The sequence below is a fragment of the Gopherus evgoodei genome, chromosome 3, assembly GCF_007399415.2.
Source record: "Gopherus evgoodei ecotype Sinaloan lineage chromosome 3, rGopEvg1_v1.p, whole genome shotgun sequence".
Taxonomy (NCBI): Eukaryota; Metazoa; Chordata; order Testudines; family Testudinidae; genus Gopherus; species Gopherus evgoodei.
In genome coordinates this window covers 97,688,676-97,750,924 of record NC_044324.1, presented here as the reverse complement: position 1 = coordinate 97,750,924, position 62,249 = coordinate 97,688,676, and the positions used below count along the sequence as shown (strand labels likewise).

General features: G+C 43.7%; 1 protein-coding gene across 1 annotated transcript; it reads left to right on the top strand.

The window, feature by feature from the left end:
- Positions 1-2,096: 2,096 nt before the first annotated feature.
- HDAC2 (histone deacetylase 2) lies at positions 2,097-54,149 on the top strand. Its single transcript, XM_030556154.1, has 14 exons — positions 2,097-2,247; positions 22,578-22,690; positions 23,281-23,398; positions 25,127-25,201; positions 25,642-25,780; positions 28,995-29,136; positions 35,135-35,227; positions 35,317-35,425; positions 38,178-38,318; positions 46,766-46,874; positions 48,301-48,431; positions 49,537-49,692; positions 53,490-53,547; positions 53,819-54,149. The coding sequence occupies exons 1-14, from the start codon at positions 2,196-2,198 to the stop codon at positions 53,847-53,849; spliced, it is 1,467 nt and encodes a 488-aa protein (XP_030412014.1). The 5' UTR covers positions 2,097-2,195; the 3' UTR covers positions 53,850-54,149.
- Positions 54,150-62,249: the final 8,100 nt, after the last annotated feature.

Here is a 62,249-nt window from a genome sequence, read left to right as displayed (position 1 = left end):
TACATCATAAGAACACACAACATTTCAGAAAGCTACAAGTAGGGACTTTCTTTCCTGACTGGTGGATTATCATTGGGAATATTGAAATGCCAATAGTGTTCCTGGGGGACCCAGCCTACCCCTTGCTCTAGAAGCCATACACCAGATACCTCGACAGCACCAAGGAGAGATTCATCTGCCAACTCAACAGGTGCAGAATGACCATTTAACATGCTTTTCATGATTAGAAGGGATGGTGGCATTGTTCACTCACAAGACTGGATCTCAGTGAGAAAAATATTATAACTGTTATAGCTGCCTGCTGTATCATGCATAATATCTGAGAAACAAAGGGGGGAAAGTTGCTGCTAGGATGGAGGTGGAGAGGCTGTTTGAGTTTGATCAGCCAAACACAAGAGCTCAACATGGAGCAATACAGCTCAGAGAAGCTACTGTGCTCTGTCTAGCCCTGCTGCTTTCAGTAATCATTCTTGCTGAAAAACATGTAAAAGTGATATTCTGGAAAATGAAAAATATTCACGTGTTGAAACGGAAGTGTTTTCATGAATTCACAGTAACAGTATAGTTCAAAAGAGAACCACTCATGCATTTTGGAAAGAGACACTGCAGATACTGCTTGTGACAGTCAATGAAGTAAAACCTATACTGAGATTTTTATTTTATTTCTTTAATTCCCTAGAGTATCCTTTACCGCTTGTGTGCATTTTATATCTACATCTACATCTATTGAAGGCTGATATTATACACTAAGGCTATCTGAGTAAAGCTGAGCACAGCTCACAGGGGCCAAATCCGTGCACTCACAGGGAAGAAAGTGGTGGGTGCTGAGCACCCACTGGCAACCCCTCTATCAGCTTGCCTCTTTCCCACCCAGTGCCTTCCACCCACCAGCAGGCCCAGCTGATCAGTGCTTTCCCCTCTCACCTGCTGCAATCAGCTGTTTCATGGCATGCAGGAGGCTCTGGGGGGAAAAGAGGGAGGAGAAAGTAGGAAGTGTGCTTGGGGGTGGAATAGGGCAGAAACAGGGAGGGTGGAGGTGAGGAAAGAGGTGCAGGCATCAAGGACCCTCCAACCTATTGGAAAGTAAGTGCCTGTGGCACAGCTGTAAACCTTTTGCCAGACTTATTGACCAGTCTGTACAACGTCACTCTGAAGGAAATGCAGTGGTGCATGTACAGCTGTTTTAGAGATAGCAAATTTTGGGTATCCCTAGTGCAGCAGTTCTCAAAGTGTGGGTTAGGACCCCAAAGTGGATCATGACCCCCTTTTAATGGAGTTGCCAAGCCTGGCATAAGACTTAGGAGGGACTAGGCCTGAAGGCCACGCCCCACCACCCAGGTCGAAAATCAATGCCCGAAGGCTTCAGCCCTGGGCAGTGGCGCTCAGGTTACAGGCTCCCCGCCCCTCTTCCCGTCTAGGGCTGAACTCTTTGGCTTTACTACACCCGTCCTGGGGGCGGCCCCGCTTCACCCCATCCCAACCCAGGGACTGTGTTTTGGTGCCAGCCCAGCTCTCAGGGGGCGGCTCTGCTTGCCAGGGCAGGGAGCTGGACCGCAGCCCGTGTAGCGCCTTGTGCCAGCAGTTCCGTCTAGTGGGGCCCCTGCACCCCGAGGGGTGGCTGGGGCGCCGGGCGCGGAGCTCTGAGTGCAGCGGGAGCTGGTGTCCCCCGGGGCTGGAGGGTCAGACGGGGGCAGCCTGCGGGTGCTGCTTAGCCCCCTCCCGAACCCCGCAACCCCCTGGAGCACGCGACGGGATTCAGCCCGATAGTAGGCGGGGGTGGGGGGAGTGGCACTTCGCGCATGCGCCAGAGCAGAAGCTGCCCTCACTGTGGGGAGGGGGAGAGCGCACGTCGCCCGCTACCTCGCGCAGGCTGGCGGGCTGTACCACTGTGTAACGCGGAGAGTGGAGTCCCATACCCATTGCTTTGTAACGGGGGCGCCTTCCATCGCCTCCCGCTCGGCCCGGGTGGGGGGGGTCTCTCTGCGCGACTTCGCGGCCAGCGCTGCAGGGCGGCGGGCGAACCGAGCGAGGGACATGGGGCGGGGGGACGCGCACCAACCTTCTCCCCCCGGCTCGGCTGCAGAGTGGGCGCGTCCCCCTTCCCCGCTGTTGATGGTCGGGTCGGTGCGTTGCTGCTACCGCTGCCCCCGGCGTCGCGAGTTCACGCTCGCCCAGCTCGGCCTCCCGGCGGCCCCATGGCGTACAGTCAGGGCGGCGGCAAGAAGAAAGTCTGTTATTACTATGACGGTGAGCGGCGGGGCCGGGGGGCCGCTGGTTCCCGGGTTCCCCGTCTCGATCGCAGCCCCCCGGGAGCTCTCCCGCCTCCCCCCCCCCGCGCGGCCCGGCCCCCTGCCCGCCCCGGCGCGGGGTGTCTGGTTCCAGGCACGGCGGGTGGTGGCTCCGCCGAGGGACGGCGGCTGCGGGCTGTTGGGGCCGATCGCAGCCCCCATTATCAAGGCGATGCTCTCCCCGCCTGGTGTGGCGGCTGGGGAGCTGCCCGCTGGCGGCCTCCGTGTCTCCTACGGAGAAGCGGGTGGCTGGGGGCGCTGAACCGCAGCGGCTGCCCCTTGTGTTGTGGCAGCCTCCCGGCCGGGGAAAAACACAATTGCGCGCACGGCTGTTTGTTGAATGTGTCTGCACGTCTGGGCTCGGGGTGCTCCCTTGCTCATCGATTCCGCAAACTACGTCTTGTGACTGATCTGACCAATAATACATAGCTAAGCCATGTTTGAAATGTGGGTTGCTTTGCATTGAGTTTCATGTATTTGCAGCACACCGTAAGGTGGAAACCTCTCTGTCTCCCACCCCCCAAAAATCCCCACTCTGCACAGAGCAGGAAAGTTCCCTTTGCTCGCTGATTTTTTGCTCACAGCGTTAGGCTAAAGTTACTGATCAGATTACTTGCTTGTGGCTACATTTCTGCATAAATAAAGATGTATGGGGTAAGTTTTACTCTTGACAGTTGGGAATGGGTGGCATGGATGGGGAATTTTGGTGTTTGAGGTAGCAAAGAAAGGTGATGAGATTGCTTTGCATTACAGACATTGTCATAATTTGGGATATGGAGAGCAGTGTCTCCAGCCTAGGTGCTGCTGTTGTGGTAGATCAGGTTGGTCAGAAATCCCAGACCTGAAGAAGAGCGCTATGTGGCACAAAACCTCTCTTTCACCATTAAAAGTTGGTCCAACAAAAGAGATTTCCTCACCTACCTTGTCTATTCAGAAAAATGGCAGATTTGTTGGGGCCTAGTCAGGGTTTCTAACATGCTGCCAAGTCAGGCAGAGTTGTGTGGTTGCCGCCCCCTTCTCTTTGTCCTTCACTCTGCTTCTTTGTTCAGCATAAGGGGGAAAGGAGGCCCCTATTAAGGAGCATTTTGCTGAAACTGGGATCTGACTTTTCTCTAGTACAAGAGTAGGCACTGTTAGTCTTGCTCAAGGGAAGATTGCATTGATATTTGTTTATATTTGCCTGTCTTGCAATTAAAAATGTAGGTACACAGTTGTGCCAATGTATCATAAAAAACAAAGGCTATTTGATAAATATAGGTACTGTTTCATTAGAGTGCAATACTCTGGCGTTTTAATAGTAGCATAAGAATTGTAAGTATCATTGCTTGTATCCCTACACAGCTGAAGAACAACATGGGGCAGGGGGGAGAAAAAAGCACAGGGTTAAGGAACAGTTCTGTGTTGGCAGGGTGACGAACTAGTGATCAAATTCACCACCACCACCACCTCAGATTTCCATGAAGATGGATGTTCCTGTGGTCAGTTGGAGACGCAGTATTTTCCTCCATGACTGGTCAGACTCCTAATTTTTTAGCATTTTTCTGGCTCTGTCAGAGTATCTTTCCCATTGTTTACTGTGATCATCAATATTCCTGGTATTCTTCTGGCTTAGAACCTTTCAGAAGACTTTATTCAATGTTGGTTTCATGTTTAAAAAAAAAAAAGTGCCAAAGTCAATGGTTATTTTTGACTTTCTTTCCAAATGTAATAAGTCAAAACTGCACACTTAGAAAAACTAATTCTCGTACCTCTGGGAAAAGTTCCTAATTCACTTACAGTTCATTCAGCATTTCTTCTAATTTCTATGCTGTGTTGTACCTACAGAGGTTTGTAAATATTCCTCCTACTGTATGTAATGGGAAAAGGGCTCGCAACCTTAAATGATATAAAAGTTGTAATATGAAAATACTACAACAGATAGGGAAGTACATCTGTGGGTGGATGCAAACGTACACGTAACTGACAACATCAAACTGGAGTTCATTCAAGATTTCTTCCCAGTTCATTGTGTCAAAGATTTTTGTATAGAAACATGGCTCCTTCATTTAAGTTTTGCTTCTGATTTTCACTTTGTTTCTCTGAAAATGTGTAAAAGTCAAGAAGTGTACACTAAAAATTAAGGTATAAAAAAAGCACTGTCATTCAATCTAGTGTATTTTAAGATGTAATCTAGTACCTTCCCTGCTTTGTAATAATTTTAGTATGGCTATTGGCAGAGAAAAGTTACTATTTCAAATCAACATTTCACTTTGAAAATCTGCTTATTATATGAATTGAAATTAACGTTTGCCTGTCTTATCGATAGTTTTGGTACCTTTTAAGTCTCATTAGTATGGCAAAACTCAGCAATGGGAGAACTAGCTTGATTTTACTCCAGCTTATGCTTGTAACAGAGTGGTTAACTAAGGGTATGTCTACATCTACAATTTTGCAGCGCTGGTTGTTACAGCTGTATTAGTACAGCTGTATAGGGCCAGCGCTGCAGAGTGGCCACACTTACAGCAACCAGCGCTGCAAGTGGTGTTAGATGTGGCCACGCTGCAGCGCTGTTGCACACCGCGGGGCTGGATACCTGCTTGGAGGGGGGGTCGGGGAATGCCAGAGCACACCGCGGGGAAGGAGACCTGCTTGGAGGGGGGGTCGGGGAACGCCAGAGCACACCGCGGGGAAGGAGACCTGCTTGGGGGGGGGGGGTCGGGGAACGCCAGAGCACACCGCGGGGAAGGAGACCTGCTTGGAGGGCAGTGGAGTTTGCTTAATTACCAGAGAGGCTTCCTCAGGTATGCTGGGATACCTGCTTATTCCATGGAGGTCAACAAAAACGCTGGTGAGTGTCTACACCTGATGACCAGCGCTGGTGATCCAGCGCTGGATCCTCTACACCCGAGGCACGACCGGGTGTACGGCCAGCGCTGCAAACAGGGAGTTGCAGCGCTGGTAATGCCCTGCAGGTGTGTACACATCCTAAGTTGCAGCGCTGTAACCCCCTCACCAGCGCTGCAACTTTGTAGTGTAGACAAGGCCAGAGTCCATGTTGCAGAATTTTTATTGCTGGTGGTGATGTGTTGAGCTAGAAAGAAACCTAGTTTGACTTTTAAATTGTAGGCCAACTGCAGCGAAGGGACCATTATTTTACTTGAACTGATGCTATTTTTAGAGTAAATTCATTCTAGTGCCAGCCTTCAGAATTGGCTTTAAGGATATGTTCACACTGCATTATAAACTCAAGTCTATGGGACCTGTTCTTGTTCAATGTTCCTAAGCCTGTGTTTAAGCATATACATTGTATTGTAAACTTGGCCTGACAGTTGCTGGACCTGGATCTCACAGCCATGCTAACGTGTCCATGCTGCCTCATGCAGATCTTCAGACTTGGTTTTTTGGGTTCAGCTGCATCCACAGTGCAAATACGGTGAGACTTGGGCTCTGACTCACTCCAGCATAGTCCTGAGTGCTTGCTGACCTGAGTCAGACTAATTTGTGTGTGGAGGGCTCAAACTTGAATCAGAGCCTGGGCATAGTGTGTGATGTAGACAATATAGTATATTAAAATGGTATTTTGTTGTTTTACAAGTGTCTCTTAGGTCCTTATTCAGGTTGACTAGAACAGTGCTTAGATACAATGAACTATTAAAGTGGTTAAGCACAGTTTTGTAGAACCATACTGTACAGTTTTCTAACAATACTGTAACTAGCACAGTTGCAGCTGATGAGTAGATTCATAGAATCCAAGGTAAGAGGGGACCATGGTGATCATGCAGTCTGACCTGCATAATCCAGATCCTAGAACTTCCCCAAAATAATTCCTAGAGCATAGTTTAGAAAAACATCCAGTCTTGATTTAAAATTGCCAGTGATGAAGAATTTCCTGTGATCCTTGGTAAACTGTCCCAGTGGTTAATTACCCTTACTGTTAAAAATTCACATCTTATTTTCTTTTTTAATTTGTCTAGCTTCAACTTCCAGCCATTGGATCTTGTTATGCTAAAGGGCTCTTCAATCTAGTAACAATATATTTGTTCCCCGTGTAGGTACCTATAGACTACAATGAAGTCACTCTTTAAGCTTCTCTTTTTAACCTAAATAAATTGAGCTCATTGAGTCTCTTACTGTAGGTATGATATGTTTTCTAGTCCTATGATTCTTTGGCTCTTCTCTGAACCCTTTCCAATTTATTAACATCCTTCCTGAAATGTAGATATCAGAACTGGATGTAGTACTCCAGCAGCTGTTACACCAGTGCCATGTAGAAGAGTAAGGCCATGGCTACACTGGTGCTTTACAGTGCTGCAACTTTCACGCTCAGCGGTGTGAAAAAAACACACCCCTGAGCGCTGCAAGATACAGTGCTGTAAAGCCTCAGTGTAAACAGTGCCGCAGCGCTGGGAGCGCGGTGCCAGCGCTGCAAGCTACACCCGTAGAGGATGTGGAGTGGCGCTGCGACCACACTCGAAACTTCAAAGCACTGCCGTGGCAGCGCTTTGAAGTGCAAGTGTACTGTAACCATACCCTAAAATAACCTCTTTAATCCTACTTGTGTTAGCCTTTTTGGCCACAGCATTGCATTGGGAGGGCACATTCAGCTGATTATTTCCAAAAAATTTTGAGTCACTGCTTCCCAGAATAGAGTCCCCCATCTTGTACACTCTCGGGAACAAGGATTGTATCCCATACTTAGATTTAGATTTACATTTAGCCATATTAAAACATACATTGTTGGCTTTCCTCTCAGTTTACCAAGCAATCCGATCACTCTGTGTCAGTGACCTGTCCTGTTTACTATTTACCACTCCCCCAATTCTTTTGTCAGCTTCAAACTTTATCAGAGATGATTTTGTTTTCTTCCAGGTCATTGATGTATTGTAGGCAAACATATAACAAGTATTTTTAGATTCTTTCTTGCGTAATTTAATATGGATGTTTAAAAGAGGTCCCTTCTGCACTGATATTGTAGAGATCTAGGCTGGAATATGTTCCATGTAGGCAAGACTAAACCTGTTTGAATTGTGGGCAGGGCACTACTGTGCTCAAATGCTGTTTAAACACAAGAACATTTGTAAAGTAAATCAGCCACAATTCAGCATGTTATATGCATATGTAAAGTATTCTAAAACTGAAAACTATTTCATGCATGTTTCCAAATCCTGTGCCTAATAGCCTGGAAACTCGTACATCAGCCTTCGTGCTGTGTTCCTAAAATGGTACTAAGCTGGTCTTTGATTGTAGTTGTGACTATGCTGGCAAGTTTAAGACATGCTAAGAAAAATCTTTGGACACACAACTAATAGAAAAGACTGAAGTGACCATGCAGATCCCAGGATTGGCTGACTGCCTTTCCAAATATTGCACAATGAATTTATCCACTGCTTTCTAGATACATTTGTAATTACATTAGTAGAAACCATAGAATTTTCACATTGAATTGAATGTGTGGGAGTAAATTATCACTTGGAAAAAACAGAATCGAAATAATTACAGTTACTTCAAGTGTAATGGATTGGAAATATGTTACGGTAATGTAGTGGCCACATTTTTATTTCAGTAGAGCAGACGTGTATTGCCTTATGTCTTGTGCATACATAACTTTTTTTATATGTAGCTTAATTTACAAAATGTGGTATACTCTTTGGCTCTGATCCTATTAGTGTAAGACTGACTTCTTAATTGTACTTGTACTGAACTGACTTGAGAAACTTTGTTACTGCTATAAAAATGCTTACTAAAGATGCAGCCTATTGAAGTGTTCTGCAGCACTTGGCTGCTTTGTAAGCTTGCTTGTAGCTACTGAATACGCAAGCTACTTTTTTTTTTTTAAGCTTGATTTTTTTTTTTTTATAGTTCACGATAGTAGATCCCATTGAATGGGGAACTGTGGGTATTTAGTACCTACCGCAAAAGAGTTAATCTGGAAAAGCCCCCCCAAACCTGTGCACACCTGTTAGTTCTTGCTAACTGTTCTTTTAAATTCAGGACCATATCTACTCCAAAGAGTGTTGTAGTAGGCAAGTATAGTATGCAGTTTAAAGTAAATACTTCAGAGTTCAGAATGTGGCATGGTAACTTTGTAAATTTGAAATATTTTAATTTCAGTTAATGCTGAGACACAAACTGGGAGAAGCAAAAAAAAAAAAGTTGCTATGACATCTAGTCTCCATTGGTATTCCATTTTTATAGCATAACATGAGGACAATGCAGGGGCAGAAAACAAACCTTATTTTTGAATTTCTATTTGGTTTGTCGCAGTTTTTGCTTAGAACTCCTCTTGTGCATGACAGTGTCACACTGTTAATGCAGTTATTTGTGACTGACAAGCATATAATTGATATCGACCGGACTTGGAAGCAATTTCTCTATATCTTTCTTTGCTGAAATGCTCTTGTGACAATCTGGTAGATTTCCCCTTTGAGCCCATTATTCCTTGTCCCAGAAATTGCTATCTTATTTTTTGTCTATTCTCTCATTTTACTGTCTCTGTAATTTTTTTCACTTACATATTTTTCTCCTCTTGATTTTTCTTACTCTCTTTCCTTCTGCTCTATAGTTTTCTCCAGCTTACCAGAGACTCACCTAACTGGCAAAAATCAGATGTGCATAATTCACCAGAGTAGTTGTGATAGAATATGTGGTCTTAGGATAGTCATCAAGTTGTGTACATTTACAGCAGTGTGTAGAGTACAGATACTTTTACGCCCAGCTATGATGGGTATAAATAGCAATGAAGATTGCGCAGCATGGCTTAGATGAGTAAAATGCCCTGCACACCTAAATGCTAAGGTAAATACCTTACACTCTCTCTACACACCTAAGCAGTGGCTCCTATTTCTACACTTGCTATTTTCAGCAGTATAGTGTCCTGCTACCTGCCCCTGCTAAGAAGTTCCTTGCTGCTCTGGAGCCTTTCCACACTGCCAGCCACCTTTCTACAATCTTTTGCCGCCACCGGTAGCCACGCTTGTCACTTGAAATGTGTAAATGCAGCTGACTTACTGCAGGCATGAAGATACACATGTAATGCCTGTGCTCTAGATCAGTGGTTCTCAAAGCTGGTCCACCGCTTGTTCAGGGAAAGCCCCTGGAGGGTAGGGCTGGTTTGTTTACCTGCTGTGTCCGCAGATTCGGCTAATTGCGGCTCCCACTGGCCGCAGTTCGCCACTCCCGGCCAATGCAGGCTGCGGGAAGGGCGGCCAGCACATCCCTCGACCCTACTGCTTCCCACAGCCCCCATTGGCCTGGAACGGTGAACTGCAGTCAGTTGGAGCGGCGATCGGCCAAACCTGTGGACATGGCAGGTAAACAAACTGGCCTGGCCCACCAGGGGCTTTTCCTGAACAAGTGATGGACCGGCTTTGAGAACCACTGCTCTAGATGCTACCGTAAATGTAGACAAGGCCTCAGGTATTTGTCCCCTTAAAGTTTCTAATGCTGTTCTTTTACCTCTAAAAGGAAAATGCCATTATATTCCTATTAGCCAAGCATGCAAACTGCTTATATTTCACATCTAGGTGCTTAAACTGACTTTGTAAAATTTATAATAAAATATTTTCCTGGAAAGGAGGACTTCCTTGCAAATTAAAGTAAAGGTTGATAAATGTGATGAATACATCTATGGAGGAAACCAGGACAAGTTTTTAAAATGAAAATTTATATACTTATCTTGACTAAGTTTCATGAAGGGTGACGTGATTGAAAAGATGTTTCTGCTTGCCATGTTGTGCATTTCTGAAATATCCCAGGTTTCTTAAATACATCCTTCTCAGAAAGACTTGCACACTGAAAATATATTTAAAAGTTGTTTCTGTAACAGAGGCTTTAAATAAAAAAAATTAGGTGGACTGAGAAGAAATACTTAATTTTACTCATTGACCTGGAATGCTGCTTTTAATTCTGTTAGCCTCTTTATCCATTAACCTTTTGAGAGGAAAAAAATCAATAATACGGTTTCTATTTCAAACACTACCCTAGTTACTAATCCCAGAAATGTTGTTTTTAAGTTGGAAGATTGGTAGGAAATGTAAACTCTTTTTATTAAGCATAAATAACATTCCAAAATGCATTTTTTAACACCTGGAGAAAATATACTATTCAAAGGCTTTATTGTGCAATAATTTGGCTCCTTAAATGCCAGACTGTATTTCTGGCCCAAAGCCTTATGATTTAGTGGCTCAACAGTAGTTTCATAAAACTAAATGCTTACCTGCTTGGGTCTTCCACCTATAATTTCAGCAGCATATACGAGTCTGTCTCATCTTATGCTGGGTTACGTTCTGCAGTCAGCGCGTAAAGCAAAAATCGCGTATAGTCAAAATTATATTGAGTGTAATGGATTGTATTGCTCTGGAGGATGCTTGCCTGATTACCAAATATGGTAACATTTGGTAAGGTGTGTTAGACAGCAACATGTTGCTGGAGTTGGCTAAAGTATCTTATAACCCAGTTAAGTTTCAGGTCTGGATATGATTGCAGTGGTGGTTGATTTCTTACCAGTGGAATTTTTTTTATTAAGATATTGCATTGTTATTGGTAGACTTTGACATTGATTATGATGGACTGTTTAGTTGTAGGACCTAGTATAAGTGGAATGGTTTGCTTTAAGGTGATTGTATTCAGTCTTCTCAGACAACCTATAGGGTTGTGATGTGCAGCTATTTATTTTCCCTTGGGCTCTTGCTAGTGTAATCCTCTGGTACATGGTTATGTCATCAATATGGTAGTAACACACTTAGACAGTTCACCTAGCCATCTCAATAGCTGCTAACTTGTCTGTATGTACCTCAAGACATACTGTGGCATGTAGAGTACAGACACTGCACGCCCAGTTAGTTAATATATAAATATCAGTTTAGACAGCAAGTACTGTGATCTCCATACTTGAACCCTATGGTGTATATCCAACACGACTCTACAGGCACAAATAGCTTCTCCCATGTCTATGCTGCTATTTTAGCAGTGTAGTGTTCCTCTGCCTCCCCATGGGCCTTTCCTTATTGTAGTGAAAGACTTCATTGAGCTGCCAGAGTCTTTCCCCGCTGCCTCTAAGCTGCTGGAGCCTTTCACTGCCATGTTTAAATATGTGTATCCTAAACACCACCACAAGTGTTGCCAAGGTTATAGTTCCCTCTTCATCAGGCCCACAGTAGATTCCTGTTCACTTAATGTATGCCTACATTGCAATAAAAAACCTGTAACATCGAGTCTCAGAGCTGGGGTCAACTGATTCAGGCTCATGGGACCATAAAATTGCTGTGTAGCTGTTAGACTCAGGCTGGAGCGTGAGCTTTGGGACCCTTCCCTCTTTCAAGATCTCAGATCCCGGGCTCCTGCCTAAGCCTGAACATCTACGCTGCGGTTTTATAACCCTGTAGTCAAAGCCTGTGAGCCCACGTCAGCTGACGCAGGCTAGCCATGGCCATTCTGCCAGTCTTTCACAGTTGTGTAGATGTACCCTTACAGGTTGATCCAACTCCAGCAGAAGTCGGTGAATCTTTCTGTTGATTTCAGGGTGTTGGATTGGGTCTTAATATTAAAATATTAGGACTTGAGCAAAAACAACCTGGGTCAAGCTATATCAGAATAAAACAGAGATGATGCACTTTTTTCAGGGTAGATAAATTTGGCTCATTAAAATGCTTGTGTCTGCTCAAGTTAGTTTAATTTGAGGTTTTTACTCTGTTCATCTCTCATGAACACCAAGACAGCAATGCCAGTTTGATACTGTCATAAACAGATAGCTAAGGGTTAATGTCTCTTACCTATAAAAGGGTTAACAAACAGTGACCTGAAACACCTGACTAGAGGACCAATCAAGAGACAAAATACTTTCAAAACTGGGTGGAGGGAAGTTTGGGTGTGAGTTCTTTGTCTTGGTTCGGTGGCCCTCTTGGCTCTGAGAGTGATCTCTCTATCTCCAGGCTTTCTAATCTTCTGTTTCCAAGTTGTAAGTGCAAGTATAGTAAGACAATAGGTTTATATTGTTTTTTTGTATTTACATGTGTGTAGTTGCTGGAATGTTTTTAAATTGTATTCTTTTTGGATAAGGCTGTTTATTCATTTTTTCTTTTAAGCAATTGACCCTGTATATTGTCACCTTGATACAGAGACCATTTTTCTGTCTTTTTATATAAAGCCTTCTTTTGAAGACCAGTTTGGTTTTTATTTTCCCCCTTGTTGAGGCTCGAGGGAATTGAGTCTGTACTTAACAGGAATACAGAAGGGGGGGGGAAGGATGGAATCCCTTTGTTTAGATTCACGGAGCTTGAATCTGTATATCTCTCCAGGAACCCAGGGAGGGAACACCTGGAGGGGAGGAAGGGGAAGGGAAATGGTTTATTCCCCTTTGTTGTGAGACTCAAGGAATCTGAGTCTTGGGGTCCCCCAGGGAAGGTTTTGGGGAGACCAGAGTGAGCCAGACACTGGAATTTTCTGGCTGGTGGCAGCGATATCAGATCCAAGCTGGTAATTAAGTTTGGAGGTTTCATGCTAGCTTCTCATGTTCTGAACTCTAAGGTTCAGATCTGAGTAGGAAAGTTATGACAGGAATCATTTTCAGGAAATTGTACCTATCTCCAATACTGACCTAGCCACAATGATATCTGAGTTTGTCACTATCAGCTATGGGGATGTTCTTTACCTGGGGGCTGGCTGGGAGCCATTGGAGGACTGACCTGGCACAGAATATGTGTGCCTCCTCCTCAGTGGAATAGTCTGAGCTGGTTATTTTGGCACTCCATAGTTGCAGTGGCTCTTCTCTTTGGTAAAATTCGAAGTCTTGGCTGTCATCTTGTAAGCAATATGTGGTTTATAATGCAGTTATGTCAAAGATTATAATTTTCTCTATGCCCTGCCATGGTCTCTAGTCTGCAAGTGCACAAATTGTTTTTTTAGTAATTGACAATCTGGTGCCATTGGAAGCAAGCCATTCTCCACTGTGGATTGTTATTGCTTTTGCAGTTGCTTGCACTGGCTACTTTCTAAGGTTCACAACTGGCAAAAGTTGCACAAAAGACAAGCCAGCTGTTTTTCAGGTTAAGAGTAAATAGTTTTCTACCCAGTCTTCACGTACCCCTGCCAAAAAAAATGCCTGTGGATCCATCAAATAGGTTTCTTGTCCCTGATAATGAAGTAGCATACCTTTTTTGTGCTAAATGCCAAAATAGAACTAAAAATACACATAAGAGTGCTTACTATAACCATTAAATTTAAATTTTCATTAGTCAGTGGTCTTAAAATGGTTGAGGGAGTCGGGTCCACAGTACAGAAAGTTTTGAGAGGGGAAACAGGTCCATGGGGTTCTTTCTTACTAAGTGACCTGTGAAATGTGAAAGTGGGAAAATTATTGATCTTAACTTCTGTCCAGTGTTAGTCTGTTATGCAGTAAGAACTAAGGCGGTGACCTTCATATAAGAGAATTATCTATATAGATCCTAAAGAACTAAAGAAATTATCTAACTTTTCTTTGTCCATGTAAGCCGGTCGTGTCGGGGCTCGTCCCTCTCAGGCGCGGCGGGGAGCCAGGGCGCCTCCTTATGCACTGCAGTCAGGGTAGGCTTAGCCCCTCGGCAGGTGTTGAGCGGGGTACAAGGTCTGTAAACAAGGTAGAGCCCCGGCCCTCTAGCCGGGGTTGGGGCTCTCAAAGTAGATAAGCCCCAGCCCTTGGACAGGGCGGGCAGTAATAGGTCAGGCTCAGGCCTCTAGCAGGGGCTGAGCAAACACAGTATCAGCCCAGGCCCTTGGACAGGGCGGGCAGTAATAGGTCAGGCTCAGGCCTCTAGCAGGGGCTGAGCAAACACAGTATCAGCCCAGGCCCTTGGCTCGGGCGGGGCACCAAACACAAGTCTAATTAGCTCTGGCCCTTTGGGTCAGGGCAGAGCAGTGGCAAAGTCAAAGGGGCCCAGCCCTTGGTTCGAGCGGGGCACCAAACACAAGTCTAATTAGCTCTGGCCCTTTGGGTCAGGGCAGAGCAGTGGCAATAGGCGGGAAGAGGGGGAGTCTGCCACCCGGTTACGGGTGGCAGGGGGAACGCAGGCCCTCTCACTCCACTGCATTCCAGCCCGGGGCCCTAGCAGCGGTCAAGACCTGCTGCGGTCAGTGGGGATCCTGGCCGCAACACACTGACATGGGTTCGGGCTCTTCTGGAGCCAAACCAGGGTCGGCTATCCCCGGGCTACTTCCAACCTCCCCCTCTCTGGGTACCTGTTCCTTGCCAGCGTCGTCTGGTGGGTCCCAGACCATGGGTTCCTCCGGGTACCGGTCGTGGGGAAGCTCAGGCCACTCCTCGGGGTATCGGGCACACGGCAGGTCAGGCCGACGTTCCTCCGGGTACCAGGTCTGAGGCAGGTCCAGCCAGCGCTCCTCTGGGTAGTGGGCGCGGGGCAGGTCCAGCCAGCGCTCCTCTGGGTAGTGGGCGCGGGGCAGGTCCAGCCAGCGCTCCTCTGGGTAGTGGGCGCGGGGCAGGTCCAGCCAGCGTTCCTCTGGGTAATGGGCACGGGGCAGGTCCGGCCCGGCGGGAGCCCAGGCCCCAGCATCTGTCCTCTCCGACAGCCTGCACCCAACTGAGCGCTGGGGCCGGGCTTTTATACTTCCTGTCCCTCCCCTGGACTTCTGGGGGGCGGGGACAGGCCGTGCTGACTCCGCCCACTGAGGCACCTGCTCTGGCTCGTCCCGCTCAGGCGCGGCGAGGAGCCAGGGTGCCTCCTTACACACACCCCCCCTCAAGGCTGGCTCCCGGGCGACGGGGCCAGGCTCGTCCATGCCCCCCAGGCAGGAAAGGAAGTCCGCGTTGGCGTGGTCCTTCCCTGCCCTGTGGCAGATGGTGAAGGCGTAGGGCTGCATGGCTAAGTACCACCGTTGAAGCCGTGCGTTGTGGTCTTTCATGGAGCAAAGCCATTAGAGGGCAGAGTGGTCAGTGACCAAAGTGAACAGGGCCCCAAGGAGGTAGTAACGCAGAGCGTCGCAGGCCCATTTCGCCGCGAGGACCTCCTTTTCGACGACTGCGTAGTTTTGTTCTCTGGGGAACAGCTTCCGGCTGATGTACAGAACCGGATGCTCCTCCCCATCCACCTCCTGTGAGAGGACAGCCCCGAGCCCGACTTCCGACGCATCTGTTTGTAGGACGAATGGTTGCTGGAAGTCCGGGCTAAACAAGACTGGCTTGCTGCAGAGGCTTGCCTTAAGTGCCTGGAAAGCCTCGTCACACTCGGAGGTCCAGCGTACGTTTCGCGGGCTGTCCTTAGTGAGGAGCCCTGTCAAGGGGGCAGCCACCGCTGCAAACTGGGGGATGAACCTCCGATAATAACCCGCCAGCCCCAAGAACTGGCGGACTTGGCGCTTCGTAGTTGGCAGTGGACAGGCGGCAATGGTCTGAACCTTGTCCACAAGAGGTTTCACCTGTCCATTGCCAACGGTATACCCCAAGTAGGTGGTCTCACGCCAGCCGATGCGGCACTTCTTCGGGTTGGCCGTTAACCCAGACTCCCGCAAGGACCTTAGGACTGCGGCGACCTTGTCCAGGTGGGTCTCCCACTGCCGACTGTAGATGACCACGTCATCTAGATAGGCTGCGGCGTAGTCGTGATGCAGTTGGAGGAGGCGGTCCATCAAGCGCTGGAACGTTGCGGGTGCCCCATGAAGGCCGAAGGGCATCCGCGTAAAGTGGTACAGGCTGGTCGGAGTGGCGAACGCTGTTTTCTCCCGGGAGGCCAGATCCAGTGGAATCTGCCAATACCCCTTGCTTAAGTCCAGGGTCGTAATATAGCGGGCCTCTCTAAACCGGGCCAGTAGCTCATCTATTCGGGGCATGGGGTAGGCGTCAAATTTGGAGACGGCGTTGACGCGCCGAAAGTCGATACAGAAGCGCTGGGAGCCATCGGGTTTAGGCACCAGGACGATGGGACTACGCCACTCACTTTGTGACGGCTCAATTACTCCCAGGTCTAGCATCGCCCGTACCTCGTCTTCAACGATTCGCCTTCGGTGATACGGCAAGGGTCTGGTTGTGGCCCGGACCACCACCCCCGGCTCCGTCTGAATCTGATGATAGGCCAGGGAGGTGTATCCCGGCTGGGCCGTAAAGGTACGGGGGAATGCGTGAAGGAGGCAGCGGGTTTGTTCAAGCTGCTCTTCTGTCAGCGTTTCCCCAAGCTGGGGTCCCTCGGGGTCTTCCTTAGTGTGTACCTGGGGTCCTAGTTCGGGTTCGGGCGGACAGGGATTGATCAGCAACCCCTCTCGTTCTCGCCAGGGTTTAAGGAGGTTGACGTGATACCGTTGGAGCTCTTTCCGACGGTCGGGCTGACGGATTTCATAGGTGACGGGCCCCACCTTCCACACCACCTCGTACGGGCCCTGCCATCGAGCCAGGATCTTGGACTCGCTGGAGAGGAGGAGGAGTAAGACCCGGTCTCCCGGTTGGAAGTTCCGGGTGTGCGCATCCCTGTTGTACGTCTCGGTCTGCATCTCTTGGGTGGCTTTTAAGTTTGCTTGTGCCAGGGACCCAGCCTGTTTGAGACGCTCCTGGAGCTGGATCACGTATTGCAGGAGACCCTGGGCGGGTGAGGGGGTTTGCTCCCAGGTCTCCCTCATCAGGTCCAACAGGCCCCGCGGTTGGCGGCCATACAATAGTTCGAATGGCGAGAACTTGGTTGAGGCTTGGGGAACCTCTCGCACCGCCAAGAGCAAGGGCGGGAGTAGCTGGTCCCACCGGCGGAGGTCTTCTGGGGGGAATTTCTGCAACATATCCTTTAGGGTGCGATTAAACCTCTCTACCAAGCTGTCGGTTTGGGGATGATACACCGAGGTTTGCAGTTGCTTGATCCCCAGGAGCCTGCACACCTGTTCCAACAGTCGCGAGGTGAAATTGGTCCCCTGATCCGTGAGGATCTCCCGGGGCAAGCCGACGCGGGCGAAGACCTTAACCAGCTCGCCTGCGATGGTGCGGGCGGTGATGTTCCGGAGCGGGATTGCCTCAGGGAACCGGGTGGCGTAGTCCAGCATCACGAGTATGTACTGGTACCCCGCAGTACTCTTAGGGAGGGGTCCCACCAGGTCCATTGCCACCCGCTCGAAAGGGGTCTCGATTAACGGCATCGGGACCAGTGGTGCCTTGGGGGTCCTCGCTGGCGCGGTCAACTGGCACTCCGGGCACGAGGTACAATAGTCCTTCACCTCGCGGTATATCCCCGGCCAATAGAAGCGCCCCAATATTTGGGCCAGGGTCTTTTCAGTATCCAGATGTCTGGCAGCCGAGACGTCATGGGCCAGTTTCATGACCGCCCGCCGATGACAGCGGGATACGAGGAGTTGGGATCGGGGCTCCTTGGTGTGTGGGTCCCTCTCGACCCAATACAGGCGGTTCTGGCGCAACTCGAAGGGTGGCCACCGGGCGGCTCGCCCGGGATCGAGGATAGTTCCATCCACGGTGGCGAGCTGTTCATATGCCTCGCTGAAGGTGGGGTCCGCCCTTTGGTCCCGGCAGAAGTCCATGGGGGCCGAGGGATCCCTGGCCTCGCCCGGGGGAGCATCGTCCCCATCCTCGGCAGCGGGGTCCTCGGGGAAGTCCAACTCATCCTCCTCCATTTTTGGGGGCCCCCGCTCATCATCCTTCCCTTCTGAAGCCTCTCCCTCCAAGGCTGGTACGGGACCCAGGCTGCCTCCGGCATGTCGGCGTAGGACGGCCGGAAACCTGGGCCAGTCCCGGCCCAGGATTACTGGATACGCCAGACTCGGTGCGAGGCCTACCACTATCCGTCGGGTCTCCCCGTCTATCGTCAGTTGGGCCCAGGCGCTGGGGTACGGCCGTACGTCTCCGTGGATACATTGTAAACGAATGTCCCCCAGGCGTGCATCCGCCGGGGGACCTAAGTGGTTGCGGATTAAGGTCTGTCTGCAACCGGAGTCGAGGAGGGCCACGGTCTGGTACCCCTCCACCACCACAGGTGCCATAATCTTGGCGGGCTGTCGGCGCCGGGCCCGAGCCTCCCTGGAGCAGACTTGGCCGAAGGTACACTCCATTTGGGGGCAATCCCTCTGGAGATGTCCCGCCCGGACCCCCTTTTGGGGCCCCCGCTCCGCTGCAAGGTGCTGGAGGCATTTCAGCTGGAATTCCTGCTGCCGCTGAACCAGGTCCTGGATCAGCTGGCGTTGTTGAGTCCCCAGCTGCTCGATGAGCTGCTGCAGCGGCTGGAGCTGGGCGTCCTGCTGCTCCTCTTGCTGTCGTGACTGTGCCACCTGCTGCCGATCCTGGTTCTCGGTCAGAAGGGCGGCGAGGAGGGACAGGCCCGTCTCGGGGGAGGGGGCTCCCTCTCCCACGGGCCCCCATTCACCGGCGTTAAGGGTCCGCGCCCACATCCTGGGCGATAGCCCTCCCAGTGGTGCTTTCCTGTGTAAGCCGGTCGTGTCGGGGCTTGTCCCTCTCAGGCACGGCGGGGAACCAGGGTGCCTCCTTACTCACTGCAGTCCGGTTAGGCTTAGCTCCTCGGCAGGTGTTGAGTGGGGTACAAGGTCTGTAAACAAGGTAGAGCCCCAGCCCTCTAGCCGGGGTCGGGGCTCTCAAAGTAGATAAGCCCCAGCCCTTGGACAGGGCGGGCACTAATAGTCCAGGCTCAGGCCTCTAGCAAGGGCTGAGCAAACACAGTATCAGCCCGGGCCCTTGGCTCGGGCAGGGCACCAAACACAAGTCTAATTAGCTCTGGCCCTTTGGGTCAGGGCAGAGCAGTGGCAATAGGTGGGAAGAGGTGGAGTCTGCCACCCGGTTATGGGTGGCAGGGGGAACGCAGGCCCTCCCACTCCACTGCGTTCCAGCCCGGGGCCCTAGCAGCGGTCAAGACCCGCTGCGGTCAGTGGGGATCCTGGCCGCAACACACTGACATGGGTTCGGGCTCTTCCGGAGCCAAACCAGGGTCGGCTCTCCCCGGGCTACTTCCAACCTCCCCCTCTCTGGGTACCTGTTCCTTGCCAGCGTCGTCTGGTGGGTCCCAGACCATGGGTTCCTCCGGGTACCGGTCGTGGGGAAGCTCAGGCCACTCCTCGGGGTATCGGGCACACGGCAGGTCAGGCCAACGTTCCTCCGGGTACTGGGTCAGAGGCAGGTCCGGCCAGCGTTCCTCTGGGTAGTGGGCGCGGGGCAGGTCCGGGCAGCGCTCCTCCGGGTAATGGGCGCGGGGCAGGTCAGGCCAGCGCTCCTCTGGGTAGTGGGCGCGAGGCAGATCAGGCCCGGCGGGAGCCCGGGTACCAGCGTCTGTCCTCTCCGGCAGCCTGCGCCCAACTGAGCGCTGGGGCTGGGCTTTTATACTTCCTGTCCCGCCCCTTGACTTCCCAGGGGCGGGGACAGGCCGTGCTGACTCTGCCCACTGAGTCACCTGCTCTGGCTCGTCCCGCTCAGGCGCGGCGGGGAGCCAGGGCGCCTCCTTACAGTCCATTAAACTTGTTGAGTAAAAACCCTATTAAATTTATGTAATGCCCTAGTTACCTGAGTAGCAGTAGTATGCTTATTCAGATGCTCCCCGGGTTACGCAAACCCCACTTACGGAAATCTGGACTTATGGAAAGAGTTCCGTAAGTTCCATAAGCTGCTTTTTTTTTTTTTGTGTAATTGTCGGAGATATGTTCCTGACATACGCAAAATGTGACTTACACAAGGCGTTCTGGAACGGAACTCTTGCGTAAATTGAGGAGCTACTGTATTGTCAAAAGTTGATCTGTTCTGTGTATTGAAACAAAGGAAGGTGGTAACATAAAGGGAATCATATCCAGTGAGTGAGCTGCTCGCATGCTAATATTAAGGTGAAAGTTCGTACAGCTGAGAAGTCCAAAAGAAGCTTGATTCTGAAGGTGAAATGATGTGTTAATTAGAGAGAATAAAAAGATTAATTTTACTTTTTTAAAGAAATAAGCATCTGAAAAAATGAGCAATATGCAGGGGAATGTTTCTGAATGAAACAAACCATATGTAAAATATTCATCCTAATGGGCACTTTGTGACACCTTTTTTTCCCCTCAAATACCTCTATCTCATGTCTTTTCAGGAATGATTTTTAGGATGCACTCTGAAACTTCTAATTGGCACCCCAAAGCTATTCACTTAAGGTTATGTTAAATATTTGACAAGGAGCTCCCTAGACATTAGGACTGAATAAATTAAATCAAAACTAGTTTCTAACATTTGCTCTATCTTCTGTCACTGAGAATCAAAAGCCTCAAAAATAAAATGGAATCCAAGGTTATAGGCATAACATTTATTTTACACAATGGACAAGGCAAAAATATTATAGGAAAAAAACAAAAATAGGTGATACAGAAAATTCATTATGCAGAACTATTGGGTTTATTACCTTATGATAGCAAGGTTACAAAGAAAAGAAAACAACTTTAACAAAGCTTAAATTTGGAGTTCTCAGGAACTGCAAGTCATCTGGCAATTAAAAAGGTGCCTTTTAGATCCAACTCGTTTCCTGTTTCAGACATTAACTGACTGTATCTCTCTCTAATTCAAGCAGCAAGTTCATGTAAAATGTTCTTGCCTGTTTGGCTTAGCTGAGTTACAGTAATTGATCACAAGATAATAGGAAGACGAAATCACCAGTGGAGTCCACTTCTTAGTCCTCTTCAAAGTTTCCTGTCTCCCATTATCTTATTGCTCCGTTTGGGCCTGTTAGTTTCTTCCCATTCTGTTTCAGTCCACAGCTGTAGCCACCTTCCTTCCCCACACACCTCTTTCACATGAGGGTTCCTGGTTCTGGCTTCTTTTCTCCCTCTGCTTCTGAAGTAGTCACCTTGGTTCTTTGTAGGGTGACCAGATGTCCCAATAAAATTGGGACTGTCCTGATATTCAGTTGTTTGTCCCGCGTCCTGACAGATGTATGGTCGGGACACCTTTTGTCCCTTTGTCCCAATATGTTGGCTTGGGGCATTTTTATTTATTTATTTATTTTATTTATTGCTTTGGCTCTGCCGCCCCCACCCCATGTGTCCCGATATTTCGTTCTTGTCATCTGGTCACTCTAGTTCTTTGTGGGGTGGATTGATTTAAATCACCAAGTAGAAATCCTAGATTTAAGTAATTGATTTTAATCAACTTTTCCATTTGTATTTCAGTATTGTCTAAACAAATGTATGTTCTTATTGATTGGTGTGACCATTAAAACATATTCATTTACAGCTAAATAGAGCCTTTACGCTAGATTTGGTACATCTTTTTGCTATCCAGGAAGGTACACTATAGCAATATACATTTATTTTAGCAATTATATATCTTTAATATTTTCAGTTTCATATGAATTGTACATTTTAGTATGTTAGAAAATGGTAAATGATGTATTGCTTGTTTATGAAATAATTAACTTTTTGCTCATAATTTGTGTCAAGCTGCATTAGGATGGTAAAATAACATAGAAATTTTGTTGTTAAACAAAACAAGCCCTTAATACAGTACACGGCCTATTATGCCATATTTATAAAGCTTGAGCTTAAAAGTTAGTTTCCCCTGATTCTTTCTTTATATATAAAAGCAGCCTTTAACTCAAAAGTTTTGATAGGCTTGTGGATTCATTATATTAATTTTTTTTATTTAGATGTTTTAAGAGATTATATGATAAAGCCTTAACATATTTTGTATTAAATTTAAGCAGGCTTATTATTAAAAGAAAAACTTAAAATAATTTAAACAGAATAAAAAATGTCCCATTTCCCCCCCCCCCCCCTCCAAAAAAACCAAAACTTATTTTTATCTACCTGGTTGCCTTTGACTGCCTGCAGTGGCTGGTTCTGTGAGGACTCCTCTGGCTGCTGGCCTTGGCAGTATTGATGGTAGTCTCTTTTGGCAGCACCAGGAGCTACTAGATAGTTGCCACCATAGATGCCTATCTGGAGTGGTAGTGGGTGTCTCAGGTCGCAGCTGCCTCTGGTGGGTTTCCTTGGTAGTTGCTTTGGGAGTGGCGGCCTCTGGAAGGAGGCAGAACTTTTAACAGTGCCCCTGATAAAGCTCCATGTCCATCTTTTCCGGTGTCCCCGGTGGACCCAGTAACATCATGTGGCTGCCCAGCTCTTCTGCGTGTCATGCTGTAAAACCTCTGTGTTAAACAATAGTTTTGACAAAATTATTGAAGATTCTGACACATCTCATACACAATGACCCCTCCCAACCTGTCTCGAGAAATTTTAAAAATGAACCCTTTTATGTCTATCTCTGTATGCAAGTCTGCAACTAGAGGAAATAATTAACAAATAAATATGGAGGATGGGAATGCTGTGAAAAATTATATCTCATAATATTAATTAAATATAATTGTTTATCATTTATAGGTGATATTGGAAACTATTATTATGGGCAGGGCCATCCCATGAAACCTCATAGGATCCGTATGACTCACAACTTGTTGCTAAATTATGGCTTGTACAGAAAAATGGAAATTTATGTGAGTATAAGCAGCAGTCTGGAGACTGAAAATGTTGAAACTACTTTTAAAAGATACAGCAATTTTTAACCTTTTCCCCCCCTGTTACACATGAGGAATTATTTCTAGAAGCTGATATTTTCCTCTTCTATTTGGGAAACATTAATCTTCGTTCTTTTCTCCCAGTCCTTGGTAACTTAAAATGAAGCAGAACTTTTCAACTTACACAGGAGCCAAGGCTTGCTACCCATATGTGGCAGAAAAGCTGGGTTAGGCCCATGGGGGTCGGGTGGGTAGTTTTTTTATATTTTTGTTTCAGGGTAATATATAATATTTCTGCCATCATTAATTATGTCAGCACAACAATTGGCAAAATATGATGGAGGCTGCACTAACAATATTTTGCATGTTAATTTTATTAATGGAGTTGTGGCTATTTTTACTCTACCCAAGTATGCTTAGAATACAGAGTTTTTCCGGTGTCTGTTTATAAAATCTTTAAGGTAGATCAGATTGGTTTTATGAATTTTGTCTCTGATTTGTTAAAACATAGATTTGTTGCAACATCGTTTTTTGTTAGGGTAAAATTAATTGTACTTTCTTGTTTACAGCGACCCCATAAAGCTACAGCTGAAGAAATGACCAAGTACCACAGTGATGAATACATTAAATTTCTTCGATCAATAAGGCCAGACAATATGTCTGAATATAGCAAGCAGATGCAGAGATGTAAGTTTCCAAATTGGACTAAGTCTATGTTATTTATTCATGTACTGGATTTTTAAGTACTCCATTATATATAAAGTGAACATGCATTGGTTGTCTAAATATTTAACAATAAGTTCATGGCATTGTTTCTCCTTTACGTCAATCTATAAAGATCTTCTAGCTTTTGTCTCAAGACTACTCAAAACACCCAATGCTCATCAAGTATACAGTTATTAGTATGGGGTCAAATTCTCCCCAATACAAAGCCTGAGGAAAGCCTACACCCCATTCTGAGAACTTAAGTGGGAGGTAAGTGCTATGTGTAGGTTCATTGTACTCTGGAAAATTTCACTCCTAAAGATTGTTGGTTCTTAGTTGCTTGTAAAAATTAAAACATCTTCTAAGATAAGAGTTTTTTATGAATAGAGCAGAGGTTCTCAAACTGTGGTCGTCCACGAGCTCCATTCAGGTGATCTGCGAATAGTTCCCTCTAAGGTGCGCGCCTGAGTGGCCGCGCACAAGAGAACGAAGGGCCACCCGCCTAAATAATGGAGCCATGCAGGCGTGGCTCCGCAAATTAGGTGCCTGGATCCTGGAGAAGATGCACATGTAAGGTGAGGTGGTGGCCTTGTGAGGAATAGTGGGTAGGTGGGAGGGGGCATTGGGGTGAGAAGAGGGGATGGGGACGTGCAAGGCTGCGGTGGCCGGAGAAAGAGGCTACTTTCCCTAGCTCCAGGGCTGTGGCTGCGGGGGAGAGACAGCCTTCTTTCCCAGCCTCAGCTCTGTGGTTGCTGTGGCGGGAGAGAGAGGAAGAGACTCTGCTCTTTCCCAGCCTGGGCGCTGCTGTGCTGGGGGAGAGAGGGAACATACCATTAGAAAGGTAAGACTAGTGATATTAAAATGTGAGTTGTGTGCTTTTATTTGTAGAACCAAAAAACGTTCATTATTAAGGATTTTTTTAGATGTAGCGCTTTTATCCAAAGCACTTTACAATAGTTAGCTAACGGTACAAACAACATTTGGAAAGATCATTAAGTGGTCTGCTGAGCCCCTGAGCAATTTTCAAGTGATCTGTGGGGAAAAAAAAAGGCTTGAGAACCACTGGATTAGAGAAATGTTACTTCCCCCTGACTTTGAAGAAGCGTTACAGAAGTGAGTGGGAGAAGTAAAAACTACTGGGTAAAAAGAAGACTGAGCTGAATATTAGAATTGGCCTTTATTAGCTGGAGGGAAGTTGGCTAAAATTAAGAATTAATTTGAAAGAAATAATAGGCAGATCACAAATGTGCATATGAAATTGTTCAATAAACTACAGTACTTGAAGGTGTCTTTTATGATTCTCTACAAAGAGAGTATTTTACATGGGATTGCAAAACTGTTGTTGTTGCACAAATATTTAGTCAAAGCTCTTCCTAGAAGTAAAAAAAAAAAAGATTACTCCATCTGACTTGTGTGTAAAATTTTAAATACCTTAAGCAACAATTCAGGTTCATTCATCTACAAGCAATTCTGGTTCCTAAAAAGTACATCTATATGCTGAAAATGTCAATGTACATAATGTATAATGTACAGTTGAACAGTTAAATCACTAAACTGCTAAAAACGTGGAATGCAGTGAAAATATCAACTGAACTTGAACAATAATCATACTACTGGTTATATTTGAGTGTTTTTGAGTAATAGTTTTGTAATACCTCTGTACGTATTAGGACTATGCACTTGAAAACTAACAACATTTTTCTTACACAGTTAATGTTGGAGAAGATTGTCCTGTCTTTGATGGACTGTTTGAGTTCTGCCAGCTATCAACAGGAGGCTCTGTTGGTAGGTATATGGTGTTTCCCTGGGCTTTGTGGTTTTCTTAATTTTTTTAAAAAAATATATTAATATGGCAGTAGCAATTAAAACCAATCAGTACAATGCTTTAATAGTTGTAAGCAGCGTTGTTGTAGCCGTGTCGGTCCCAGGATAGTAGAGAGACCAGGTGGGTGAGGTAATATCTTTTATTGGACAATAGTCTGTTGATAAGAGAGACAAGCTTTTGAGCACTTGATCATAGTAATGTGTGTGGTATGTGGCTTTGTGTGAAGCATCAAATCTGTCAGATGGTTTAATACCAAATATGGTGGTAATACAAAGTTTTTAAAAACTGCAAGTCCAAAATGGACTTGAAAGAAGTGGCATAAAGAGGTAATTTTGTTATCAGTTTTTCTTCCAGTACTTTCAAAGACATTTAACTTTTTTTTTTTCTTAATGATTTTTAGCTGGGGCAGTAAAATTAAATAGACAACAGACTGACATGGCTGTTAATTGGGCTGGAGGACTCCATCATGCTAAGAAGTCAGAGGCATCTGGTTTCTGTTACGTCAATGATATTGTGCTTGCTATCCTAGAGCTGCTGAAGTAAGTTTACCCTTGTGATCTAAAGATGTCAGAAAACTTGGTGTTAAAACGTTTAAAGGTTACTATGAAATGCACAATGATCAGGGTGAGTTGAATTTTCATAGCATACATTGAACAGCACAACGTGAATTAAAAAAAAAATCTATCCCCATTTAGGGTTTAAACAAGAAATCCATACTAAAGCACATACAAGCAAGGAAAATAAAAGTTTACGCAGGGCTTAATTTAGAGGTACTAAGCTGACAGGGACACCTACCTTTTCCTGTAAAGTGACTTTCTCAGATTGAAGTTGACCATATTTTGCAAAATTACAATTTTCCTGCTAGAGCATATTTCCTGAGATTTAAAAAAAAAAATAAAAAAATACAAGGTTCTTTTTCCAGGATCCTTTTTAAAATAAGGATCTTTTGTGGGAACATGAGGGCAACACCACTACACATAATCAGGACCTTCCCCCCCGCCCTTCCTCCGCCTCTCTTCCCTCCCCCCCCCTTTGGAGTTCTCTCTCTCTCTTCACACCTGCCTCCTGCCTCTTTGGTTCTAGCTTTGCTGCTGCTGTTATTGGTGGGCACTCTCAGAGAAGATATCACAGTTAATCCCCTACAACAGTAAAGGAGTAATGGAAGTGACCATTTAACAAAACAGCGAAAGTGACTACGCAGAGTGCTGTCCAACATACAAATAAACAGACTGGAAAAAAAAGGAAAATAGAGATAAAATTACCTTTAAATTACCAGTAGCCTTTGGGGTTACTTGTAACAACACTTAGGTACAGAATTTTCAGGTGGAAGTATATAGATACATTTTTAAGTTGACTCTGTCCCTTTATTTAAAATGTAAACAACATCTCTTAGGAAAGTTAACCTCTAGGTATTTGATTGTCTCTTTCTTCAACTCAGAGGGCCCCAATCTGCCAGGCACATCAAGTTGAGATGGAAAGCGAAAGCTGTAGTCCAGGGATCTCAAACTCAAATCACCACGAGGGTCACAAGAGGACTAGTACATTGGACTGAGGGCCACGTCACTGACACTTTTTCATGTAAAGATACAAAAGCCCCCGCCCCCACTCCATGCCTTCCATGAGGCCCCGCCTTTTCCCACCTCTTTCCCATTCCCATTCCAACCCCTTCCCCAAAGTCCCCAACTCCGCTCCCTCCATGCCCCTATCCAACCCATTCCCCAAATCCCCACCTCAGCCCCGCTCTTCTCTGCCTCCTACCTTGAGCACGCGGCTCCCCGCTTCTTCCCCCTTCCCTCCTGGAAAGTGCTAAGCACCTCTAAAACAGCTATTTGGCGGCAGGAAGCACCCGAAGGTAGGCAGAGGAGCGGGGATGCAGCGTGGTAGATGAGAGCTCAACGACTGCAGGAAATAACTCCAGATGGGCAGGGAACTTGGCGGGTCGCAGCAAATAACTCTGCAGGCCGCGTGTTTGAGACCCCTGCCGTAAACTGTGAGAACACAAGTAAAAGAGTGTTTAAAAAAATTAAGGAGAACGCAAAGAGAACGTCTGTCAATATCCAAACCTCCCACTCTGCTGAATCCTTCACATGCACCCAGGACATGAGCCCTGCATTCCAGCCTCAGCAATAACCAGCGCTCCAATCATCATCTCACGTGACTGAGCAAAGTAATCTTGTTCATTATACCCATAATGAAAGGAAACTTCGCTTTGTGCCTATTCATGGGAAGCTTTAGTATATAGCTTCTTAGACCTCACTATTTTACGTTATTCCACAATATTATAAAAAGTCATGTCCCCAATGGTTGAGAAATATTAGATTTGAAACTTTATTAGTAGGTTTAAATGGGTTTCCAGTTGTATAATATTTTATGTATTAAGTTAAATGAACTTGGAAGCATAAACACTTCATATTTGAGGATGTGGGGAAAGGGAGACAAACTATAAGATTAGGAGTTCACAGGAGCTGTATTGTTTGAACTAAAGTAATTCTCTACATTTACTGGCAGTGTGTTCTTGGAAAATTCCTTTAGCACATGCAGAATGAGAGGGAAGCTTTCTATTGCAAAATCCATGCTTATTGAGGCCATTGAAAGAAAATGTCTGAGATTGACAGAGTGAACAAAACAGATTATGACTATGAAAAGCAGCAAAGAATCCTGTGGCACCTTATAGACTAACAGACGTTTTGGAGTATGAGCTTTTGTGGGTGAATACTCACTTCGTCAGATGCATGTAATGGAAATTTCCAGGGTCATGTATGTATAGGCAAGCAAGCTGGAGATAATAAGGTTAGTTCAATCAGGGAGGATGAGGCCCTGTTCTAGCAGTTGAGGTGTGAAAACCAAGAGAGGAGAAACTGGTTTTGTAGTTGGCAAGCCATTCACAGTCTTTGTTTAATCCTGAGCTGATGGTGTCAAATTTGCAAATGAACTGAAGCTCAGCAGTTTCTCTTTTGAAGTCTGGTCCTGAAGTTTTTTTGCTGCAGGATGGCCCCCTTAAGGTCTGCTATTGTGTGGCCAGGGAGCTTGAAGTGTTCTCCTACAGGTTTTTGTATATTGCCATTTCTAATATCTGATTTGTGTCCATTTATCCTTTTCCGTAGAGGCTGTCCAGCCAAAGTCTCTTTTTGAGGACTTCAGAAGGGAGTAATGGGTGTCCTCTCATTCTGTTCACCAACTAAGCCTAGTTTCCAAGATACCAATTTTTGTTCACTGATTTCTGGTCCCAGAGTTTTCTTGCTTACCAATACTTGAGTTAAATCAATAAGCTTTTTTTGTTTGTACTAATTCAGTCTTTCTATCTTGCTTTTGCACCTTTTCCCATCAATGTTTGTTATCCGTTATTGTGACACTTATTCTCTCTTTACAGTTGAGCTCACGATTTGGGTACATTTGCAGGTCCAGTTATCACAACAGTGGTGGTGATTGGGCGGGTGGCGGGGGGGAGAGTGAGAGGGGTGGAATGCGGGAAGAGAATGCAAAATGTAGATTCTTACTGGGTAACAGTGAGGTTAAATGTAGAATGCTTTTGGTGCTGAAGAAATGAATCAATTGATCTTTGTTTTTTCATTTATTTTCTTTGAATGGATATGGTAGCTTCAGTTATTATCATGCATTTGGTTAGATAGTTAAGATTTCATTTTCCTGTGCTATATTTACATTCTGACTGCTGAATATCATAGCACTGACATCTCAAATCATGCCATTTTCTTTTGCATCCTTTTTTTACATGTATATGTATGTTTTTTCCAGATACCACCAAAGAGTGTTATACATTGACATTGATATCCATCATGGTGATGGTGTTGAAGAAGCATTTTATACAACGGACCGTGTCATGACAGTATCATTCCATAAATATGGTGAATATTTTCCTGGCACAGGGGACTTAAGGGTAAGGTCAAATGTGAATTTACGACTCGATTAAACTAGCTCTTACTTCTCCTTTTCTTGCAAATGTTCATTTTTAGTGTTTGGTCATAATTCCTTCTTCTCACAATAATTAAATTGGGTGGGAGGGGGAAATGCCATATTCTGTGGACTGCTCAGCTCCCTGACAAATCTTCAGAATTCGCCTGGGAAATCTTCAGGACTTTTTTAGCAAATTAACTCAACCCATAAGGAAATGGACAAGCTGCTTACTAAATAGTTCAGTTTCAAATATAACTGACTTAAATCATCTAGACTTTGGCACTTCTTTAGGAAAAAAAATGTAGTGTATTTGATGATGGCCTCTGCATTTTCAACCATGTTACATATAGTAGGAAAATTAGGTGCTCTTTGCGGATAACGTTTTTTGACATGTGAACATTTTTTATCTGTCACAATCAAAATTTGATATTTACAGTACAATACTATGTGTATCTGAAAAATGCCAAATGTGTTGGAAGATATTTCTCATGTTGCTTAGTGTTAATGCTTTGCATTTTTATAGTGCCCTCCATCTAAGAATACCAAAACGCTTGATAGATCTTAACATATTAAGCCTCTCAGCTCCTGTGAGGTTCTTAAATACACATAGAGAACACAGTCACAGAGAGTGTATATTGCCCAAGAGGTTACAGAATCTATTGCAGAACTGGGATTAGGAACCTGATCTCCTAGCCCTGCATATTCACTTACTTAACAATAAGCCAAAAATCTTAATCTATTCTTTCTAGGCTTGGTCTAGTCTAGAAAATTAAGTCTGTTTAACTACATCAGTCAAGGGTGTGAAAAATCCACACCCTTGAGTAGCATAGTTAAGTTGACCAAAGTACCCATGTAGACAGCTCTAGGTTGACGGAAGAATTTGTCTGGTTTCTAATGTAAACTATATTCTGTAAAAATGCAAGCATTAACACTTAATTCCTCTGACCTAGCTGCAACCTCTCGGGGAGGTAGGGTTACCTATGCTGATGGGAGAATCATTCCCATCCACAGAGGTGGTTTCTACACTTTAGTCTTAAGTGTAGACATACCCCTAAACTTGTTAGAATTGTGAGTGATCTGAAAAGGTATCCCTTTTTAACTCTAGAAATGTATGCTGAATACCTACAGTAGTAAGACTATAGTATATTATTGGCTGTAAACTCTTTAATATGCGGATTCATTATGGATCAGATTCTTGCTCTGACACCCCAGTGTGTGCTATGTCAGTGACATCAGCTGTGTTTGGGGAGTTAATTGTAACTTTCAAAAGGGCATAAAATAGTTCTTAAAGTTTTCAGAACTACACAAAACATTGTTGTGAAAGGTAAGTAGGCACCATTATTTCTTGCCACCTTTGTGATGCCTCCAGGAGATCTTGTTATGTGATGCAACATCACCAGTATTCCCAGAGTGGAGCTGGGAGTAAGAGTTGATGATTCACAGTGGATATTGTGGAGACTAATAGTTAAATGTTGTCACTAATGCGCCGACTGTCCATCTCAGTCTGGCTATTGGCGGCAATTCCACAGTTCTAGAGTTACTTGGTTTTGTTAAATTGTTTCTATGTCACTTGTTATAGAAATCAGAGGTGCGTATTTTTGTGACATAACTTGACTGGCCACAAGGTGGTACTGTTGATTCAAACAAAAAGCAGCTAAAACGAGATTATTGTAATGGCAAAATGCTATCATTATTTAACAAAGGCATATTTCTTCTGAAGGCTTGGGTAGTTTGCAGTTGTCGGTGAGAAGTTACTTCTGATAAAGTTTTCTGTATTCTGTAGCTAGCCACCTTGAAGACAAAAGGACTTAAATGCTTTAGATGGCTGAAATAAAATAAAACAAACAGAAAAGTATCTTCTCTGTTCTTAGTATTTTATTTATGGTGGACCTTCAGAATGACAAATGATACCTCAGCTTTAATAGACTTCCATCCCACACAATCATAATCACTGCTTGTAAATAGTCCTTTGGAATGAACTGTAATGTATATTGATGCAGATGTTTTCTTAAGAGTTCTCCTCTAGCTATCAAATCCCAATTAGAAAAGAATGTCAGGCTTTCACTTGTTCTATTAAAAGAGCCTATAAGGTTAACACAGAAGGAAGGCTTAAGGAAGCCCTTTAAAGTAAGCATTAACAAACATTCCCCCTTGAGTCAGGATTCTATGCTGGAGCTGGCTGCTTAGTATAGTAATGAGTCTGGTCCCCTGCCTTCCACGAGGCCCGATTACGGAAGGAGTCAAAGTATGCCTCACTGGCTGAGACCCTGAGAGCCCAGGGCTACAAAGTCCAGGTACACGCCCTGATCGTAGGAGCCCTGGGCTCATGGGTCCCCGCAACAAGCCGGTTCTGAGAGCATGTGGGGTCAGTCGACTCTACGCCCAGCTCATGAGACAGCTCATGGTGTCCGACACCATCAGGTGGTCCAGAGACATTTTTATATCGAACACATCACTGGACACCGCCAATACCACACTGAGTAATTGAGACAGCCGACCAGGAAAATAACCCACTTCCTTCCCTGAGGGACCAAGGGACGCACCGCACCCATGTACCTATCCGCTCCATCGACACTGACTTGGACTCCTTATTCATTCCATGGGTGGCGAACCCGAGCCCACTTATTCACTGACACTTTAAAAACCCTTACACCCCAATCTGGGTCTGTGCCGGTTATGTGATATGTATGTATCTTTTCATCCTTGCAAACGATATCTGTAACCCCCTATAACCCAAGCCTGACCCCAGATGTACAATATCTTCCCTCTCAACCTGTGTATATTTCATTTCAAACATTTCTCTTAGCTCCCACAAACTGCATCAAAACAATCAGCTTCTGTTTGTCAATGTCCATGGGCTCTGCTCAGGTTTTAATTCCCTCTAACATATTCTCTCTAGTTAATTTCCAAAATTGAGGTGTTGTCGCCATTGAAACGTAGAACAAGGCTTGTGTCCATCAGAAAGAACATCTTTCTACTTTATATGCCCTGTGTATAGAGCTGTGCAAATTGATTTTTTTTTGTTGTTGTCTGATAGCTGAACGAAAATATTAAAGAGAAATTTGGTTCATCCAAAACAAAACAAAAATTTCAGTTTACTCAACTGAACAAAAAACTGGAAAAAAAAATTTCAGGTTGACCAAAACACTTTGTTCAACACACAATATTTCATTTTGATTGCTGGCATTTTTAACTGCTTTTTTAATTAAAGGCAAAAGAAGCTTGAAAATCCCATTCACAAAACCACTGAAGAAGGTGTTGCCCCCTTTATACCCAGTAGTTAGGGCACTTACCTAAGATGTGAGAGGCTCAGGTTCCAATCCTTGTTCTGCCTGTTGTGGGACAGGGACTTGAACTCCCGTCTCCCACCTCCCAAGTGAGTGCTTTAACCACTGGTTGAACAGCTTTAAGGGGAGAGTGAGAGAGACTCATCCCAGAATATCCTGTAGCTAAGCTCCTTCGTTTTCAATTTAAATAATTTGTACCGAAAAATTCCCAGGTCTTACAAAGGTGTGTTTTTTTTCCCTTTTTTCCAATTTTCACCCTACTTCTGTATCATTCAAATATATACAAAATAACTTTTATTTTATTAGGAAAACACATTGCATGAGATTAATCAATATGTATCTCTATATGTATAGAGAGAGAGATTACGATAATATATTAGTCCATGTTTATATGCAATGAAATAAGGCTATGTATTAATCTAGAAGATATACACAATAAACAAACAGACATCCATGCAAGCTCTGAAATACATGCGCATCTGAATGGACTGATGAATCTCATGCCCACCACATACATGTTTCACGCTGTTAGCAGATAACAGTTTAAAGATTTGATACACTAAAATGGGAAGAAAATGAAAATTTGCATCAGAATATGTTTCAGAACATGAAGTATTTGAAAGTTTTAAAGAAACAAAAACAGGAGAAAAAGATTAATCTGAGTGTTTGCGCTGCAAATGATATGGCCCAATTATTAAATGTAAATATTTATAAGCTAATAGTTCTGAGTCTACAACAGTAAATTGTTTGTTCAAATGAAAAGATTTATTTGGGGATTAGAGATACATTGTTTTCTTAAAGTCAGAGGTGGCATTATGTTTTGAGTTCTGTTTTAATTCTGCAGCAAACCACATTGATAATGGAATTCAAAGCATTAATCTACTGAATGCTTTTTTTCTCCTGTCCTTTCATCCACCAAAATAAACCGTGATATTTACCCAGAAAAATTAAAGGTTTTTGCACTGATTTTTCACCTGTTTTTGTTGTTGTGGTAATAAACCTTGATAAATTCCTGGGAAAAACTAAAGGCCCTATCTATAGCTCAGTGGTTGGGGAATTTACCTGCAGTGTGAAAGACTCAAGTTCCCATCAGGTAAAATGGGGATTTGAACTGGTCTCCCATAGCTTGGGTGAATTCTCTAACCACTTGGCTATTGAGTAAAATCAGTACCTCCTGTTCCGATTGACCCAAAACTACATGTTTTGATGAATAAACTTTCTATCCAGAAAACTCCTCCCAGCTCTGTTCTCCAGCCTTTTGAATTCCTGAGGGTTCTAATTCAGCCACATCAGCTCCCTTGGGGTCAGGCCTACTGGAGCTTCTGTTCAGCTTGGAGGATGCCTGCAGAGACCCTCTCGTTTCACAGTATGCCTTGATAAATCAGTTGAGAATCTACCTAATGCTGCGTACACAGATGCTCATATTTGTGACCTAGGCTGATGCAGTTGAAAAAGATGGTAGCTTTTAGTATTTTCAGTGCATACCAACGTAGCCCTCTGAAAATGTTAGTCTGACAGTCACCAAAATGAAAATGTGTGTCTTGGGTGCTATAGACAATATTGTCCAGATACCTGTATACTCAGAACCACAGTATTTATATAAGTAATTGAACTGTTGATTTTTTTTCAGACTTTCTTAACCTGCTCTTTTAGATGATTTGTTCTTGTGACTTAAGTAAGCATCTTACATGCATGATTATCACTTCAAGTTTAATACTGTAATTAAAGCTTGGGGAAATCAAAAGGGAAATCCATGCTGATAGTGAACGAGACTGGGGGAGGAGTTGAGAATCATTCACCACTTAGTATTCTATGAGTTCATCTTGTAGTTTTTGGCTTTTTTTTTTTTTTTTTTTTTTTTTTTTTTTTTTTTTAAAAGAAATAGGCAGTTTCTCCAGGTGACAGATTGCTATTGTACTACCAATAAAACTGCTCAATTACCAAAAACTGGAAAATACTCAAATTGGCTTACTGTAAAATTTGCAGCAGCAGTGTTTTTAAATTAACCCAGTAAAATTTGGACCTGGGTCAACATACTTAAAATAATAACTGATTGCTGTATTCTGCTCTCCAGTAATTGACCAGTGTTAAGCCAGTTACAAAAATCCTCTTGCTTATGGTTTTCAGACCTATTAGTAAACTTCCTTTTATTTTGGAAGCTTTTTACCGCCTTAATTAATTGGAAGTATTTGTTTAGGGGAAAGGAAGCATCTATGTCTTGTTGTTCATATCAGTCACTTAATAGACCGTTATGGCACATTTTATATTGATGTGAAGGTATGGCTTATTTTTAAAGGTTTCATTGTTACTCCATGCATCAGTGAACCAGGGGATTGGTGCGGGGAGGGGATTACTGGCCATATGGTTGGTTACTGTCTTCCAATCTGCAAGTACAGTTTCTCTTCTATTTTAAAAGCTTCCATTTTTATGGAGGAACGTATAAAGGTACTTTTGCTCTCTTAATCATTAAATTTTTTAAAAAATCAATATTTTGGGGATGGTACACTTCCTCCATTTTAGTTTTGGCACATACATTTTATGCTTCAGAATGATCTTGCAGAAGAATAGGGAATTAAGCAAGCTGCTTTTTTTTTTTTCCTGAATAATAACACATATTTTAAGACACATGGTTTACTATGATTTGGTAAGCATTATCTTCTTTAGTAATAGTGTATTTTTCAACTTCCTTTGTAGGACATTGGAGCTGGGAAAGGCAAATACTATGCGGTTAATTTTCCAATGAGAGATGGTATAGATGATGAATCATATGGGCAGATATTCAAGCCAGTGAGTGTTGTCTAAACCCTATTTGAAAAACTGCCTGGTTGTTGTGAGGTTGAATTTAAGATTTGCTATTTTATGTTGTTTATATATAGATCATATCCAAAGTGATGGAGATGTACCAGCCCAGTGCTGTGGTATTGCAGTGTGGAGCCGACTCGTTATCTGGTGACAGGTTGGGGTGTTTTAATCTTACTGTCAAAGGTAAACAATAGAGAAAATGCTCACAGATGCACAATAATGCCTGTTAGATTAATTTTTATTTAGGAGAAGGGAGCCTTCATTCTCCAAATCACTATCAAATAATATGTTTGAGGGAGAGAGATTGAAGTTGGCAAGTTAAGTTGAATAGTCGTTCTCTTCTGGCCACCAGTCCAATTCACTGCCTGTCATCGTGAATGAGACTGGTAGCCAAAGAGATCGAGAAACAGTTGTTTTTTCTCTCCCATCCACATCCATTTATTAAAATTACGCAACTTGTATTTCCACCTTTTCCATAACCATTTCTTCCTTAGATTTTGTGTATTATCTCATTATTCCTAGTCTCATTTCTTCCTCTATTTTTGTTTTTTCATTATCTCTTTAGTTCATTTTGGTTTGGAACTCCTTGGGCTTCCCTTTTTATTCCATAGCTGTACAACTCAGTTTTAGATTGTGGGGTAATACACCAAATGTATGATTTCCACATTCTTATGCTGGATTTAAATTTCTGTAATGTACATAGTCTACAACCATGGGTTCACTTTGTGATGTGACTCGCTATATTTAACTGTGAATACTTTTTCAGTATGCCAAACTAGCTATCTTCTTGAATTGAGAATATTAGTTGCCGCACTGAATTTGCTAGTAAACGAAGATGTGCTGTACCTTACTTTAATATGTGTCCACGTTATTAAATTTCCAGAACTCTCTTGATTTTTAATAATTAATAAAAAAAAATCTTTCTCATTCTGTTCAACTAAAGTTAGCAAAATGGGGAGGAGAAGTAACATTCTTTTGATACTTACTGAATTCTGTTAGTACACTTTTCTAAAGAAAGGAGAAAAAATTACATCGACAACTGTTTCATTGTAATAGTAGTCACTAACATATTTTTCAAACTTATTTGAATCATCACAGTTTTGTTTAAGGTGATAATTCTTAAAGGTTTAGCTAGATACGTACTTAGGAACACAAAGGCAAACGGAAAGGAACAAAATCCTTCCCTTGAAAGATATAAGTCTCTTAGATCGGGGGTTCTTAACCTTCTCTTTCTGAGGCCCCAAACATGCTGTAAAAACTCCAGGACCCAGCAGGGGATGGGGGAACTCGGGGGTGGGGGGCTTGGGCATAGGCATAGTTTGACAATTTTTTTTGGAGGAGGGGGGACAGAGCTTGGGTAAGAAACAGCACCTCCAACCCCTGACTCACGTCAGCAGGCCACCCCGCCCATTCGGGTTTTGGCGGGTGTGGGGGGAAAGCAACCAAAAATTATAACTCAGATGGGAGGTGCGCAGCTCAAAGAGTTTGAAAACTGCTCAGGGTGCAGGCAGGAGGTACCTAAGTGCCGTGTGCAGGCAGGGTTCAGGGAGAGAGGTAGCTAGGACTGTGTGCAGGCAGGGTGGTTGCTAGGGGCTGTGTGCTGGCAGGGTCCCCCCACTTGTGGTCGCTGCTCTATGAGGACTCTGTCAGCCCTGGAGCTGGGTCCCCCCACCTGGTTGGCTATTACTGGCTGCCCAAGCAGTCAAAAGGAGCTGAGGAGTGGCCACAATCCCAGGCACCAGGAGACAGGGGACCATTGTGGCTGCCAACTCCATAGCACCTGCCAGAGCAGCAGATGCCCTGCACTGCCCAGCTACAGTTTCTAACCTCTGAACTGGCCAAGAGACAAGTGGAGAGAAGGTGGGCGGGGGATGGAACTGGCCCTCCCTGGGTAAGGTACTGTAGTATGTGGGGAGGGGCATCGCCCTCCCAACTCTGCCCACTGGATTTGGGGTTTCTGTCCCACGGGAGCACTGGAGTGTAAACCCTGCAGCTCCCGGCTTTAACCCCATAGAAGGCTCCAAGGTTCGAACCCTATGGTGTCACTTGATCTTGGGGCTCCAAGATTCAGCCCCGCAGTTCCCAGGTTCAGCCTTGTGGGGACGCCAGGGCTTTAGCCCTACAGGGGGCACTGGGCTGCCCTTCACCCCACCAAAATGGCTCTGCCGTGGACCCCCTGATTGAGAACCATTGTCTTAGATGCTTTTGAAAATCCCACCGCAATCGACTTATCTAAGGTCATACATGAAGTTTTCAGCTCTCTGAAAACTGAGCGCACATCTCCTAATTCCCAGTCCAATACCCTAACCACAAGACTGTTCTCAAAATAATCACTAAGTGAAGACCAGATCCTGAACTGTGATGTGGTCCATCCTGTGACATTGCAGCAGCACAAAAGATGTAGAAAGTAGGTCTCTCTCTCTAGATGGAGGTTTTGTCCCCATAACTAATGCTCTCTCTCTGCCATATGGCTCACTGGGGAATCTAATCAGCTAGTATACTCCAGAGCAGCTCAAGGGCTGCTCTAAAGTGTGCTGGGGTCAACATGGAACCAGGGAGGATCGGATAGCTGCAGCCTACTCCTTTTTGGCTCCTGCACTGCGCCGATCCAAGAATCTGGCCCTGTATTTGTCCTTGCATGCCTATGTAAGTTATAAAAAAGACAACATTTTGGAAAAGAGAGAATTGCAACGATGCTAATGCAAAGTAGGAGAAAATGTTAAGATGGAAATATTGTGCCTCGGGTTCTGTCCATTTCTCATTTACCAATCCTGACATCTATTTTTGTTCAAAAATGATTAATTCAGTTAAGAACTAAAAGTGCTGTGCTGAAGCTTAATTCTAGAACTTCCATTTTAATTAGGTTCATCTGACTTTTTTAATAAAAATTAAGTTATTTCTTTTTTTTTATTTTGCTTTTAAATCTTTTTGGTAGGTCATGCTAAATGTGTGGAGGTTGTAAAGACTTTTAACTTGCCACTGCTGATGCTAGGAGGAGGAGGATATACTATCCGTAATGTTGCTCGATGTTGGACATATGAGACTGCTGTTGCCTTAGATTGTGAAATTCCTAATGGTAAATATTAATTCTGAAATATATTCTTCTGTCTAAACTCTCATAAGGATTGTGAAGTTACTTTCTGTCACATGTTATCAGAACCAAACTTACTCTTAAACTTATTAGTCCAGTTCATGATGGGTAGCAAATAAACTTGTCATCACCTAAAATCCAGCATCTCTCAGGAACTTAATATAGTTCTGGTATGTGCAACTTTGTTTTAATCTCTTAGACTTTGAGTCTGGTACTTTGTCAACAGGGTGTATGCATACCCCTGGGGATATGCAGTGGTCTTCCGGGGATACATCAGCTCATCTAGATATCTGCCTATTCTTACAACAGGCTACATAAAAATCACTAGTGAAATCAGTACAAACTAAAAATGCATACAGGCAATGAGATCATATTGCTTTATATACTATACACTGAAGTGTAAGTACTCTATTTATATTCAATTGGTTACATGGTAAAAATGAGAAAGTAAGTAATTTTTCAATAATAGTGTGCTGACCCTTATATTTTTATGTCTAATTTTGTAAGCAAGTAGTTTTTAAGTGACACTTGGGGGTACCCAAGGCAAATCAGACTTCTGGAAAAGTTGAGAGCCACTGGTGTATTTTTCACTTTTTGTTAAATTTAAGCTTCTTTTGATCTTAAACCATAAATTTCTTGATTGCATCTCTTCCATTGTACCCAACTTTTGAATACATAAGTCCATAATAGAGACTTTACTGTTGGTATTGATTTTTCATGGAAGGCACTCAGATACTGTGGTGATAGACAGCAGTATAAAACTCTGAGATACACACCCCAGAAGTTTCAACAGTCTTGACTTGGAACCATGTATCTTTCAGACCACATTTAAAATGGCTTATAGTAAAATTTCAAAATGATTTGTTGGCTTGTTCGTTTGCCTTTTTCCTCTGTTTTTGGAAGGTTTTTTTAATTCTAACATTTTTCTTACTAGACACTAGATTCTCTCATCTCTGTTCACTTACTTCAGTAGAATTACTCTTGACTTAGTTATTCCTAAAAGCATATTCTGCCCTGTGTCTTCTGAAGCCTCTAGGAAACAGACTTTACATCCTACTCTTCCTCTGTGTCATCCTGTTACTCAAAAGCAATTGAAGGAACAGAATGATTACTGTTCTCTACCTTTTAAGATTTTTTTGTTGTATTTTCTCTGTGTGAAGTGATCCCATTCAGCCGGTATAGGCAATGCAGTCTTCCTTCTAATTGCTCTTAGCTTTTTTTTTTTTTTTTTTTTTTTTTTCGGTATTTGTAGTCCTCAGGTTCTTTTCGCCTCAAATTTTTCTTTGCAGGTTAATGCTTTTCTAAATGCTGTAATAGTGAATCAACCTTACCCACACTATCGGAAGAGTTAAAGGAATGATGCATGTGTACACAGCTCTTAGTTCCCCTTTCACAGACTCTAAGAGGCTAACAAGCCCAAAACGCATCCTATCCACGATCTCCTTCAACCTTGTCCTTAAAAAGACTTGCTTTCTCCCCTCAAGCTTCCCAAACACACTCGTGCCCCTTTGTCCCCTTTCTACGCAAACAGGAACAATTGATTTCAATGCTTTTCATTCTTAAGTGTTCTGTGTTTCATTCTGTGCTGACTCTCGTTGCCCAGACAACAGTGATTCTTACGCTGCGGGGTTGTAGATTCATTGTCTGGCCTTGCTGGAAGAAAAGAAGGCAAGGGATGTGGTTTAATTATTCACTTAAAATATCTGGGAGTACTCAAAAATAAATTGTACAGTGCAGGGTCATAATCGTTTTCCTAATCATTGCTGCATAAGCCTCAGCCTGGTCCCAGCTGTGCTCCTTTGAAAGAGATTAAAGAGGTGAGAGTAGGAGAGGGGATTGGGTCTCTGCTGTAACATGTAGGAGCTCCAACCCCCACCTCAACTCTCTTAAAGGATACTTCCCTTTACATCCTTTTCCATTCCTTTTTATGCAATGATTGTACCCCTTCCATAACAAATTCCTTCACTGGACATATGCAAATTATGCTTGGCTACCTCCTCCAACATTTGGCAGGTTCCTAGATACTCGCGGATTCCTTGCTTAATATTGGACAAAAATAAATCTGCCTTCCAATTGGATAAGTGTGCTCCATCCTCCCTGAATCACATGGGTGCTCAGTAAGGTATGTCCAGATGTGGAATTACCAAAGGGGCCTGTGATGTATGAATTTAGCCACCCGTCCTACTTGCACTCCTCCTGGTCTTATTCACCCTTGGAGGCTTCACTGCTCCCTATTATGCCCTGCACTCAATATGTCAGACCAAATAATCATCACCCCTTGGGGCGGGGGGAGAATCTTTTGTCTGCCCGAAACCCCTCTTTGTTCAATTTATTAAGGCAACCTCTTTTTGCCATCCTACATCATTTTCACAGAGGTGAACAATAATCACATCTGATTCCTGTTCCTGGGCTGCCAAAGAGTGTGCAAGGGGCATTCGCTGGTTCCTGAGAATGCCGCTCCTTCCATGCCAGCTCGGAATTGTCTCACTGCCTAGACCCAGATGTGATCCTCCAGATGACCCAGAAGCCTGCCTATGCCTGCAGATCACACCACTGCTCACTTGGTCTCTCTGTAATTGGAAACACAGAAAAACTAGCTCTGATTCTCTGCTTTGGGTCTCACATGTGACCTATATGCATTTGAATGCCATTGTCCAGTTGCCTGAATCACTCTAGCCCTAAGTGAGCCGCAGCTGTCACAGGCCCCATCCAGAATGGGTGGGAATTCATGCATCAGTAGCCCCAACTTCGTAAGCCCATTTCTTAAAACTATAACAAATAGTATGTTACGCGGGGCCTTCCATCCTCATGAATAAAGAGGATCCTGTATCCAGCTGGTCTCATTGCTATATAATTCCTTCAGTGCTTCTACTAGACAAATCTTTGCCTCACTACCCTCCTGTAGCATTATGGACTGTCCTGGCCTGCTCAGATCTTTTTTGACATCCTCAAGGTTTGAATGACCTTTCACACCTCTTACTGTAAATCCTTCCATTCAAAGTCCTTCCTGGAATATCCCTCACTGACTCAGGCACTAATTTTCTGACTCTAAAAGCTCAATAATACAACAACCGACCACTAGGAATTCAACCTTGAGCAAGGCCATCTCCTGTCCATTTTTGCATATTTTGTTGAGAACTTGCCCCAAAGCTCTTAAGTGTCTGAACAGTGATGTCTTGAGACCACCCCATTAAAAATCTCTGAAATAAAAATCCATCACAAAGATTTGGGTAATCCCTAATCCTACTGGCAAATGTAATCCCTGAGAGGTAACTAGAGATGGTAGATGATGTCAAACCACAGATTGCCAATGACTCCATTACTGAAGTATCTGGTCCACTGGAATGTGCCATATCTTAGACAAGCCCTCCCTCCTCTGAAATTGCACAAAATTGCTAAAACACCTGTCATAAAGCCCTAAATGTTTGTTGCACTACCAATCTTTGTACAACCCCAAGAGCTATCGTACACCACAGTATCAGAGTGCTACTAGCGTCTGTGCGGGCACCTTGTGGGCTCCCAATGGCAGGTCTGAAAGTTAGGACAGCGAATCTGCTATACCGTTGTCAATCGCAGGCACGTGTTTGCAGCATGTTAAAGTTTAAACACTAGTATCACCTTCAGACTCATAACCCTGGACGACATAGGGGACTAGTGATTGATATGTACTTCTGCCATGTTGCCACTCCACTTTTGGAGAAACAGTTTGTAAAATCCATTCCCCCAAAGAGCACTGCCACTGAAATGGGAAAGAATTCAAGGAATGTTGTAACCTTTACTATTCCAGTTTGTGTCCAACTAGGGGGCTGTTTGTGGGCACAGCACCTGCGTTGGTAAAATACCCTGAAATCTATTCCTCCCAGTGCATCTGAGTGAACCTTTAAATCTCCCCCTATTATCCGTTCCCTCCCTCCAAAGAGACACTCTGTTAAAATTACTCAAGCTGTTCCCATACTCCTAAATACTCCTTCATCGTTTTATTAACTCTTATAAAATGGTTGGCTTTTGATACTCTTACGGTGGCCACTGACAGATGCAAAATGCCTGCCCTGGAGCCACCGCTCAGCATGCAAAGTTAAGATGCCCATTAATAGATTGCAGCTCTCACAGTGTAACCTTCCTGGCTACACTTGCCTTGACAATCAATCTCAGAAGTTCCCCCCACTTATCTTAGGCGAGTCTACATACACCATAGTCCACATATCTAACTCAGGCCCCAGGTGGGTCAGCTTAGTAGAGGGGTCCCTCTTTTTTCAGTTCCAGAGGTACCCTCCCCCCCCCCCCGGTTTATTAGCCAGGGTCTAGAATGTGGTCAGCAGGCTAGTGCACACTCAGAATTTGCCCTGCCTGCAAACAAAAAGTTATCTAAGTAGTGTATCACATGCTGTAAATCAGGCTCCTGGGCAATCACCCATTCCAGTATTGTGCTGAAATTTTTCAAATGCCAAGCATGGAACATCCCATAGGGAGCTACTTACCAAAATAAAACTTACTCAGAACAAAATCCAAAAGGTGCATCTTTCCCATTATAACTAGTAGCAATAGAAAAGGCGACTTGATGTCAGTTTGCTGACAGCAACTCCTGCGCCACAAGTCCGAACCATGTGCACAGCCTCATCATGAGGGAAATAGTGTACTGAACATAATCTATCACTTCATTAACTGAACTACCCTATGGATGTGACAGGTGGTGGATCAAGTGATATTCTTTAGGTACCTTCTTGGGAACCAGGCCCAGGGGAAGACCTGAAGGGTTTCTCAGATAAATGAATGAATGGCCCTGCAACTCTGTTAGAACTTATTTGCTTTGTGGTCTTTTTCTTTACAATGTGACCTAACTCATCTGTGGACTTCAAATTTTTGGACATTACATGACTTCTTAGCCCATATAGGGAATGTTAAACAGCAAATACTCTTCCATCTGTCCTGTTAAGGTAATCCCCAAGGCGAGTACCCTTAATGCTTCAAGCCTAACTGGAAACAAAGCTATTTCCAACATCCCACTGCCATCTGCTCTGCTCTTTTCCTGGTCCATCACCTTTGCCCTCTTCCTGGACCCGGAGGTATGTGTGGTGAGCCTGATTTACCCCCAGTCTTTTGCCAGAATTTCCCTGTATCTTGTACCAGTTACAGGCCTTGGGGGCCTGAAGCACATCTTGCAAGCTTGTCTAAATTTGCAGATGTTCCAAAAACAACTGTTTTCGTTAAATGCCCAGCAAATGTTATTACGAGGCTTGGGTCTCTGTTGGGCTTTCAGAGGACTAAATAGGCCATTATCAGTTTGAACACCTATGCTCTGTGGTGTCATCCCCTCTAACCACAGTGTATGATGTACAACCAGATTCCTGTCTGCATTGCAGCCCTCTGTCCAACCTGCTCATCCCAGTTAAAACAAGCTATACCCCCAGATGTATTAAATGCCTTTCAAATTAAATCCATATATTTGATTAACACTAGGCTTTTTCCAGATATGTCTCCTAAATACAGCCTGCATAGATTAAAAAAGTGACTTCCCAATTTTCACAGGTACTAGCTTTCCCTTGGCCATTCAGATTTCTCATTGCCATGCTTGTCCTGTCCCTACTTACTTTCTGTCAGAGCTTCCCTGTATAGGAGTGATGATGTGTCAGTATATTCAGCTCTCAATATCTTGTCTTTAGTAGTCCAGAGAAGATGAACTCCCATGGGGTCCCACACTCCTGCATAATCAGACTCTGGACTAACTACTGTGGAATCTTCAATGTCCTGAGGCCACCTGGATACCTCTGGATGCTGTTCCTATCTGATGAATTTACATTTTCTGTCGGGGGGTTGGGAGGACGTTGTATTTTTCATGTCCCCGCTCCCCCACTTAATGACTCCTACACTATTGCATGGGGTATGCACTATTTTATTATGTTCTGTATCCCAAATTTAAACCTATGCCAGGTAACTGAGACCACCTCTACCAGAAGCCTCCAACTTCTGTAACAAGTGAAGTTAACCTGCAATAGTTATGTAAAGCAGTTGACCTCTGTAGACGTGTTTACACTGGATCCTCCCTCCCCCCAAAAGCAGATATCTTACTCCCCACACCATTCCCCCCTGAGCCTTGTGGCAAAATCTGCTGGCCCACTTATTTCAGTAGCTCCTGCTGCTAGCCTGATGCCTGGAATCAATCTGAGGGGTTCTTTACCCAGAGCTTTCTCCCAAGAGTCGGTCCCAATGATTTGATTCTCATGAAGCAATCAAGGGCATTGGGAGATAGCATACTGCTTCATCCCTAAATAGGGCTCTTATGTACTTAACATAGTTTATACAAGAAAATGTGACTATTGTGTATAGCAAATAGAATGCATCATACTTTCTTGGTATTCAAGACTTCACGTGCTTCTACGGAGGGGCCTGGGCAATAAGTTCTCAAGAATATGAATTAAATTACCCATCAGGAGACTTTTTAGTTTTCACAGTAAACCAATTCCTGTTACTGATGCTGTGGGTTGATACCCATGTTAATCAAGTTGTGATCTTATGAGCAGAAAAATCTCTGCTATGTGCTTGGTTGAGAGCACTCTCTGATATAGAATCATAGACTTTAAGGTCAGAAGAGACCATTCTGATTGTCTAGTCTGACCTCCTGCACAACACAGGCCAAAGAATCTCACCCACCCGCTCCTGTATCAAACCCCTAACCTGTGTCTGAGCTATTGAAGTCCTCAAATTATGATTTAAAGACTTCAGGGTGCAGAGAATCCACCAGTAAGTGACCCATGTCCCACACTGCAGAGGAAGGCAAAAAAAACCCAGGGCCTCTGCCAATCTCCCCTGGAGGAAAATTCTTTCCCGACCCCAAATATGGTTTCAGCTAAACCCTGAGCATGTGAGCAAGATTCTCCAGCCAGACACCCAGGAAAGAATTCTCTGTAGTAACTCAGATCCCACCGCACCTAACATCCCATCACAGGCCATTGGGCCTATTTACGGCTAATAGTCAAAGACCAATTAATTTCCAGAATTAGTCTATTCCATCATACCATCCCCTCTATAAACTTATAAAGCTGGGTCTAAGTCAGATAGGTCTTTTTCCCCCATTGCTCCTCTTGGAAGGCTATTCCAGAACTTCACTCCTCTGATGGTTAGAAACTTTCATCTAATTCCAAGTCTAAACTTCCTGATGGTCAGTCTATATCCATTTGTTCCTGTGTCCACATTGGTACTGAGCTTAAATAATTCCTCTCCCTCCTTGGTATTTATTCCTCTGATATATTTATACAGAGCAATCATATCTCCTCTCAGCATTCTTGTGATTAGGCTAAAAAAGCCAAACTCTTTGAGTCTCCTTTCATAAGACAGGTTTTCTATTCCTCAGATCATCTTAGCCCTTCTCTGTACTGGTTCCAGTTTGAATTCATCCTTCTTAAACATGGGAGACCAGAACTGCCCACAGTATTCCAGATGAGGTCTCACCAGTGCCTTGTATAACACCTCTTTATCTCTACTGGAAATACAGCACCTGATGTATCCCAAACCGCATTAGCTTTTTTCACAGCCATATCACATTGCCAGCTCATAGTCATCCTGTGATCAACCAATACTCTGAGGTCCTTCGCGTCCTCTGTTACTTCCAACTGATACGTCCCCAGCTTATAACAAAAAATCTTGTTATTAATCCCTAAATGCATGATCTTGCACTTTTCACTATTAAATTTCATCCTATCACTATTACTCCAGTTTACAAGGTCATCCAGATCTTCCTGTATGATATCCCAGTTCTTCTCTGTATTGGCAATACCTCCCAGCTTTGTGTCATCCGCAAGCTTTATTAGCACATTCCCACTTTTGGTGCTAAGGTCAGTAATAAAAAGATTAAATAAGATTTGGTCCCAAAACCGATTCCTGAGGAACTCCACTAGTAACCTCCCTCCAGCCTGACAGTTCACCTTTGACTTCAACTATAGTGAAGATGACTAATGGCAAGTTGTCCTCAGTTAATCACATCTTTCCTCCCAACAATGGGAATCTTAGGCATTTTTTTCTGTAAAATGTTACCTTATGTTGCAATGTTCCAGTATTTGTTTCCTATCTTATGGCTAAACAAATCAAATCTAATTTTGTCCATTGAGATTTCCTATACTGCATTCACTGGGATTGAAATCATTCTCTGCTGAGTCTCATTACCCAGATATCGGGGTTTCTTATGCCTGGGATGCAGATTCAGTCTCAGATTCTCCACTAGCAAACATTAATTCATCCCTCGTCTTTGTTGAGCAACTTGAAGGGAAAACACTATACAGTGGTTTTCTACTATACTTAAAAGCATTCTAAGTTATATATTCATCCAATACCTGAAGTTTGCCAGTATGTTATTTAAAGTCCAGTAATGCAGTCTGAGTTGTATAAAAAGCTGTCTAAAACCAAGATTTTTAGGTGGCTGAAATTTTTTTTTTTAATAGAGTTGCCATACAATGACTACTTTGAGTATTTCGGACCAGACTTCAAACTGCATATTAGTCCATCAAATATGACCAACCAGAACACACCAGAGTATATGGAGAAGATCAAGTAAGTAGTTGTTCCCTACTTTGAGAATAAAACTCTAAAAATCATAGTCTTTTGTTGATGGAAATACTTCATAAATTTCGTACCTAATCAAACCTCATCTTTATCTCCTTTTATTTATATAGTGTACTGTTTTAGGATCACAGCGTTTGCAGTGATGGTGGTTTTAATGACTTAGGGGGAAATAGATTTGCTTTGCCTTCTTTTTGAAGCATAGATTCAGTTTAAAGTCATAAAGTAGTGTGAGTAATGTTTATCAATAAGATACTGATTTTAAAGAGTAAGCACCATTAGTCTTGATTGTTTTTGACAAGACTTGTGCCAGCACGAAACATGAGTTGCAGACACTGCTGAGAACGGCATTCAAATCTTATTGCTCTACACTTCTGGTGCATAGTTGTTTTATTTCCATTAATATGAGGTCTTTCATGCTTGAACATAAAGGGAAGATTTGCTGTGAAAGGTATAAAAATGTAGGAAAAGCTTATCTGCCGTGACCTGAATTCAGGATTCTGTTTCTATGATGCCAAACAAGTGTAAGCAGAGTAAAGCAGAACTGCTTTAGGAATTTGTAATGTCCATTCTAGCAGAAGAAACCCAGAACACTGAATTAATCACAGAATAGGAAGAGAAATATTTTCAAATATTATTCTAAAATGTATTTGTAATTTTAAGTCTATCCATGGTCTGCAAATCATTTGGGATGTTAAAGGAGTTGTAAATCGCCTTAGGTCAGTGTTAAAGGGCTTATATTTGTATTCATGGGAAACATCCAACATTTTATTCTGAATAACAAACCTGCAGAAGTGTCTTTTTGTGTCATTCAAATAATTCATGTTATGTGTAAGGATTTATGAGTCATTATTGTTTTGTTCTTAATTCAGCAATAATGTCAAAACAATTTAAATATCTGTAAGAATGAAAAAGTCACTTCCATTCTGTATAAGAAATCAGTAAGTGTTGGTTTTCCTTCTTGAAAGGTAGTTGAGCTAAACTTTTGGTATATGTTGTTGGGACAAACTAATAACTGTGGACATGAGAACATGTGTCTTATGACCACTCCGCAGAGCAGGTGGTTATGATGTTTAGTTATGATGTAGCAGAATGTTAACGTCTGAAATCTGTCTGGTCGTGGCCATCTGGTCGTTTCAAGCTTTAAACTTTTGTGTAAAACATCCTTTGTTGCAATTAGTAAACTGTATGGTATGAATTTACCACTTTTCTGGCCAACCAGTAATAAGTGGAGCCTTGCTCCCCTTTTAAAAGAGAAATCTCACTCTTTCCACAATAGAACTGGTTTAAGCAGAAGAATTATAGAAAAATGTCAACTTTTAAATTGTTGCATTTATGATTAAATATCCAGAAACTGCAGGAAAGGCTCATCTCTCCCTATATCTAACAACTTTTCCGTCTGCTACTTCACTTGCAGACAACGCTTATTTGAGAACTTGCGTATGTTGCCTCATGCACCTGGAGTACAGATGCAAGCCATTCCTGAGGACGCTGTTCATGAAGACAGTGGAGATGAGGATGGAGAAGATCCAGACAAACGCATTTCTAGTAGGAAATGTTATCTTTAGGTGTCGTGTTAGACTATGCCCCCGGAATAAGGCCACTTTAAACATAATGGGCCAGATTCTCACCTCTGGTTAGCTGTTTTCTGTCACTCCAGTTGAAAGATCCAGCCCGTAGAGACTTCCTCCCAGTAGCTGAATGGGGAGGACATGTCCAGGACAGAGTGTTTCTATTGTCTGGCAATCCCCAGATGCTGACATATGACCCTTTGGGCCTATTGGTAACTGGTTATAAGTTGAGCTCAATAGGCTGTTCTGATGTATGCCAGAGCCTAGGCTAACCTGGCTTCTAGCTGGATCAACAATCTGAAGCATTGAAGAGGCTCTCTTTTATTCTAAATTTGCCACAAGAACAGTTTGGCCAGGCTGAGACATCTGGTCCCAGAAATCTTCCCAAAACAGCAGCAAACCCAAAGGAAACATGGATTACAGCCTCTTAAAAATTTGAATGCCATGTCCCTTCAGAAACAGTATTATTAAGTGAATTAACATAGGTCCTGCGTGAAATGAGAGATCATATTTTTCAAAAATCTAAAAAGAATTCTTGAATACTTGGTAGATATGAGATGGATGGTCAGAGCACTTTCTTAATTAATCACAACAGGTTTAACTTTTTTTATTATAAGGTTTAAGTTGTATGGATCATATGATTGTAAGGACTGATATTTATTATTTCTAAACCATTCCTAAGAAACAACTGCTTCACTTACCCTTGCATGATATCAGTAGTGGTAGCTGCACAGCTGCTTCTTGGCATCTTAATCAGTTGCCTAACTGTTGTAATCAGAATACTTTTCCCTGCTGCAGTTAATCCCCTTGCTTCTGAATTTGTTCAGTACTTGCTAAGCAGTACCAAATAACTGGATTTTCACTTGTCTTTGTAACATTTCTTTATAATTATGTTTTAAGAAGTAACCCTAGAGTCTCCTCATATGTTTTGGGCATAGTTCTATTTCCCTTTGATTAGAGGGCAAAGTGCTGTTGATCTCCTAATCAGTTGCTCAAAACCTATTTCACTGTAATTCCTTTATGAAAGACCTATTGCAGTAAAACTGAGTTCCTTAGTCTCTTTTTTTTTTTTTAAATACTAGTTCGAGCATCTGATAAGCGAATAGCCTGTGATGAAGAATTCTCTGATTCTGAGGATGAAGGCGAGGGTGGACGACGAAACGTTGCAGATCATAAGAAAGGAGCAAAGAAAGCCAGAATAGAAGAAGACAAAAAAGAGACAGAGGACAAAAAAACTGGTAAGAGCATAATTTCGTATATAGCTGTGTTCTCCCTTAACCCATTATAGGATTGCACCTTTCTTAAAGTGAATTTTGTTAGCAGTAAGATGCCCTACAGCCGTTAGCACAAAGAGTTAATGTGCTTTTGAAACGTTCATTCTTCAATTGTTTGCTCAAGTTGTTTCCATTCTAGGCGTTCGTTCGTGCGTCCATGTGCGCGACCATCAGAGATTTTTGCCTTCATGGTACCCGTAGAGCTGGCTGTGGTGCCCTCTAAATCAGGTTCCGTCGGCCCTATTCCCTCTCAGTTCCTTCTTACCGCCCATGGTGGTCAGTCAGAGCACCTTTCTGGCTTAGCAAGAGCTAGCAGTTTCTCTGCCTGGGACTTGGTGCCTTAGGGCCTTTGTAAATAGTTTGCATATTGTAGTGTTAAGTGTTAGAGTCCCAGTGTGGACTTTGGCTCAGGCAGGGCATGCCCCAGTGTCAGGGGATTATTGAATAGCTCCTGGTCTTGGGGGCTGTGGAGGAGGTTCTACTTCCATTACTTCCTAATCCCGAAGGCCAAAAGGGGCCTCAGACCCATCCTGGACCTGCATTGCCTCAACAAGTCTTCAAGAAGTTGAGGTTCCGCATGATCTCCCTGGCCTCCATCATTCCTTCCCTGGATCCAGGGGACTGGTACACCACTCTGGACTTAAAGGATGCTTACTTTCATGTCTCCATATTCCCAGGGCACAAGCATTTCCTGCATTTCATAGTGGCCAGGCACCACTTCTGGCTCATGGCGCTAACCTTTGGACTGTCCTCAGCTCCCAGAATGTTCACAAAACGTGTGGCACTGTAGCAGCTTTCCTGAGATGTCGAGGGGTCCGGATCTTCCCATATCTCAACGACTGGCTCATCAAGGGCAGGTCTCCAGAGGAGCCTCAGTCTGATGCGGTCCATCTGCAACAATCTGGGACTGTTAATAAACAGAGAGAATTGCATGTTAACGCCAGCTCACTCCACACAGACCAGGGCCTTCCTTCCAGAAGCACGTTTTCAAGCCATGTCAGACTTGACTGCCCACATAAAGAGCCCTCTGCTCACCACGACCCACACATGCCTGCAACTGGGCCACATGGCTGTGTGCACATACCTGGTCAGTCATGCCCGACTTCATCTGCGGCCTCTGCAGGCATGGCTGGCCTCAGTCTATATCCCCAGCAGGCATGCCCTGGACTGAGTGAGCACAGTACTGAGCCATGTCCTCTCATCCTTGGACTGGTGGCTGGATCCTGAGTCAATGCTGGAGGGGGTTCCCTTCATGACCCTGTCTCCCACCCCTGGTCTCGGACACTTCAGACCTGGGCTGAGGAGCCCAGTTGGGCAAGCTCAGCACTCAGGGCCTCTGGCTACAAAATCATCTAGCCCTTCATATCAACATCCAGGAGCTCAGAGTGGTTCGCCTGGCCTGCCAGGCTTCTTGCCCCACCTTAAAGGTGGTGCAGGTTCCGACGGACAATACAGCCGCGATGTAGTACATCAACAGGCAGGACAGCGTCAGATCTTCGGCCCTTTGTTGGGAGGCACTCAGCCTCTGGGACTTTTGTGTGCGGCATGCCGTTCATCTGGTAGCCACCATCTTCCTGGAACCAGGATCGTCCTGGCAAATCACCTCAGCAGGACCTTCTCGTCTCATCTTTAATGGTGTCTTCATTCGGAGGTGGTCAGCCTAATCTTCCACAGATGGGGGACTCCTCAGGTTGACCTGTTTGCAGAACAGAAAGTGCCACATGTTCTGTTCTCCGCAGAACAGGGGCAAGGGCTCCCTGTCCAACACCTTTCTGATCCCATGGCCAAGAGTGCTGATGTACGCCTTCCTGCTGGTACCATTGATCCACAAGATACTGCTAAAGGTGAAGCAAGACCAAGCATCTGTTGTTCTCATTGTCCCAGCATGGCCTAGTCAACACTGATTCAGTATGCTGCCGAGTCTTTCGGCAGCCATCCCATTGCAGCTACCTCTTGGGCTGGATCTGCTATCCCAGAACTACGGCAACCTGCTGCACCTAAATCTGTCATGGCTGCACTTGACAGCTTTGCTGCTGCGTGGATGAGCAGGAGTGCTCCGCTGGTGTCCAGCAGAAAACCTTCCACCAGGGCTACCTATGTGGCAAAGTGGAAGCGGTTCATGTGTTGGGCCTCGGACTGACACATTTGTGCGGAAGAGGCCCCGCTGCAGGACATCCTGGACTATTTACTGCACCTTAAACTCCAGAGCCTGTTGCTATCTTCAATCAAGGTACACCTGGCAGACTTTTCGGCATTCCGCCCTCTGTTTCAAGGCTGGTTGATCTTCGCCCATCCCATGACGACATGGTTCCTAAAAGGCCTAGAGCATCTTTACCACATGTCCAGGATCCAGTTCTCTCTTGGGACCTGAATCTTGTGCTGTTGTGGCATATGCGTCCCCCCTTCGAACCCTGGGCTTTCCTGCTCCTTCCTGCTTCTCTCCTGGAAGGTCTCCTTCTTGGTTGCTGTAACTTGGGCTCATAGGGTGTCTGGGATCAGGGTGTTCGCTTTGGAGCTGCTTTATACAGTCGTCTATGAGGACAAGGTCCAGCGGTGTCCACACCCGGCTTTTCTGCCCAAGATCATTTTCCAGTTCCACACTGGTCAAGACATTTACTTACCAGTCCTTTGCCCAGAGCCTCATGCGACAGATGAGGAATGCAGGCTGCAAATCCTGGATGTCAGACAGGCTCTGGCCTTCTACATTAATAGAACAAAGCTGTTCTGTAAGTCAACGCAGTTGTTTGTTGATGTCGCAGACAGGATGAAATGTTATGTGGTGTCAGCCCAGAGAGACTTGTCTTGCATCACAGCCTGCATCCACTATTGCTATGAGCTTGCAAAGGTGCCACTGCCAGCAATCGTGATGGCTCATTCGACTGGGGCACAGGCAACATCATCAGCCTTTCTGGCTCAGGTGCTGATCCAAGAGATCTATCAGGCTCTCCCCCAGGTCGTCCATCCACACATTTGCGTCTCACTATGTGCTGACCCAGCAGGCTCGAACTGAGGCTGGCTTTAGCAGAGCAGTGCTGCAAGCTGCAAGACTGTGAATTCCGAGCCCACCTACGTTGATTCTGCTGGTGAGTCACCTATAATGAAATTGACATGAGCAAGTACTCGAAGAAAAAATGGCTACCTACCTTTCATAACTGTTGTTCTTCAAGATGTGTTCCTCATGTCCATAACATTACCCCCCCATCTTGCCCCCTGTCAGAGTTGTTGGCAGGAAGGAACTGAAAGGGTGTAGGGCCGGCGGCACCTGAACGCAGTACTCCAGCGGGCGCCACGGCTGGCCCTACTGGTATCGCTAAGGCAAAAATCTCCAGCCGCACACATGGATGTGCGTACACCTAGAATGGACATCAGCAACACATCTCACAACCGTTTTTTCTTTCCTGTCACACTGAAGAAGAAAAACTAATAAAATCTAAAGTGCATGTTTGTATAGATACTGAAACAGTACTTACAGTCCAGGAGTGTTGTTCTAAATGAAGATCTTTGCCCATTGTGGTTTCAAATCCTGAAGCTAGTAATTTGTATAGGTCTAATGAAGTGTAAATGAAAAAAGTTCTGTGTAGCTGATGGCATAAGCTATGGTATGTTCATTTAATAAGATGTAATTTGCAAATAAGCAGCCTAGGTTCCTGATTTCCTCTCCCGCCCTCCCACCCCCATCTTAAAAAAAATTTAGATTGTGTTTCTGGAGTCTTCAAATATTTCAAGTTCACACAGTGTTTTTCCTTCTTAATTGTTTTTAGATGTAAAGGAGGAAGATAAATCCAAGGACAGCAGCGGTGAAAAGACAGACACCAAAGGGTAAACCGCTCAGTATTAAACTATAAAATATTTGTGCTTTGGAGAACATTCATTAACTTTCAGTGCTTTTCCTCAGTTAGCCATCTGTACAGAAGATATGTTATATATCAGTGTGAGTTATAAATCAGTGTCTGGAGTTACTAAAATACTTCAAAGGCTTAAAATATGTGATGGGTAGTTCTAATTGCATCTTTATCAACAGCTAGTCTGAGACCCTCTCAAAATGAAATTATGCCCTTTTTAATAGTTTATATTTTTTGCCTTTGAACAGAGCGAAATCAGAACTGCTCAGCAATCCTTGAATTAAAGATGGCCTCACACCAATTACAGAACACAATACCAGAGTGGGAAAATACTAAAAGAAGAAGAGGTTTTTTTTTTCCTGTTGAGAGAGACTGCTGATTTCATTTTGTACTATTTGGCATGGACTGTATTTATTTTCATTAGGCTTTGTTTTGGTTTTTGGCAAGTCGTATTGTGAGTTTTCTAATTATGAAGCAGAAATTCCTTTCTTCACCATGCTTTATGTAATAGTATTTAAAATGGATGTGAGTTATTATGTTAAATGTCTAAACTGATCTATTAAAGTAATTTGCCTTTCCTGAGCTGATTTTACCTTTTTGTAATTATATCTTTATTAAAAAAAAATTGTACTTGTTTCTCTTTTGTCCATCATTGCATTATCTAGAAAGCACTTCCATCTAAAGTAAAGCTAAACAGTCAGTTGCTGGGGGATTTAAGAGGACAATCTGTATGTACATACGCTGATCTGCGCATGTTGTAATGACTCATAGTACATGGACTATGAAACAGTGACTGATACACCTATTATACTTACAGTAAATAATGGAAAAGTAGGTATGGGGACATTGTGCCTAGATGTACGAGCATGATATTTGGAAGCAGAAGGTTAAAACTCTGAACCTCCTGGTTGGATTGTATAACAGGACAAATACCTTATACTCTAGCAGCAGAGTATATAAGGTATTTGTCCTGTTATGGATTAATTTGATAACCAGCAACTAAGTCCTGCAGATAGGATTGGGTGTACTGCAAAATCCATTCTGACCCTTTGAACTTCAAGCTGCAAAAAAACATATCCCTTTTTTTGAACAAAACCTTTTTTATTTGTTTTTCCTCTTTTTTTTTTCTCCTTTTGAACAATTAGTCAACGCCGGCACTTGAACTTTAGATCCTGTTTTATAGGTTCCTCATTCTAGATGAATAATCTCCATACCAGCCAGCTTGAGAGAAATGTGGTGAAACTGTGTATGGACACTTTATTCACTAAGAGTAGCGTTATCTTTTCTTGCAAGGAAATACTCATTATTACTGTTGTTTTCTTTCCCTTTCCTTTTTCCCCATTTCTTCCTTCTCCTGTAACCCCCCCCCCCCCCCCAAAAAAAAAAAGTGCAGTTAAACTGTGTGGTCTCTCTCTTTCCTGTTGATTCATAGTTCAAGGATTTCCACTAATAAGAATTATTATGCATTAGTCCCTCTTCATATTCATGGCATCTTTGGAAGGTTTGTATTAAAGACAACATGACCAAGTAATTAATCTCCTTTCCTTGTCACTAAGGAGAAAACTGAGAATTTTTGAAGGTTTGAGGGTAAAAGGGTTGAGGGCTGTCTGTTTCCAAGACTGGAGTACTATAATAAAAGGATTTATGTTAATCTGTATGGTCCTAAAAAACTCTTCAGCTTAGTACTGTGGTTAGTAATTTCACTTTGAGCATTTGGACACAGTGGGCCAAAATTTAACCTAATGAAGTGGAGATGAAACATACGTTGCCAGAGACTGCAGAAAAAATATTTGTATAGTTGAAAGAAAACTGAAATGTGTAAGTATAGTTTTGTAAATAGGATGAGCCTTTATATGGGAGAACTCAGAGAAACGGGTTTACTGTTTTTACTGGTATTTGTAAATGCTTTCTTGCATTTAGCTACAAGACGGTGAATTTCTAGATATGTCAATTATCTTCTATTAATTTCTGGACCTATTATGGTTTAAAAAAATACTATAACAATATTACCAGGATGCTTGTATTAAGTGGACAAATTAATCTATAGATGATAACTTGATACTTTGTTCCTAGATTCTGTTTTATGTAGAACTTGGCATAATAAGTATAATGGGTTTGGTCTCATCTTTGTTTTCAAAGGGACCCCATTATCCAAGTTCTAGGCACTGGTTGTCCCCCTTGTGGTCCAGCAAGGGCAGCCATTCTAGGGTCCCAGCTCCTCAGTCATCACCTCTTGGGTGGATATCAGCATCTCTCTGTCCTCGGGAGAGGTTTCCAGGTTGCATAGCTCCCTGTTTATATTGTGATCTCCACAGCAAAGACACGCTGCCTAAGACAGTCTGCGTAACTTTTCTCCTCAGAGATTGTACACAGTGTAATTGCCACAGTTAAATTACCAAACAGTGCTTTCTAAGCACGCACATTTATTCTTAAAGTAAAAGCTGTACAGAGGGAACATGTTAAAACAATAAAGAACCTACACTCATGCTAACAAGCTTATCGGAGATTACCCCCTGACTTCAGTAAGGGCTCTAGTTAGAGGTTTTCTTGTGGCCACATTCACCCAGGGGGTTTCCTGTGGCCACATTCATCACCGCTTCAGCTCAGAACCAGCCCTCTTATGACTAATGGAGCTAAGACAAGTTACGCCAGCTGAGGATCTGGCCCCTGAGGTTTATCAGATAAACTTGGTTAGTGAAACCGAGGACGTTCAATGTAATTGTCTTTGCTAAAATATACAGGCAGCAAAGCCATTAAAATGGAGCCAAATTTACTGTAAATTTCCAATCTCTCATTTAACTACAAAAGTAAAGCATCAATCAGTGGAAGAAATAGTGAACTGTGGTAATATTGTCAAAAAGTCAGGGACGATGATTAAAAATCTAGGATGCTACCTCCTAGGTCAGCATTACATCCACTTTTGCAAAGTGTGTCAAATCCATCTTCATGTACTGCCAGTGATAGGAGCAATGCTGGCCAAGAGGAAGTCACTTGTGGTACCTGGAAGTCTAGTGCTGACAGTAGTCTTACACAAAACTGCTCCAAGAGTGTAGACTGAGATGATATTCTTTGTGCGTTGTAGGATGCAAAGTTTATTTGTTCCTCATCTGTCCAATCGATTATACCCACTTGTATAACAGAAGTTGCTGGAAGTAATGACAGCAATACGTTGATCAACTCACCAAGTGTCAGCAAATGCTATGCATTTTTCCCTTGGGATGAGAGTAAAAGAGATTCTATTTTTAATATACAAACTGCAGATGGAAGTAATCAAATACGGGAAGCAGTTCAAGAGAGCTATAAATGTATAAATAGCTCTCCTGAGAGCATAGGCTGTCTTGTGCTGAACATACATTTCTGCTCACCTGTATAGTATATACCTGTCTTGTATCTGCTGGAGAACCGTGTTGAGTAAATTAGCAATTAGATGCATTTTCGCATGAGGGAGCTCTATTTGGCACTGAAAGATACTATTAGGATCACTCAACCCTCAACATGCCATGAGCAAGTTTGCTATCTAAACAGTATATGCAGATAGATACTATACTCAGTCTTCCTACTGTAGACATACTGGTCATATACACCCCCAGAATTAAAATGCGCTGAATTTGTGAGATGGTTGCAATATGTGCACAGATACAATTAGAATACACAGTAGATAGAAGAACTAGAATGATTTGTATATATTGCTGGGTTCTAAATTAACTGTCCCCACTTGGGGAAAAACAGGTTATTGCTGTAGACAGCGCAGTTAGGCAACGACAGTGGCAGTCAAGCAAACACAACACGGGGCGCTCAGGACTTCCAAGCTTCCTGTAGAACCAGGAGAGTGGAAACCCTGGGGACTACTAAGGCTTCCGTCAGTCTGGTAGGGAGCCTAAAAGATCAGGGAACCACAGACGAACTTGGATCCCAGGTTCAATTTAATTTTTGAAATATTTTGAAACTTTTTTTCAAATTTCCCTTCCCATGGAAATTTCAAAAATTCTATTTCTTGTTCCAAAAAAGAGCTATCTATTTTGGAATTTCCTGCAGAATGGAAATTCTGAGTTTCGACCAGCTCTAAAGCAGACATACAAACTTCTGCCTTCCAGCCTGTAGAAGGCCCACTCTTAGCCAGCATGGGTTTCACAAACACAATCATGGAAAAAATCAAACTTTTTGGCACAGGCCTATCTTTAGACTTCAGAAGCATGGTCTAGTGATCTATGCACATGAGTGAAAGCCGGGCATTCTGAATTCTAATCATGGCTCTTCTTTTGTGGCCTAGAGCAAATTGCTTCATTTTTCTGCCTCAATGTCCCCATCTGTTAGTCATACTCGTCTAGTGAAGATTAATGTCTGAAAAGTTATTTAAAGATTAAATATAATGAATGAGCAGTGTCCTGTGGTTTGTCTTCTGTAATGCTTCTGCATTTGTTTGAAATTTTACTCTAGTTCTGCAAGCATTGTGAACTTGAAAAATTTTCTTTTAAGAGCTGTTGCCTCTTGCTCAGATTTCTGTAGCTTGCCCAACTATACATTTTAGTGCTTTGCTAGCATCTCTTGTCTCATCTATAAAGTCATTGCCCAAAGGTTTAATCTCATTCATAATGTTTATGCCTAAGGGAAAAAGGAAACTTCCACACCCCTTTAGCTTTCAGAGATTCAGACTAATTCATGATTCACTCAATTTGGCTATTAGTTCTACCTGACTGAGAAATAATTACTGTTTTTCCTAAAATACCTAAATCCTAAAAATATTTTCACAAAATACCAATTATCCCCCCTAAAAGCTTAATTTCTTAAAAAAAAACCCAACCCCCAAACCGTACAACTAATCTGGCTGATGTTATACTTTCACTAACTCCAAGTCAGTGCTTACGGTGACTTCTCTCTTAGCTTCTCTGCTACAACTCAGGTGGCATATTTTAAACCCTACTTAGTTAGTAAAGAATTTGAAAGTCTGATTGTGAGGATTGTCCTCAGTTCTAATAGGAGCTGAAGATGATGAATATTTTGCAAAAAGCACTACACAATTTTTTGTGGCATTAGTGTAGACAGATTAAGTTATGCATGTAAAATATAAAATATTTCTATGTTGTAAACAGCAGATCCTACAACTGAACGCCCTCTGAAGTTCAGTTTTCTGCTACAGCTTATTTAGTGGTAAAATTCTAGCATGTTTTCTGTTTCTTTGATAGATCCTGCTGATGACACAGCAATTGAAACCAGTGTTCTTGCTAATGTTTTGCTTTTACATTGCTTTACATTTGTTTTGTATGACCAGACAAATTAAATAGTTCCCCTTTAGCTGTTGTATACCACCTTAATTTAAGCCCAAGCAAGAACAGCACACATTTAAGAAGAAAAATCTGACTTCATCAGTAGGAAAAACAATTATTTTAAATGGCCCATCAAATTCAGTATTCTGTTTCTAGTGATAGCTAATACCTGATTTTTTTATTTTATTATTATTTTTTTTAGTAGAAGACCAAAACCAAAAAATCTTAATTGTGCAATGGAGGTAGGGTGGTGGGGGGTGTTTTTTGTCTTTAACTTTACTTAACTTGCAAGTACTCTACAAGGAGGAACCCATAATGAGAGGGAAACCAGCACATTGCCAACCATGCTGCTAGCTCCCTGTGCCTTTAGTGCCACACACCAGACAGACATCCTGACCCTGGAGGCTTCCACTTAGGCACTGGTCTTGACTTGCTGGAAATGCGGCCTGCATGTCCTCGCCAATGAAAGCCAAACAGGAACCACCCAATATGAAAGGTGTCTGCTAGTGGTGTCTCTTAGAAAGCAGGTAAGAGCTTCAGGTGGAGGTGGCTCTGCGTAGCATGCAGATGTCTTCAAGAGGATACACATGGCAACATCTGGGAGGAGGACGCTAGATTACAGATGACTACAGCAGTACCAGAAGAGGATGGAGAACTGGCTGCCTTTCAGGGAGAAGATTGGTTGCTAACCACCTTGGGCAGTAGACAGTGCTACACCCCCACCCAGTGCCCCATTCATGAGGTCAAGAACAAGCACGCTGTGTACTGGTTGCAGGAAGTGAGAAGGAGCTACCAGCCCCTAAGGCTGGGAGGCTCACAGTCGCCAAACCCAAGAGGAGGCAGTGAAGGGTAGTGGCGGTCAAGGACTCTCTTCTGAGGGGAATGAAGGCATCTATCTACTGACCTGACATCATGTTCCAGGTGGTATGCTTCCTAGAGCCTGCATCTGAGATGTTAAAAGTTGCCAAGGCTCATCGGTCACTCTGACTACTCCATGATGTTCATCCACTTGAGCACTAATAATACTGCCTGAGCAGATCACCAGTGACTACAATGCTCTGGAAGTGAGAGTGAAAGGCTTGTGGGGGCAGGTTGTGTTTTTGTCCATCCTTCCAGTTGAGTGTAAGGGCCCAGCCAGGAACACATGCATCATGGAAATTAATCCATGGATGCACAGATGGTGTCTAAGGGAGGGCTTTGGCTTCCCTGACTATGGCATGCTGTTCCAAGAACAAGGTCTGCTTGGAAGAGATGGACTCCATCTGGCCAAGAAGGGGGAAGGCATCTTCATGCACCAACTCACCAACCTAGTGAAGAGGGTTTTAAACTAGGTTCAAAGGGGGCAGGTGACCAAAGCTCAGACGTAAGCATTAAAAAAATAACCTTACTAGAGGGCTAGAACTTGGAGAGGGGCAGGAGGGAGAAGAGACCTGGAAATTGCAATAGGGTCATAGAAGCAACAAGAAGGAAATCTGCGGGAATCTGCTTAGCATCTTAAATGCCTCTACATAAAGGCAAGGAGTATGTGGACTGTAAACAGGAAGAACTGGAAGTATTTGTACATAAGCTAAACTATGACTTAATTGGTATCACAGAGACCTGGTGTCATAAATCTCATGGCTGAAATATTGGTATAGAGGGCTATGGCTTGTTCAAAAAGACAGGCAGAAAAAAAGGAAGGAGGTGTTGCATTATATGTCAAGAATATATGTAGACTTGTTCTGAGGTTCAGAAGGAGGTGGGAGGCTGAAAGACTCTGGGTAAAGATAAAAGGGGGAGAATTGGGGTGATGTCTTGTTAGGTGTCTACTATAGACCACCAAATCAGGAAGAGCAGGTGGCTGAAGCATTTCTAGAACAAAGAATAGTACTATCCAAAACACAGGACCTGGCAATAATTGGGGACTTTAATTACCCAGACATCTTTTGGAAAAATAATGTGACAAAACACAAAAGTTACTGGAGTGTATTGAGGACAACTTTTTGTTTCAGAAAATGGAGGAAGTAACCCAGGGGACAGCCTTTTTAGACTTGATTCTGACCAACTGGCAGGAATTGGTAATGAGAGTGGAAGACAATTTGAGTGAAAGTGATCATGATGTGATCAATTTCATGATTCTAAGGAAGAGCAGCAGAATAAGTAAAATGGATTTTAAAAAAGCAGACTTTAACAATTTCAGAGAACTGGTAAGTAAGGTCCCATGGAAAGAAAATGTAAGGTAAAGTGTAGTTCAGGAGAGCTGGCAGTTTCTCAAGGAGACAATATGAAAGGTACAACTGCAAACTACACAATACAAAGGAAAGATAGAAAGAATTTTAAAAGACCAATATAGCTCCATGAGGACTGCTTCAATGACCTGAAAATCTGAAAGGAATCCTCCAAAAAGTTGAAACATGGACAGCGAACCAGCTGAGTGGCCAACAGCGGAGGCAAACAGAGGGAGTTTGCCTGGGAGTTCGCCTGGGTAGAGTGCACTGAGGCTTTCATCTTACAGGTTTCTCTGAGTAGGGTTACTGCAACAGCTGAGGAAGCTCTTAGGAGGAAAGAAATATGGATGGTGAGCTTTCAGCTGTTACCTGCACAGGATGTGCCATGTTTGTCTTTCTTCCACAGGACAGAAGTGACTTTATTTGTATAAAGTGCAAACTGGTCTCCATATTGGAAGAGAAGGTTCGAGGTATGGAGAAACAAGTATCGACTCTGTGTTGCATAAGAGAAAATGAAGATTTCCTGGAAAAAACATCAGGATGTGCTTCTACAGGCACAACATTCTGAAGAATCAGAGCAGGCTGCACAGCGGGGACAGAAGGACGGTGAAGAAATTTGGCAGCATGTGACCTCCAGAAGAAGTTAGAGGAGCGTCCATGTACCAGCAATGCAAATACAGGTGAGCAACTGTTACGTTTTCTCCACAGGTACTAATGCGGAGAGTGGACTAGATTGATACATCTTAGGGAAGGGAGCAGAAGGAGACTCCACCGATTGGAAGGCATGAGATGCACTGCCCTGGGGATGGGGGTTCCATGACCAATGCTCCCAAGAGAAGGAGGTGGATGGTGGTGATTGGGAACTCTCTCCTCAGGGGGACTAAGTCTCCCCTCAGGAGGACTCTCTCCTCAGGGGGCCGTCCTGACGAGGAAAACCGAGAGGTCTGCTACTTACCAGGAGCTAGGATTCATGATGTGACGGACAGACTGCCAAGATTCATCAAGCGCTCAGATTGCCACCTCTTCCTGCTTCTCCACGTGGACACCAATGATACTGCCAAGAATGACCTTGAGCAGATCACTACAGACTACTTGGCTCTGGGAAGAAGGATAAAGGAGTTTGAGGCGCAAGTGGTGTTTTCGTCCATCCTCCCTGCGGAAGGAAAAGGCCTGGGTAGTGACCGTCGAACCATGGAAGTCAACGAATG

Bases quoted from the DNA above. Each gene is read 5' to 3' on its own strand.
- HDAC2 (XM_030556154.1), top strand. From the start codon at position 2,196: ATGGCGTACAGTCAGGGCGGCGGCAAGAAGAAAGTCTGTTATTACTAT. The intron at 25,781-28,994 runs GTAAGTTTACCC...TGTTTTTTCCAG, and splicing joins GCTATCCTAGAGCTGCTGAA to ATACCACCAAAGAGTGTTAT. The intron at 46,875-48,300 runs GTAAGTAGTTGT...CTTCACTTGCAG, and splicing joins GAGTATATGGAGAAGATCAA to ACAACGCTTATTTGAGAACT.